The sequence below is a fragment of the Trifolium pratense genome, linkage group LG5 (assembly GCF_020283565.1).
Source record: "Trifolium pratense cultivar HEN17-A07 linkage group LG5, ARS_RC_1.1, whole genome shotgun sequence".
NCBI classification, from domain to species: domain Eukaryota; kingdom Viridiplantae; phylum Streptophyta; class Magnoliopsida; order Fabales; family Fabaceae; genus Trifolium; species Trifolium pratense.
In genome coordinates this window covers 22,801,574-22,865,723 of record NC_060063.1, presented here as the reverse complement: position 1 = coordinate 22,865,723, position 64,150 = coordinate 22,801,574, and the positions used below count along the sequence as shown (strand labels likewise).

The 64,150-nt window shown below is 34.8% G+C and overlaps 6 protein-coding genes and 1 long non-coding RNA gene across 8 annotated transcripts; 3 read left to right on the top strand and 4 right to left on the bottom strand.

Annotated features, from left to right (window-relative positions):
- Positions 1-6,368: 6,368 nt before the first annotated feature.
- LOC123887208 (protein FAR-RED IMPAIRED RESPONSE 1-like) lies at positions 6,369-11,122 on the bottom strand. Its single transcript, XM_045936491.1, has 7 exons — positions 11,057-11,122; positions 10,515-10,755; positions 8,591-9,176; positions 8,377-8,472; positions 8,161-8,256; positions 7,907-7,963; positions 6,369-7,828 (listed from the first exon to the last, which is right to left on the bottom strand). Coding segments are annotated over exons 1-7 (1,116 nt in total). The 5' UTR covers positions 11,058-11,122; the 3' UTR covers positions 6,369-7,789.
- Positions 11,123-12,819: 1,697 nt separating this feature from the next.
- LOC123887497 (phytochrome B-2) lies at positions 12,820-19,409 on the bottom strand. The gene is made up of 4 exons (XM_045936824.1): positions 17,106-19,409; positions 15,511-16,318; positions 14,109-14,402; positions 12,820-13,562 (listed from the first exon to the last, which is right to left on the bottom strand). The coding sequence occupies exons 1-4, from the start codon at positions 19,210-19,212 to the stop codon at positions 13,343-13,345; spliced, it is 3,429 nt and encodes a 1,142-aa protein (XP_045792780.1). The 5' UTR covers positions 19,213-19,409; the 3' UTR covers positions 12,820-13,342.
- An 8,155-nt stretch (positions 19,410-27,564) lies between these two features.
- LOC123886264 (PKS-NRPS hybrid synthetase cheA-like) lies at positions 27,565-30,933 on the top strand. The gene is made up of 3 exons (XM_045935596.1): positions 27,565-27,634; positions 28,007-29,799; positions 29,938-30,933. Exons 2-3 carry the CDS (start codon positions 28,009-28,011, stop codon positions 30,931-30,933), a joined length of 2,787 nt encoding a protein of 928 aa, XP_045791552.1. The 5' UTR covers positions 27,565-27,634; positions 28,007-28,008.
- Positions 30,934-32,286: 1,353 nt separating this feature from the next.
- On the top strand, positions 32,287-32,679 carry LOC123886263. Its single transcript, XM_045935595.1, has one exon. The coding sequence runs from the start codon at positions 32,287-32,289 to the stop codon at positions 32,677-32,679; it is 393 nt and encodes a 130-aa protein (XP_045791551.1).
- Positions 32,680-33,297: 618 nt separating this feature from the next.
- Positions 33,298-35,608, bottom strand: LOC123884727 (protein MAIN-LIKE 1-like). The gene is made up of 3 exons (XM_045933900.1): positions 34,989-35,608; positions 34,167-34,883; positions 33,298-34,065 (listed from the first exon to the last, which is right to left on the bottom strand). Exons 1-3 carry the CDS (start codon positions 35,454-35,456, stop codon positions 33,313-33,315), a joined length of 1,938 nt encoding a protein of 645 aa, XP_045789856.1. The 5' UTR covers positions 35,457-35,608; the 3' UTR covers positions 33,298-33,312.
- Positions 35,609-38,001: 2,393 nt separating this feature from the next.
- LOC123883901 (ATP-citrate synthase beta chain protein 1) lies at positions 38,002-44,271 on the bottom strand. Of its 2 annotated transcripts, none has more exons than XM_045932855.1 (17): positions 44,029-44,271; positions 42,674-42,792; positions 42,458-42,560; positions 42,270-42,335; positions 41,840-41,963; positions 41,623-41,757; positions 40,953-41,013; positions 40,768-40,844; positions 40,493-40,648; positions 40,264-40,392; positions 39,979-40,111; positions 39,737-39,864; positions 39,438-39,543; positions 39,239-39,315; positions 38,970-39,040; positions 38,577-38,861; positions 38,002-38,353 (listed from the first exon to the last, which is right to left on the bottom strand). In XM_045932855.1, exons 2-17 carry the CDS (start codon positions 42,771-42,773, stop codon positions 38,278-38,280), a joined length of 1,827 nt encoding a protein of 608 aa, XP_045788811.1. In that variant the 5' UTR covers positions 42,774-42,792; positions 44,029-44,271; the 3' UTR covers positions 38,002-38,277. The 2 variants fall into 2 exon arrangements, with proteins under 2 accessions (XP_045788811.1, XP_045788812.1); XM_045932856.1 differs by having other exon boundaries at positions 43,429-44,216.
- Positions 44,272-62,096: 17,825 nt separating this feature from the next.
- Positions 62,097-62,861, top strand: LOC123885615. The gene is made up of 3 exons (XR_006801197.1): positions 62,097-62,273; positions 62,393-62,511; positions 62,662-62,861. It is a non-coding gene; the product is annotated as an uncharacterized LOC123885615 (long non-coding RNA).
- The last annotated feature ends 1,289 nt before the right edge of the window (positions 62,862-64,150 follow it).

Here is a 64,150-nt window from a genome sequence, read left to right as displayed (position 1 = left end):
GGGATTGGAGTAGCCCATACTATTAAGGGGTGAAGCAGGATAAAATTATTGTGTCTCTTCTCTCCCTTGAACTCATATTTATTTTGTGCAAACACAAACACACACAAATCACTTATTGTTTTGTTTGCAGCTCAGAGATCATTTTAAGATCATTCTCCTAACTTATATTATTTATTCTGAGATCATTCTAATATATGTTTTGATATCTAATTTTTAAAAGGACAATTTTTAAAGGTTCACAATTCAAACCCCCCTTTCTTGTGAAAAACTTTGCTACTTCACTCCTTATATACAAAAAGATTGGACAAAAGATTATTAGCAAAAACATTAACTATTTTGAACAAAAAACAATAAATACACAAAATAATAAAATGAACAAAAAAAAATTAAAATGAATAATAATCCAAAACAATAATAATAATAATAATAATAATAATAATAATAATAATAATAATAATAATAATAATAAAAACAATATTATTACAATAAGTACCACACATTAAATTGATGTAAGTGAATGATGTGGCTAAATGAAAGGTTTTCATTGATTTGTGGATTAGGGTTTAAATAGACAATTGGACAACTATATAGGATTTATATATATAAATATTGAGAAATATATGTGATAAAAAAATATTGACAATGGGTTGATAATTTAATAATTAATTGCTATAACATACATGTATAATTTATTTATTTGATTACATATATGAAAATTTTATGTTCTTTATATTTTATATGTATGACAATGACAATTGTACAAATCAAAGTATAAGTGTTTAATCTCACATACTAGAAATTAATTAATTGAGCCAATTATTATGATTATATTGATGGTTCAAAAGAAATAATTATGATTGTATTGAAAAACATATTGAGATTAGCTAATCCCAACCCATACCGACGCTAAAACACCCATAAGTTTTGCTAGAAACTGTGTTGACTTGTCTTTCCCTTGCGTATACTTCATGTGTCCCTGATGCCCTAATTATTAGGATTTATTTTTTTTTATGTATTTCTCTCAATCCCAAAATATAAGCAAAAATGAATTAAAGAAACTTAATGTATTTGATTAAATATTTGGAACAAATACATTCGTTGACTAACTTTTACTTATATTTTGGAACGGATGGGTAATACTATTTCAAACTTTCACATACTTTAATAATTTCCTTACAAAATATTCATATTTAAGTGCGCAATAATTGAGAAATCTAATTTCTTTTCTCTCTTCTATGATCAATAACTCTTGGGAATAACTTTTTTTTTTTTGTTGCAAATGTATAATGGAACATTATTCTATTATGTTGAGACAACATATCAAGTGTGGTGTGAAAATCATTTGTGTGGTTCAATATCTTGATTCAATTCAATAGGCTTCTCCTCACGGCCAACCTTACTATTAGAGTCCGCTAATTCGACTTGATGACGAAACAATGAGAGAGTGGTGTGATGGATCACGGATAATGAAATAGACTCACACTTGAGAGGGTATGTTGAGATATAACAAATGTAAGTTAAGTTCCACAATGGCTGGAAAAATTGGTGTCGAACAACGTATAAGTGAGAAAACCGATAAATCAATATCTTAAGATTTCGGGTGAAAGTGTGGTGTTAAAATCACTTGTGTGGTTGTTCAAAGTTCAATATGTTGATTCAAGCCAACGAGGCTCTCCTCACGGCCCAACATGTTAAAATATATTGTATTGTATTTAATTTTTGAAAATTTATTTATTCTTATGAGTATAGCTCAATTGATAATGATGTTGCAATGTGCAAAAATCGGACTTTGTATCTGAGTTATTCACTCTTGATAAAAAACAAATAAATAAGCAGTTTTAGGGTGCGTTTGATCTGCTAAAAAACAGGGGACTGGACTGGACAACTTTTGTTTTACCCTGTTTGATTCGAAACTGGTTATGGGACTGGACAAATTAGGCAGCAAGGGACAGGACAAAAACAAGAATTTTTGTCCCTCACTGAACCACAATACAACTTTTTGTCCACAGTACAACTATAAAAAATACGAAAATACCCATTTTATTTCCAAATATAAAAACATTATCGCCCTATATCTCTCCGGTATAGTTTTGTCCTGTCCTATATTATTTTATTCTGTCTTGTACTGTTCTGTCTTGTTCTTGCTGTTTTACGAATCAAACGCACCCTTAAAATTGTTGTTTTAATATATAAAACTTTTATTTTTTAATTCCTTAATTAATACCACCTTAGGACAATTATTTGTATGACATATATATTGATTTTATTACTATATACTATAGTAATTGTTTACTTTAATAGATTCAATTCAACTCCTATAATTAGAAAGGAAAGTTTCAATGGCTAGAAAGTGATAAATAAACATGGTAATGGACCTTTCAGATATCGTTATCTCATAAGATAGGATCATGCCCTTTGTACGTGCAGATAACACAAACCAGAAAACTTTTTCCTTTTCTCTTTTTAGTTCAATTAATTTCTACACTAATTTTCACTAGGAAAAATCTATATGTAAATAGCTGTTTAAAAAATATTTTTGTTTAACAATGTTTATAGAATGTTAAGTAATAAAAAATAATTATCTATTTACCCAAGAGCACTTAAATGAGATGGCGCGGGTCTCTTCTAGCTTAACCAAGGTCCTGAGTTCGATTTCTGACTTGGGCATGTAGCAGACTAGCAGTGTTAAAACTATTAGGGAGAGTTTGCCACCCATTTGGGTCCCACAAGATTCGAGAGATTAGTCTCTACGGTTACGTGCAGATGAGACCAGGTTTTTTTATAAAAAAAAATTCTATTTAAGGACATGCATGAATGTGTCGGTTTATCACTAGCAAAGAAATAGATACTTTAATAAACCATTTTTTTTATGGTAGCTGGTGGTGCAAAATGATAAAGCAAGTAAGCAACCAATTATATGAGTGATGTCGCAGTATATTTTCATGAAATTAGACACACAACTTTTAATTTCTTGAACTAAATAATTAAATATTCAAGGGTTTTAAAATTAAAATTATATGAACTTTGTACCAGACCACAACTAAATTGTTATCGAATTGCTCAAATAATTAAATTGTACACAATTTTTTTTTTGTTAGACAATTGTACACAATGTTAATTCATAAATTAACTTGTTGAACTTATTCCGATTAGTTCAAATTATTGAAATATAGATTGTGTCGGTTTACAAATTAACTTGTCCTTAAATGTATATATGTACTTTTTTTTTTTACTAAATGTATATATGTACTTAACTTACTTTTTTTTTGGTAGAGATGTACGTACTTAACTTACTTTATGTATGGGTTAATTTTAACTTTTCATATTCTAAAACATTATCAAACTAGAAATTCCTGGCCATGCACGCACGTGTCTGATTAAAAGGTATATGAAAAATTAGAGTAATATTAGAAATAAATTTGGATAAATTTTCATACAACGAAAATTATGATATTTTACAAAATACTTCCTTATAATCTACAATGGAAATATCTTAACATGTTTAACAGATAGTTTTTACTCTTTATTTTAAATTTTGATTAAATATTAAAAGTTCACATTTGATTTTAAATTGAATTATGATTTTTTTGGCATAAAAGAATAGTGGCAATGAAGAAAAAAAAATGAGACATGTTTTGTAAAAAAAATTTTAAAAAATTGAGTAAATATTATTTTGTAATCGGACGTGTAAAAATTATATACACATTTCGTCATATCCCAATTTGTTTTTATAATTGGTTTTTTTATAATTGATTTACGGTTAGCTTATTTTAGCAAGCTTATAATATAAGAGATAAGGGATGTTGCCGTTCAAATTTACTGAAAAACAGGGTTAACATATTAGAATTCCTAACTTTTATCACGATTGATGCACATACTCTAGTGGTTGAAAGACTTTATTGTAAGCAAATGCAAATTCGATTTTTATCGTAGACAAATTTGTATTTTATTTAAGGCTTAACTACACATTTGGTCCCTTACGTTTATTTTAGGTTTCAATTTGGTCCCTTACGTTTAAAAAGTATCAATTTGGTCCCTTACGTTTATTTTAGGTTTCAATTTGGTTCTTTCCGTCAATTTTGTCACTAACACCGTTTGAACAGTACACGTGTCAGTGTGTCCAAGTGCCACGTGTCAGTCCACATGTGCAAATTGACTGCCACATGTGACAAAATTGACGGAAAGGACTAACTTGAAACCTAAAATAAACGTAAGGGACCAAATTGATACTTTTTAAACGTAAGGGACCAAATTGAAACCTATAATAAACGTAAGGGACCAAATGCGTAGTTAAGCCTTTTTTTAAATATAAAGCCACAATAAAAAGATAGGGAAAATTAGAGGGAAAAAAATTAGGTTTAGGGTTAGCTTATGTTAGCAAGCTTATAATATATATATATATATATATATATATATATATATATATATATATATATATATATATATATATATATATATATATATATATATATATATATATATAAGAGATATAACTCAAATGCAAATCTATAACGCATCTTATTTAAATTAATTTGGAAATAAATATTGCAAAAGTCTAATGGAAAATTAATCAATGTAAAAACCGGGAGAAAAAATGAGAGGAAAGAAATTAATTGAATTATATTTAAACAAAAAAAAAAGATTTGTATAAAAAGAAATTGAATGTGTATTACAAAAAAAATTGGAGTTGTATAAAAAAACGGGGTTGATTTCTATTTAAACAAAATTAAGCATTGATTTCATATTTATTACATGTGGATTACCAAATTATATCAGATTGATTCATGTAGCCTAGTGGAAAATTCACCAAGTAAATCTTAAAGGTCATGGGTTCGATTTTTGTTGAGGTATTTATTACATGTAGCCTAGTGGGTTCCAATCCTAGTGAAGACAAAATTGTATTTTTTTTTTAATAAAAAACTACAATATAAAAGTGGAGGGAAAACAAATTAGGTTTCGGGTTTGCTTGTGTATACAAACTTATAATATAAGAGATAAGTATTTATATTTAGGGACATATTTTGTGTTAAATGTGGGTTATATTTAGGGATGAAGAGTAGTGGGATGATATCCGAATCAATTCAAAAGTAAAATCGTAAATCGAACAAAACCAAAAATCGCATTTGGTTTGAATGTATTTGGATGACTTTCTTACTGAACCGCAAACCACAAAAATCGCAAATCGCGGATTCCGCAAAAACCGCATTAAGTTACTATTTTATATTTATATTCCAATATACATAGCTCAATTACCAAGTCGGTCGCCAAATTAATGGAACTGCAAGTTGTTTATATTTTTTGTACTGTAATGTTCTTTTGGTGTTGTAATGTTATTTTAGATAACCCATTTTTATCGATAATGTGATGTTATTTTGGAAATTCAAGTTCTTTTTTAAGACATTTAAAATTGTAAGATAGTATAATGTTATTTTGAATAAATTTTTTTTATTGAAACTACAATGTTTTTTTTTACGACAATTAAAACTACAATGTTATTTTGGAACTTCAAGTTTTTTTTTTTTTTTATGTTTAAAATTGATCGGTACTAAAACGTTATGCCGTAAACCGTACCAACCGAATCAATCCAAACCGCATTGGTTTGATTTGGTTTGGATGACTTTTTAAAGATCAACCGAACCGTGTGCATTTTTACCTCGCGTTTAAGATAACTTTTATGCCTAAAGCCGAATCAAACCGCAGCGTTAACACCCCATTGAAGAGTGACTAACATTGTGGACTCATTCCATAATAATAAGCTAAAAGTGATGAAGCTTTGTGGGGAGCCAATTATGGTTTACCACAAAATAATTAATTCCACTATTTAATCAGAATCTTTCCATAAGTTTTATAGACAACTACTCCCTCCGTCCCAAAAAGAATGACCCATTTTGAATATATGCACTATTCATATATATTGTTTTGACCATATTTTTCTACTAATAAATAAAAATAAATATTAACATATAAGATGTTGTTAGATTCGTCTCGATGAGTATTTTCAAAATATCAATTTTTTATAATTTTTACTATTATACAATTAAAGATATTAGTCGCCAAAGTTATGCATTGGCATGCGTGTTTCGGTCAACTGAGTCATTCTTTTTGGGACGGAGGGAGTAGACCATAGTAGCGTTGAAATGGACCCAACCTATATATCTTCACAAAACATACATCACCTTTAATTATTTTTATGTCAATGCAACGTTGGAAAGTGTTCTTCCTAAAATTTAGGCACACACGTGTCAGCTGAATGGTTGTGTAATTTTCAGAAACCATTAAAATTTATAATCTAAGGACATAAACATCATATACGATAAAATACTGATATGTCGATAGTGATAATAATTTGAAAATTTGATATAATTTAATGGAAAATGCTTATTCCTACGAAGGATGTTTTCACGATAACAACGAATCCTTTATTTTATATTTTTTTGTTAAGAAACAAACTGCTTAACCTCATCTTTGGTCTTTGCTTATTATCGTCTCAAAGCGCAAAAATTGTGAAATTCAGGAATGGAAGCAACCCACTCATTCTCTCATGATTATTGCGGCCTTTCCTCCATCAACAACCATAACTTCACTGTTCCTTTTCCTTTCTTCAAAACCTAATTTGATATTTATCAATCCAACATATTGATTTTCTTACTCGATTTTTCAAGATCTACAACCATAATTTTTACTCTATGATTAGTTTGATTTCTTGGTAATCTCTGTTCATCTCTCTCTTTTCTGGGTACTACTTTTCTTTACTCTCTTTACCAATTTGGTTTATGAGGCTTTAAGTTTATTTGTTGACATAAATTTTCTTGTAGTTCATTGTTTGTGCTTCATCAGATTCAGTTTGCATTGGTTTTAAAATTGAGTACCCTAATTTATAGAAGAGAAGAAAGGTTGGAGCTTTATGCAAATAGCTCAATTTAAGTCTCCTAGCAAAGTGGAGGTGGAAACTTTTGGCAGTGGTTGGGGAGACAGAAGGATTTTCGGTGAAAGCTACTTGCCTTATGATGGTTGCAAAGTTTAATAATAATAGTATTCGTGAGCCTCATGAGGAATATGTGTTCAAACACTTGTGGAAATGTGCTGCTCCGTCTAAGGCTTGTGCATTCTCGTGGCAGCTGCTACTTAATTGAATTCAGACCAAGGATAATCTTTGGAAGCAGAGGGTTATTCGGCAACATCAAACTGATTGTGTTCTCTGTGGTGCCATAGCGGAATCGGGGGTCCATTTGTTTCTGCACTGCAACTGTACGGCGACTGTTTGATACCAGATTATTATGCGATGGTTGGGACTTGTAATTTTACTCCCCCCTAATCTGGTCCTGTCTTTTAGTATGTTATTGGGCTGTGCGTATAGCAAACGGCAAAAAGAAGGATTGGCGCTGATTTGGAACCTTTATATGTGGGTGATTTGGAACCTTTTATCTGATCGTATTTTCAATATCGGTTGGAAAGTTTGGAACGCTTTTGTTCTCTTTTAGGCATAGGCAATATAGGCTAAAGTGTATAGGAATAGTTGCACAATGTTGTTGTATGTGCTGCAACTAATTGTTCATGTGTTGCACAAAATTTGATTATGTTTACATTTGTTATACTTCAATGTTAAATGTATTGAAAATAGCTTCAATGTTTACTCCAAAGTCTTGTATTATTAAATAACAAATCTTTTAGCATCAATAACATCACAATCCTTACAAATGAAATAAGCAAATGAAAACAGAAAAATAAAACTTCATGTCTTTATGATGATGGATGAACCATTCTTCTCATATCTCGATGATTCATGTTTTCATAATGTTGGCGGCTGGTCTTTCATATGGTTTTGTGCCTACAAAAAGAGACAACATGTTGGTCATTTTATACTTAAAAAATTTGATTGTATTTTCACATAATGAAACAATCATACCTGTGAAACTTTAGAACAAGTAGCAGTTTGGTTTATGTTTTGAGAATAATATGAAACCTACAAAATAAATATACTAAATAGTTATATACATGGTGTGTTTTAAAAAAAACTTAATAATTGTATGGTATTAGACTATATATATGTGCAGCAAAGACACATAGCAGTGCACCAATGTTGCACAGTACCTATCTATTCCTTAATTTGATTTTGGACTTATAAATGAAAATAAATAAATTCTATATCTATATCCACGCCTGATCTAATTCACCATTTTGTACTTGATTTGGATTGAAGGGAGCTAAATTGTATACAGTACCATATTCAGTCCTCCATAGATACCTTTGCTCACACTACAAATGTACACAAGAGAGAAAACATAGATGTTATTCATTTGAAAACAAAGTGATATTTGATTTATAATACAAACAAAGAAATAGATATAAATAGAGCATAATATTCTATGTTTACACCTGATATACATCACCATTCTGCTCTTGAGTTGAATCAAATGGAGCTAAGCTATTTATACCACCATTTCCACTACTCAAAAGATCATTATGCTCATGCTATAGATATAAAATACAAAACATAAATAGTCAGTATGCAGTTTCATATGGATTGTTTCAAATTAAAGTTTTTGTATTATTTTTAATGGGAATGAAGAATCAATGTAAGATAAATCACCTCTTCTTGACTTTGGGAATTTTTTCTCTTTTGGCTAGTTTGAGTTTTCTTTTTTGCAAGTTTCTTCTTCACAATTTGATCAACTTTAGCAGCCTTTCTTTTTTCACGAGGACGTCCTTTTCTTCGAGCCTCTACAGGGTCAAGAATGCTAGACACTTGATTTCGAATTGAACCATCTTCTTCTCTAATTCTTGGAGATGACTTTTTACAAGTTAACTCTATTTTCAAGTCCTTGATCCAATCCATAACTTTTAATAATTCTTCTTCGGTCTTTATCTCTGTAGAAGCAACTTCGTAAAAGGCATCACAAGCCTTACCAACACGCTGGAATTCAGCATTTCCAGTCAAGTTATCAAAACCACATTTAATAAGTGTATGTTTTCGCTTTATATCCTTCCTCCACTGTGAAAACATATAACAAGGCGGCACTGACTCTGTTTTACATGACAATTGAAGCACACAAAGGATGTGTCTACACAAAATACCTTTAAACTCAAATAAGCAACATGTACATTGTAATTCAAAATCTTTCTCATTGAATGACACCTTGAACTCGATGTCTTTCATTTTGTCATATACTTTCTTATTCTCCATCACACTAAATATTGAATTCAAACCATCCAATTTCTCAAACAAAGTATTGCAATACATCATAGCAGCAACCTCTAGTTGAAATTCTTTAAATTTTGCATTAGTAAATGCTTTTTGAAATTGAGACTCAAAGCCAAAATGACTTAAACATGGAATTACTTTATTAAATGAATTGAAATCAGCAGTGCTTTCCTTTTCAATCTTATCTTTTAATGCATTGTCATATTGCTCCACAAATTGCTTCAGTGATGTCTTTGAGTTTACATACCCATCAAAAAATGAGTTCATGCTTTCACTTCTTTGTGTGGTTGACATCCCGGCCCAAAATGTGTCCTTCACATACACAGGAACCCAACGGTTCCGCTCATCAAATAACCCTTTCAACCATTCATTATCATGTAGTTCATAAGATTCAACCATTCTTTCCCATTTCTCCATGAAAACACTTTTACTCAATGAATCATAAACAACATCATGCAAAAGTGTTTTAATAGACTCATAATATGTGTGCCTGCCAAACTTTTCTGGAATCTTTTTCATTATATGCCATAAACACCATCGATGATGAGCTTTTGGAAAGACAATTTCAATTGCATTTTTCATTGCTTTATCCTGGTCAGTAATAATGGCATTTGGTGCACGTTGATGCATGCACTCTAGCCACGTTGTAAACAACCAAGTAAAAGTTTTAGCATCCTCATTTGATAATAGCGCACAACCCAACAACACAGATTGACCGTGATGATTTACTCCAACAAAAGGAGCAAAAGGCATGTCATATCTGTTTGTTAAATAAGTGGTGTCAAAGGTTACAGCTTCACCAAAATATTCATATGCAGCCCTACTTCTCGCATCTGCCCAAAATACATTTCTCAAACGACTTTCATCATCGAAATCCATTACATAATAAAACTGATTATTTTGCTTTTGCATTCTAATAAAATAGTTTTGTACTGCATCAGTGTCTCCTGTACCAAGTCGTAGACGTCTTACCTTATCTATATAATTTCGACAATCTCTTTCTCCAAATGTTAGATTCTCGTACCCGTTTGCTTCAACAACCAGAGACCTAAAATTTCTGCTCACATTGATTCCTGCCTGGTCATTAAGTTCTAATCTCCTTTTTATATGAGACCCTAAATTCTTGTTGCATCTAAAATACCGTGCTTTGGTTGGACTAAGTTCATGATTATGCTCAAGAATAACACTTGAAACAACAACTGTTCCATCCGAGCATATACATGCATTCAGTCTTGCCTTACATTGTGTTTTAGTGATAGGATTTGGTTTCAAAACATTCTTGGGATTGCTCACATACTTTCCTGCACGACTACATGCTAAAGTAAAATATTTTTTTCCGTCATCTCCATTTTTCGAACTTATTTTACTAATTCCAAAACCCATATGTCGAGCATAATTCATATAATACAAGGTAACTTCCTCTTCAGAACTAAATGTCATTGCAGTCCTAGGTGCTTCTTCTTCGCAAACAATATTTGAATCTAACTTATCATCATAAATTTCAGATTCTTTGTTTTCTCCTTCACGAGATGGTGATTTAGATATTTCTTGCACTAATACAATAAATTGTTTAAAGATTAAATTAATCAACCAAACAATTAATCTCAATCAAAAAAAGAAAATCAAACAATTAATAGGTTAAAACTATGAAACACTTATCAATGTTCCATATCGGACACACGTCGGTGTCCGTCATGACACACCGACACAACATTAACACATATAATTACATTAAATTGTATTTTTTAAAAATTACTTAGTGTCGACATGTTCGTTTTGTATTTGAAATCATTCTTCATTGATTAAACAGCAGTAAATTGAAAATATAGCAAAGATGCAGTGACAAATACTTACTTGTTAATCCAGTTGAAGTTGAAATGTAAACAAAATAGAAACTTTTGCTTGAGAGGTGGTGGTTTAGGTTTAAGCGATGGAACCACTGAGTTTAAGCAGAGAATATGAAGCAACAATGGAAGGGGACAGTTGAAATTGAAGAAATGAAACTGGTATGTGCCAAGATTCAGCGCGGCAACTATAAGGAAAATGGGAGTAAATCACGCGTATTGAAAATAAAAGATTTGATATTTAATTAAAAAAGAAAACAAACCCAATAAAATAGGCACGTGCAGCAGGTATTGTCGTGATTCTCGTGAAAATTAGTTTCGTTGTAAATAGCGGTGCTGTAATTTAATATATCATAAATATTGGTATTGTGCCATGTCGGACATCGAAGTATGTCTGGCACCGAGACACATCCAATCTAAAGAATATTCATGCTTCATAGTTTATATTATTCATGGCTAAATATTAAACTCCGTACAACCAATTCTCAACTGAGGACACAAGGAATCTAACACCATTAGAGATCAATGCAGATGCACCAAACCAGAATGTTACTGATCTGTATTTATAGTGGTAACGTAACTACTTCTATGCATTGAGCATTTAAATCTTTTAACTTCAAATAATTTCAGAGGTTGTCACTACTAAACCCTGCATGTATATCACTGCATATGAATGGTGTTGAATGGAAATTCAGTCAATAATACATTTATTATTGGATATTTTGTGTAATCACTTATTTTGACACATTTTCTTAGAGGTTCAGAATCATCTTCATAATTCACATACCAAAACCATGTTTGGTTTCAATTTGTTGAATAAATAACCCAAACATGTATCTTTACAAATTTTGACAACTTTTCTTCTTTACCTGTATTAGAGTTATCTTTATACCTTTAATAATGCAGATTTAATTCTCTTTATTATTTATCAAAAACAAAAGAATTGGTATGTCATTTCAAGCTATGAAGTACAGATACTCTTTGGATTATGTGTGTCCTCGTGTCGGACACGTGTCGGTGTATGATACCATACACCGACACGACTCTGACACTTATAGTAGTCATATTGAATGATATCATTTTCTCAAATTACTATTGGTGTCGACGTGTCAGTGTCGTGTCCGTGCTTCATAGATTTCAAGCACATATTTTGCATTCAAGAAAATCAATTACATATGATTTTAGAATGTTTAAATGACCCATGCTACACACATGTGTTATTCTAGTTTTTCACATGATTCTCAGTCATATTGACTTATTGAATAACCGTTGAGCTTTCTTATCCTTTCATATGAAGTTGGAAAATAGGAAAAAGAAACATAACATTCTATTAATAAGCTTGCCTAGTACTATAAAACTATTGTCATGACTCATAACATGATCTAAGAAAGGACTCAAACTATGGAAAAGGATCCTCTCCTGCTCAATTTATTCTGCTATCTATCATGCTCTTAATCCAATGGCTGACTGATTTTAATGAGAAAAATTGAAAACAAAAAAGCTGTCATGTAGTAAAGGACAATTGGCAGCAGAGATTCCGCAGTAAAGGATCCGGATCGCTCAAACTACTAAATTACATGTAAAATTTTTCCAGACTCACAAGCCACTTCCAATGTGACCATCTACAATTTTATTTATCAATGTTCAGAGTATATGAAAACTCACATAGGAAGAGTGAGTGGGTTACATATTGTTTTTTATTCAAAAGAGACTAACTTTCACCGCATTCCAAAAATACAGGATAACCTATCTTTTCTACAGACAAGGAAGGGATGTACAACGATGGCGAAATAAATTAGGCAGGGAACACACCTTTGTTACAGACATTTTACAATTATTTGCGAACTTGTGAAAATATGATATAAGCAGTTACTTTCAGTAAAGAGGATAAAGCAGGAGACGGATGCAGTTCAATCCAACCATGGAGTGGAGTCCATTGCAGCTTCTAATATTGTAAGCATTTTCTTGAAACTTGTCGCTGGACACCCACTTGGCCATGAAGATGCACATATATCGGCCGTCTCTGCCATTACATTATCAGTAAAATTTCAGGTTACATTTAGCTACAAACCAACAGCTCCTCATGTAGTACTGAACAAGTTTTGTCAGGGTGCAAAATAACAATCTAATTTGATAGTAGAATTTCATGTAATTGGGATAAGTGGCCGAATCAGCTTCAAATGCTTGTACCCTAAGTTGGCTTGTTAGGTGATCACGAGCTGAATATACGACAACAAACTATCTAATGGTCAACATGAGTGATAGGGCTCAGGCTTTAATTTTACAGTTAAAATACCTAATTAACATTTTTAAGGCTTCTCCGCGTCACAGGTAGTTCAAGAAAAACCAAAAAGTAGCACCGTTCTGCCTCCCTGACATATTGGACTTCACCATTCATTAATTTTATTATCTTCCTGCTCATGCTCAGCCCTAAGCCTTCTTGAGTCACCCACCGACTGTTATGGAACATGTCTTGAATCAATTCAGGCGGAAGACCTTCACCAGGACACACCATCCTTCACAAAAAAAAAAAAATATATATATATAAAGCATAATCCCTGAAACAGTATCCACTTGAAAGTAGTAATAGCTTAGCGAGAATTGAATCTATAAAAAAGCACCATCATTATAGCACTAATTTACAAGTTTAAATAAGTGCATCTAAGATTTGGTATATATTTTCATTTACTCATTTTGTAAAGAAATAATTTGTCATGAGATCAAATAACAGAAATGAATAAATCACCTCCTTTAAGTTCTTCCAGAAAGGATTAAAAGCACAGGAAAGTTCTTTCCAGTAACCTACAAACTACTAGTCATGGCATTGCTAATTAAAAGGTGTTGATGTTTTCTGGGGGGTGAGTTCACTAGGGAAATTTTAATTTCAGGATAACAATATATACAGGTTCAAAATATTCAAATATAACATCATCATACTTGTAATTGTGTTTTGATAGGCATTACTGTTGTAAACAATTATTAGGATCTGCGTATTCCATCATAATGTATATTTCATAACACAAAAACATAATGAAAATGACTTGAAGGTCATGCCAGCATACCTAAATTCAGCATGCAGAATAGTGAGCCCATCTGAAATTTGTTTTATTCTTGGAAACACATGAATCTCTACCCAACCATCTGGAGATGGTGCATAGCGCACCACATTCATTAAGAAATCAGCCAAAACTTGTTGAATCCTCAATTGATCACCATAGACAGCCAATGTCTTGATTTCTTCAGGAATATCACGAATCAACTGTAAATTTCTTTCTCTTAGCAATAACATTACTTGGCTAACTACTGCATTTATGACATTCTCGAGCAAGAATTCCCGCTTCTCAAGCTCCAGGGACCTAACTCAAAAAGGAAATAAAGACATGAATCTTGCCTTCCACTAACAAAAAGTAGTGGAGTAAGTGTAGAAGGACATTATGCACACTGAAGGCCACAAAACATGAGTATCAACCCACTGGCAAAGTATGGTAAAGTGTAAACAGGGAAAGAATTGATATTTGAGGGTCACTTCACATGATGAAGCATAAAACCTACATATCCTAGCAAGAAGGAACTATATATGTTCACATGATTGACGAATAATTTGTCTGAAACCTATATTTTAGGAGCGTCACGGAGGATAGATGAAATTGATTCATATCATTGCCAATCATGTATTTTGATAGCTCCAGATAATCAAGGCATAGTATATGTTTCTGTTTGTTATCAAATCAAGGCAAAACATAATGAAACTTCACAACATTGATAAACGATAGATACAGACAAAGCCAACCGAAAGAGTTTCTAAAAGCATTGATAAACCATAGATACAGACAATGCCAACCAAAAGAGCTTCTAAAAGAACTGCCTTGCGTTAGCTGAACTAAGGTAAATTTCACACTTTGGGAGGAGAAGAGAATAGTAATAGCATCACACTGACAGAATGCTAGCAAATTCTTAAAAACATCACAACCTGTGATATGAAAAGGAAAGAAAGCTACAAATCAAATAAATAGTAATATTCAAGCATACATGATTAAAACGAGGTAATATCTGTATATAACTAAAATTGGAAACTGGAAATGGGAATAGAAAACATTTCTCAAACAAAATAGGCCCTATGATATTCTTCCACTATATGTTTATGGATATCATAGTAACAACTCAAAAATATCTACTACTGGAAATAACCACAACCTTACACTGACATTTTTGTTCTTGGACTGTGCGGCAACAATTGGCAACCCTATTCTTCCTACCTTAATTCAACATGTAAGTACCATTTATTGAAAAATATGGATATATTAAATTTGAATATAATGTAGCTTTGAATTGTTAGTCTGTAATTTGTCACGCTTCAAGCCCATCAGGCTTTCACATAAATGATGTTGGATTTATATAGCAAAAGTAGTAACATTGCCTTCCAGAACAATCAAAAGATTTTAAATGATTTCATAGAAAACTCACCCATCCTCGACGCTTTCCAGATCAATGTCCCGTATTATCTTTAACATTTGCTTCTCGCAAGCAGCACTAGTCTCAAGTAACTGCTTTTGCTCATCAGTCAAGCATGTAGACTCCAAAAGAGAGTTTGTAAAGCGTATGCCACTCAAGGGATTCTTTACTTCTTGACAAATATAAGCTAACTCTTTCATCCTAGCAAAGCTACTAGTATCCTGTTGTCTCTGGACTGTCAGAGCCTGTTGAAGTTCAGGGCTCACAATTTGTAAAAAGCAAAAAGAGCCAATGATCTGGCCATCAATGTTAACCCTTTTATTTGCGGTCAAGAAAGTCTGAACATACTTTCCATGTCGGTCAAGAAATGAAAATGGGAATTTGTCCGTGTCTTGTCCACCAAGTGCATTGTGCAAGACAATCATGAATTTTGTCATAGAATCTGAACCCTTCAACTGACAGAAACTACCAAAAACCTCTCCCACCAACAATTTGCCAATAACATCTGCACGGCTCCAACCACTGAGCTTTTCCATAGCATTGTTCCACTCTAAGCAACATGTGTTATCATCCGATGCAAAAATGGGAGGGATCAATGCATTTGGACTATGTACAATGGCCTTGTAGTCACCTTGTATGTTAATGAACTTGTCCATTACAACTTTTTGACCGGTAACATCTTGACCAACAAAGCACACTCCAACTATACTATTTGTATAATCCTTGCTGGAGCAAGCATTCACCACTATAAAAACTGCCTTATTTTGATTCCCTGGGCCAAACGTCTTCATTTTTATCTCAACATTCTTATCTTCTTCACCTGTACTAATTAAATTCAAATTATGCAAATGTACCACCGATTTTCTATATCTTACTTTTACTAAAGCCAAACTAGATATTCTATAGCACTAGGTAGCAGTTTACTTCGAAGCTCAATGACATTAAATCTACTTGATTAGAAAGTAGGTGGAAAATATGAAAGCCAAAGATGAAGGAAAGTGAAAATGGTTTTCAACTGAAGTTAGGGTCCAAAGAGAAAATATTGATTTTATTTTCCAACACCTCATAGTTATACTTATGTTATACCAAACAAATGTAAGGTAATTTTCATTCCCAACTTTCCGCCTTCCCACTTACTCATACTAAACCCACGCAGCCCAACCATTATGACAAAATGGATTGGATCATGTTTATTTTCTTGTTCTTTTTCCGTTTTTATAAGCATGCCATGGTTACATTACACATTAGAAATACATGCCCAAATTTCAGTCATTACTGAATTACCAATAAATAAGACTCATACAATTCATAGCATGAACTTGAAGCATGATTGTGCATCCATTCACTTGTGGTTGCGAATTTGGAAAAGATCATTATTCATTTTAAATATAAAAGAATTTGCTTTAAAGTAGACTGTATGTGTAATAATTACAGTCAAATAATTTACACCTTCTAAACAGCCCCCGTCATGTTTGTTAACTACAGGTAGGAAGAACTCAACAAGAAATGGAAGATCGGTATGCTCTTCCTAATATTTTAATTGGAGTTCTCCTGCCTAATAATAAATCCAATGAATCGGCATGGAACCAGAAATTTAGAAAGAATACCTTTTAAAGCATGAGAAAGAAGCTTGTCCACAGATTCTTGAGACTCCTTATACACAAGATCATGAACCAAAGACTTCCCCATGGCGTCCTCTACCAGAAGTCCCGTCAATTCAGAAATCTTTGCATTCCACCCATTGATACGGCCTTCGACATCAACGGCAAATATGGGAGCAGTGGCAGTTTCTATTAACCTGACCATTTCCCTAGCCACAGAACTCAGTTCATCCACCCCTTGCAACTCTAGTTCTGCCATATGAGTATGCACAACAGCCTTTGAATCGTTATTCTCGGCTTCCTTAAATGAGTCTCGCAGAATAAGCTGCAAGGAGTGAATTGCATCCATTTCTGCATTCTCCCACTGCATACTACGGCTCTTGACTACTTCTAAAAAGGCCTTGAAGGAAGACCGAGGATGCATTCTCTGACCATCATCTTTATCCTCTGGGTGATGCTTCGCACCACCCCATTTAATCTCTTTTGCCGTATGAGATCTGAACCAGAAAAGGAAATCCTTTTCAGTGATATACGCAACAGCCATCCCACAAACTGCATCCCCAAGAGAAGCAGCCCCAGGATAGCCAGCATCAGCCAAACTATCAGTACTCAAACCCGTTGAATCACCATGGAAGGCCAACAACCACTCTATAATATCCCTTATCTGAGACTCCGTAGGAGTAACACCCAACGGATAGTAGTTTCCCTGATAAAACAAAGCAGCCCCATCACACTTAACCAAGTCCATAATACTAGGACTCTGCGTAACAATCCCAGTAGGAGAATCCCTAAGTAACATATCACACAACAGAGTCTGTGTCCTCAAAACCCGTTTCTCCAACGACTGCACTGCTAACTGAAGTTCCATATTCAATTGAAGCCCAAAAGCCTGCATTAAAAACTCGCAAGCATACCTAAGAGGAAAAGGAATACACCTAGCAGAAGTATGATGACAAACAACAAGACCCCAAAGTTTCATCGAACTTCTTCCAGTACCACCAATCCCACCACCCTCTTCATCATTCCCATTAATAATAACAGCCATAACCAAAGAAGCAATAGAACCCATATTCGCCATATACTGAGCATGACAACCGTGAGGAGCACGAAGAGTACTCCCAACCAAACAAACAGGCTGAACAAGTGCCTCATCCTGAAAAACCCTAACAGGAGAAGCATTACAATCCACAATCATCCTAACCCTATTCTGCTTAAACAAAAACCTCGAAGCCTGAGGTATATCCGTAGCAGGATAATGCAAACCAATATAAGGCTCCAAATCAATCCTCTTACTCTCAGCAACAACTTCCCCATGTTCATCCTCATGAAACTTATAAACCATAACCCTATCATAACCAGTCAATTCTCTAACACTCTCAACAACAGCATCACATAAAACCTTAACATCACCACCAGGAAGCGATTGAAGCTGCGAAATCGCTCTAACAGCTAGCTTCTGAGACTGAACAGCACCAGCAATCGAAAGTGCTGGATCCTCAGATCTAGCAGGCTCCAAATCAATAACAACACCAACATCAATCCGATGTAAAATTCCATAATAAGGCTTACCAGTAGATCTAGAATGAATCCAAATAGGATTCATCAAACTAATTTCACGAGCCGCGAAAGCTTTCTCAAGCAAAATCGAACTCGAATTAGTAAAAAGTGAACGAACATCAATACCTAAACAAAAAGAAGAAGTAAAAGAATCTTGATCTTCTAAAGAAGGAACAGATTGAGGAGCAATACCAAGCATATCACGTGCGTTTTCAGAATAAGCAAGAACACGAAAAGAAGGTTCATCAACTGCGATCATTGAACCAAAAGGTTGAATAAAACCGCCACGTTGAATTCTAGCTAAATAAGCAGTTATTTGTTGTTCAGGAACAGATTCAGTTGCAGCGGCAGTTACACGAATCGATTCAGTGTAGTCGAAAGAATCTCCGGATTGTTCAAAAACAGCGTGAAGTCTTGCGTCTTCGGTGTATTGAGCTATGGCTTTTTTCATTGATAATGATTTGAGTTTGTTATTGTTGTTGATTTCGTCTTTTGTGGTTGTTGCATTTGCTGCATTTGTATTTGTTTCTGGTGGTGTTTTACTAGTTGAAGCCATTTTATGATGATGTGATGAAATTGAAATTGAAATTGGAAAGTGGTGGTGTTTGATTTTGTGGATGAAAATGAAAATGTGAAATGAGAGTGAAGTGGTTTTTTTTTTTTTTTTTTGGGAGTGAATGTGATGCGATGGATCGATATAATTGGGGTTTGTGTACGGCGGCAAATCTAATAAATAAATTAGATTTATTTGTTTAAACTGTTTTCTGTTTCTGGTAATTTCAATTTCAACCGTCTTCTTTCTTACTAATGACTTGGTAGTTAGTACTGTGTTGAAAATTAATAGAGTCAAGCATTGGTAGTCTTAATTTCACCCATTATTACTCCGTCCGTCTTAAATTATTGAAAAATGTCAATCAATTAAGACATTTTTGGAATTAAACATAATATTTTAAAAAATTTAATAAAAAAAAGTAGGCTCCATTGATCTATGTATTTTTGTCAAATTATTTCTTATATATAGGACCAGAGAGAATATTTATTAAAGCATCTTTAATTGAAATATATGAGAGAGTTTTTAAACTAATGATCCATATTTTATTTCTTTTATCATCGAGGGGAATTATGACGTGGCAGAGTGAGATAATTTAAGTACCTCATTTAAGGTAACATATCATTGGAACAAATTATATGCATGAGTTGCAAAAATATTACACAATAGTGTAAGAACTAATTGTTAGTAATATATGAAACTCAAAATGACATCACCGTTCTTAAAAAAAACAAAATATATTGATTTAAAGTATAACTTTTAAAACTCTCTTTTTTACTATTTCTCATCTTCATTCCCACTCTATATTTTTTTCCTCATTCTCATTCGGCAGAACCCCACAGTTTTGAAAGGGATCTATCAACACTAATAAATGTATCAAATTTATATTGTTTTCAATAAAAGTAATTGTAAAAAAATTAAAGTTTAATCATAAAAAAAAAATAATAAAGAAATTATTGAGAGTTTTGTGATAATAATAAACATCATATATATATATATTGGGAGAGATCAAATTACACCGGTGTAACATTTGAGTAATGTTACACCGCTCAATAACGCTTTAACGAATACAAATTTTACAAAATTCACCGTTGGATTGAAAACTTATATCGTATAGATCATCTATGTTGAATTGTTTAAAAATCTAAAATCGTTTGATATGTTTTTGAGATAGATCAAGATTAACGGTATTCAATAAAAACGCATAAACCATTAATCTTCATCGGTCTCAATAACATATCAAACGATTTTAGATTTTTGTAAAATTTAACATGTATGATCTATACGATATAAACTTTCAATCCAACGGTGGATTTTGTAAAATTTGCATTCGTTAAAACGTTATTGAGCGGTGTAACATTACTCAAATGTTACACCGGTGTAATTTGATCCCTCCCATATACATCCTCATATATCTTTACCATTCTCATAATATACATCCTCTATATATATATATAGAGGATGTATATTATGAGAATGGTAAAGATATATGAGAATATGAGAATGAATAATAGTCATTAGATTAAAAATAAATGGTTGAGATTAAAACACCTTAAATGAGTCATGTACCACTCAAACCCAACAATCCTTTCTTTCTCTCTCGTTCATTTGCGTTTCCAGATCCCCTTCTCCATGCTTCTTCTTCTCTGATAATCTTCTTCTTCTTCATTTCTCTCAATTTCTTCTATGTTTCCAGTTCTGTGTTCCTTTCTAAAGACTGATTTTAAATGTCACATGTATCTCTTCCTATTCTATCAATTCTCATAAACTCATTCAACCCTTCATCTTCTCCAATCCACGTTTCATCTTGCCATGATTAAAAATTACAGCTACTCTTAATGATAAAAAAAAAATAATATCATATTCGTTCATTCATGGGTACTGTGAATTGGATTGAGATTCCCGTTTTGGATACCTATGAATGAATAACCATGAACATCTCTTCCCTATCTTGCTGGAGTTGAAATTGGACAATGTGAACAGAAACTGAAATTTGGTATTAGAGAATTTTTTTGGGATTTGGGTTATGAAATACTTATGCTTTTTTCAATTTCAATCTCAATCTTCTATTTCACCGACTCATAAATCCCACCACTTTATCTTCTCCGCATCTACTCTCGTTTTTCAGATTTCCCTGTCGCTTGCCATATTAACAATCGATCAACTCTCTGTCAAATTTGTCGAGTTATTAATTAAATTCTTTGGTTATTCGCCCAATTTGCTGATTTCAGTTTGATTTTAAAGTTTGGTTCAATTAATCAATCCTTGCTTTCACAATAGACAAAACAATCCAAAACCAATAGAAAATGAAATAGATTGGGGTCAGTTTTGTTATTTTCATCGTATTTGAGAATGAAAGTTTTGGATGAATAGAATGGGGATAAATCCATTCACATGTTGGAGAAGATGAACAGTGAATGAGACGATAATTGATAGAATAAGGAGCGGTGCATGTTGAGGTATTTAATTTGGATCATTCATTTTAATTTAATGGTTGCAATTCATTCTCATCATTCTCATATAAGATAGTCATTCTCATGTGATATGTCCTCTATATATATATATATATATATATATATATATATATATATATATATATATATATATATATATATATATATATATATATATATATATATATATATATATATATAAACAAATTTATGTACCTATTGTGTGAAAATAAAAGTAAATATAATATATAATACTTAAATATACACATATTTATCTCTATCTCCAAATCTCTCTAGAAGGATTTTCTCTCAATCTCCATCTTCATGAACAAAAATTATCTATCTTGGAGTCCTTAAATAGAATAATCTGCACATGAATCTCGATTTACTTATTCATAATCTCAAGTCGCGCAGTAATGTTGAAAATTATTTTAATGCAGCATAATATGTTAATTTAATATATGTAACAAAAATAAATATGTTTATTTGTATGTGGTGTCATATCGTTGTAATTGATGCATGATGTCTACAATCTAAAGATTTGGCATAGTTGTCCTCCTCAGCTTAGTAATGTTTTGATAGCTGATGCTTCGGGTGTTGCTTGTCCTCGAGCCTAGTTTGCTTTCTGTTTTTGTTTTTTTGGCTTAAATGCAGTTTTACCCCTCATGTTTTGAAAATGCGGAATTTTACCCCTCCTATTTTAAAATGCGGAATTTTACCCCCCCTATTTTATAATTTGTTGGATTTTGCCCCCACCAAAATTCTGCACAAAATCTGCTTCTGAGCCTCAAGTTCAAAGCTTCGCACAGAACTCAATTTGGATCAATAATTTACAAAACTGACACCAAAACGACCGTAATCGAGTTAGCTTTCCACAGAATCAAACCCCACTAAATTTGGAGTTACAGAGAGAGAATAAGTACCGTTTTAGTGAAGGTCTGTCCAATTACTAATTCTGCAGAAATCTACTTGTGATCTTCAAATTCAACATCGTCTACCGAACGCATCGTAACTCCAAATTCGACGAAATTGAAATGCCAACAAGGGTAATTTCGGTAGCTTTCCATACATGTAAATAGTATTAAAAAATGAGCTATAGGGTGAGAGGCATGACGAAAATACCAGTAGTAGTTTCATACGATAATTAATTTGAACAGACCTTCACTAAAACGGTAATTAATCTCTCTCTGTAACTCCAAATTTAGTGGAGTTTGATTCTGTAGGAAACTAACTCGATTGCGGTCGTTTCGGTACCAGTTTGGTGAATTATTGATCCAAATTGAGTTCTGCACGAAGCTTTGAACTTGAGGCTCAGAAGCAGATTTTGTGCAAAATTTTGGTGGGGGGGCAAAATCCAACAAATTATAAAATAGGGGGGGTAAAATTCCGCATTTTAAAATAGGGGGGGTAAAATTCCGCATTTTTCAAAACAGGAGGGGTAAAACTGCATTTAAGCCTTGTTTTTTTTATTTTCTGATGTATCAAAAAGAATGCCTGGAGAACATATGATAATGTTAGCAAAATTTATTAGATAAAAAATAATTAAGAGTTTGTACAATAATGTAATGTGGATTTAAAAATTCCGGATAAGATAAGGATCCTACCCCGTCTTGACTGAAATAGACATCAAGCAAGCATATAGTTATGCTGTTAACATCATCTTTCTCTTAACTCAAGGTATATCTATTGTTAAATCAAGAAATTGTTGGATTGAAATTAGATATTTATCAATTCAATTATTAATAAAAATCTTTGCTAACTCATGATCTTAGGGTTTTTTTTTAAACAATAAAAATTAAAAATTGTAATTAATAGTTAATGTTAGTCTTTTTTTGTCAGAGACACATGTTAAAGAATTGAAACTGTTATAAAAAAAAGAATTGAAACTATTTTTTAATTAATAAAACAATTTTTAAACATTTGAAATTTGAATAGACAATTTTTAAGAGTTAGAGATATATAAAGATCGGATAATAGGCTTAGGGTTTAGAGATATATTAATAGCTTTTTATGTATTTCTAACTCAAGATTTGTAGTTAAGCATGCAAAAAGTACGGATCTGGATTATATGCATTTAGATGAGCATACAGTCATACAGTCAAGAATCTGTGCACACTGATTACACCAAACTTGACTGCATCTAATCTTATTTCCAAAAATATTACTAGTATATAGTTAGAATCATTCATTCTTGCTTTGGATTGTAATTATTCAAAGATATAGAGATCATATGAATGAGTGTTGAAAAATTATTCGGTGGTAAGCAATGTAATTTGGTTCAAAGGTGGAATATTGTAGTTGAGTTGAAAAATCATTCGTTTTGCAATGTATACAATTGATTCAAGATAGAGCATATATAATTGAGTTGAAAGATCATTAGGTATGTAATAGTATAATGCAAATGTTACATGCACTAAAAAAAAGTATAATAATTAATGCACAAAATATACATGTCTAAAATAATTAATGGCATATTGTGGAAAAGTAGTTGAGTCAACTATTGAAGATAGATGAGAAGATAAGAAGTAGCACTCAGAGGTGATGGAATGGACAATATAGTACTAAGATTCTACAAACAAAAACAAACAGTTGTTGTAGAGAATAATTTTATCTACATATAGACTATGAGCAATTCTTGCTTGGATGGACATTCATAAATATTGTTTTTGCCAAAGAAAATGTTTCTCTTTCACCCCAAAAAAATGTTTATCTTTTTATTCAGGTGAGCTTAACATATATATTTTTTTGTTTAATTAGGATTTTGGCCTTTAATTATGTTTTTTAGCATTTATTTTCGTATTTTATGTATTAAATGTATTTTCTCATGAGTAAGTCTAGCGGAAGAGACTAGATTTCTACAACTAGGTGAATCAAAATTTGAATTTCAACTGAAAAAGGTACCCATATTTAGAATCAGACGCGTCTCAAATAGGATTACCTTTTATCAAGAAAACTAGTAAGAACCATTTTTTTTTTTTCATTTTGGTCCTCCTGCTAAAAAAATTATGTCATTATTTTTTTTCAACATTTATATTATATAAAAAAAACAATTTTCTACAAATTTATGTCTTTTATTTTTATATTTTGGCCTTTAATAGACTTTAAAGTATTACTATCACAACATTTTAGTCATGAAGCTAATCCTCAAATTTATAGCCGAATATTAAAATTTTCAATAGAAGCATTTAGATTCTGTTTGGTGGGAGGAGAATGGAGATGAGCAAAAAAAATTCTACTCCATATGTCCCAAAATATAAGAGTTAGTTAGACTAACGCACCTATGCTAACATACAATTTTGATCACTAATATTTTTAATTCTGTATTAGTAAAAATTATAAAAACTTGATATTTTGAAAATATTCATCAAAACAAATAAAACAATATCTTATATGCTAATTAAAAAAATATTGTCAAAGCAAGATAATTGAATAATATCATTTTGTCAAAGTAACTCTTATATTTTGGGACGGGAGTAATAGATTAATTTTAACTCTCCTGTTAGAGTGAAGGAATTTGGAGGGTAGGATAGGCCTATTTAAATTTAGCATTAAAATGCTCTTATGTTTTGAAAAGATTGTTGAGTAATATAATGGATAAAAAATTTCAGTTTAAATATCGATCCCTATATTTTGCAATGTTCATATCAACTAAACTATGTTCATGGTGACATATTTAGTATGACTTTAAATATTATGAAGATGTGAAATATAATTTTACATTTTTTCTTTGAAAAGAAAAATAAAGACAAGATGATAGTGATATTGGCTAGATTGGGTTAGCAAGATAAACTTTTAAATCCTTTCACTACTTTATGATCTTGAACAAACGTTTTTATTCCATAAATCTTAAAAGTTCAAAGTATCAAATGTACGTCACAAGTAACAACCAATAATTTTTTCATTTGAGGTTGCCAAGTGCTTCTAAAAATAACTTTAAAAGGAGTGGGGCTTTAGTCATTTGTCCTTACTGATTTAGCCAGACCATGAAAAGAACTTAATTGGGAGCCACGTGAATGTTTCTTCAAGAATAATTTGCTTTCCATTCTATCAAAGAAATGAAAGATTCAATTGACCAATGCCTTACCTTTGTTTGTTTGAAAGTGTAGCACACGCCAAAGAGGAATCCAATATTATTTTTTTAAGGAAAATGCTAATGTCTCTCAAGTACTTGTTAAAAAATTAAATATTGTAAAAAAGTTTTAGGATTTGTGTAGTTTATTTTTTAAAATATAAAAAAAATGTTATTTTCAATACAAAATTTACTATTTTTAATTTTCATAACTAGTACTTCAAAATTACTACTTAACATGGGTTGAATATATTTTTGTTGAACTTCATATGAAATTTTTCATTTTCATAGAAAAAGTACCATGGAGAATAAGATAAATAAACTCTAACTCAAATTAGGGATTTTATAAAAAATGATTACTGGTTCTTTTTTGACTTGTTAGCGGATGTTATATAAAAGGGTTAACAACCGGGTCGTTAAGAATCCTCTACTTTTTATGGGAAAGGTAGAGTGACTTTAGGTAAAATAAGAGTCATGCTAACTAGTGTCAAAATGATGAGTTTATATTACAATACTAAATTAAGTACCAAAATATTTTTTTAATAGATAAGGAATAAAAATTATATATTGCCTGATATTTATTATACATAGAAAGTGATAGTAAAATGACCCCTTAAAGATATTTTTGGTTTTACATTGGTCCCTTAAAGAAAAAAATATCTGAATATGTCCCTTAAAGAAAGAAAAAAAAGTCTGAATAGGTCCCTTAAAGACATATCCGTTAATCAGTTTGGTCCCTAAAAAAAGCTAAACTGATTAACGAAGATATCTTTAAGGGACCTATTCAGACCTTTTTTTCTTTAAGGGACCAATCTGAAACTAAAAATATTTTTAAGGGACCATTTTACTAATTAAGCCTTACTTTATTTATTTTTTGAACTTCTACTTTAACTATCTTCTCATTCCTTACCTACCTCAGCAAACTCATGGGAATGGTTGGCCATGATGAGTTTGAAGGTCGCTGTTGAACCATAAACTTGACCATTGTAATATTCAACATTAGTGAGGACATAAACTGTCCAAGGAAATACCTAATAGAAATGAACTAAGGGGTTATGACCAAAAAAAAGAAATGAACTAAGGGGATTGGGATATTCTCTCATATTGAAAAAAACATAAATAATCTGAAAGATGAGACCTTTGAAATATAAAATTATAAAAAAGGGATGATTTTTTAATTTGAATCTTTTGGAGAAAAGGTAAGTGACACTAGTTATATTTATGATGATGTAATCAACATAAAATAGCAATAAAATATTGTGCATGGCACTGGCAGACTTCTTAATAAACAAGGTGCTAGCAATTTTGCTAGATTTAAATTTCATACACTCTTTGGTTCTTAATATAACATAAAACTTGCTTTTTGAATAAATTGAATAACTAATGTATCTGATTTATTTGAGGATCAGAGATAGTTCTTGAATCCATTCAATAACTCAGGTAGTACTTCGTAGAATGTGATTCTGCTTAGCAAACTAGGCTTTTGGGGCCTATTTGAGGCCATACAGTACAAGGCCTTGTTCAATTTGAAAACTAAATAGTCATCTCCATCTACAACAAGATATTTTCTCTCTCCACCCCCCACGTTTCTTTTATACCCCCCTTAAATCCCAGTTTGCCATTCGAAAATGACCAATTTTTTGGTTAGCAAATTCGGGTTTTACGAATCGAAAAAATAAAAACTTCGGTTTTTAAAAACCACTCGCTTTGTCCTTCGAGTTTTACGAATCGAAGTATGTTTATATAGAAAGCAACCTCTCACATTCTTCATCACTTTCAATACTTCATCCCCACACTACCAAAAGAGATCCCAAAATCCAATTCGTTTTTCAGACAAATCGCTGCTTAAAATCAAGTTTGGAACGTTTGCTAAGGGTTGGAAGGCGATTTGAAGCACAATATTAAGGTAATCTTCCGTTTAATTTCTTTTATTTTCAACTGTCATATATGCTAGGTTGGTAGGTTTCTGACACAAAATCGTTCGATTTATAGAAATCGAAGGAATCCTTCGGTTAATACGAATCGAAATGACTGGAACTTTTGGTTTTGTGTTGGTTTAAACGTGTTTGCTTGCCAAGCCTAACCGAAGGATTCATTCGGTTGATACTAACCGAAATTACTGGAACTTTAATTTTTGCAATGTAAAATTACTTGCCTTGAGTGTCTGTTTTGCTTGCATTGCCTTAGCTGTTATGGATTATAGAATGTGCTACCAATTTTATATGTATTAAGTATTATATGTGGCTAATTATGTGTTTATCCCTCTTATATTATGTAGTTATGGCGGGCAAACGAGAGCTTGTGCTAGGTATCTGTGCCCCGGGAATTGTTGAGGTTCCGCCTGATAAACCTCCATCTAGACCTGTTGCATATGAGATTGATACATCAGATCATTTTTACACTGAAATGGCAACCCCTGACCGAGATGAGTTGATTAGATGGGCTCGGGAGATTGCCTTAAAGCTAAAGTTTGCAATTGTAATTGGCAAATCCGACAACGGCAGCGATAAGAGGAAGCAATATTTCAGGTTGGATTGCGAGCGGGGAGGCCGGTACGTGTCAACAAATAAGAAGCTAAAATCTGATCAAACCGGCACGAGGAAATGCGGCTGTCCATTTCGACTCCGTGGTTATTGTCATGCCGATAAAACATGGCATTTGACCGTTGTAAATGGCAAACATAACCACGAGTTGGACAAGGCAGTTGAAGGCCATCTCATTGTCGGTCGTCTCAAACCGGAAGAAAGGCAATGTATGGAGGAAATGTCAAGGAATTTGGTTCCGCCTAAGAATATAATGTCCACATTGAAAGATAGGGATCCAAACAACAAGACAACGGCAAAGCAACTCTACAATTTAAGTCATCGATTAAAACTTAAAATGAGGGCATCAATGACTGAAATGCAACACCTCTCCAAAAGACTTGTCGAGAACGGGTATTTTTTCAAACATAGGACGGTTGTTGCAGACGGATCCGAACACGTTCAAGACATTTTCTTTGCACATCCTAAATCTATAAGTTTGTTCAATTCTTTTCCTACTGTGCTTTTGATGGATTCGACATACAAAACAAACAAATACAAAATGCCGTTATTTGAGATTGTCGGATTCACATCAACTGGGAGATCTTTCAATGTTGGATTTGCTTGGCTTACCAATGAAAGAGAAGACAACTTCACTTGGGCTCTAGAGCAGTGTGTCAGTCTCTTAAGGAATGAGGATGTTAGACCGAAGGTGATTGTCACCGATTGGGATTTGGCTCTGATGAATGCAGTTTCCGAGGTATTTCCAACATCGGCTGCAATGGTTTGTCGTTTCCATGTAAAAAAGAACGTGAGCTCTAAGATGAAGGAAATTGTGAAAATCAAGAATGGAGAGAATGAGAAGCAGACTGATGTGTGGGATCAAATCACCGATGCTTTTAATGATGTGTTAGAGTCGCCAACGGAAAAAGAATATGCTGACAATGTTATGGTGTTTAGGGAGCTCTGTGCGAGATGGCCAAAGTTTTTGCGTTATGTTGAAGAGACTGTCCTAGACACTGATAAAGAAAGGGTTGTCAATGCTTGGGTAGACCAACATATGCACATGGGGAATCACACCACGAATAGAGCTGAATCATGTCATGGTGTGTTGAAAGGTTACTTGAAGGACGGTAACGGTGACTTGGTGAAAGGATGGGAAGCGATAAATAAGATGTTGATAAGTCAGTTCACCGAAGTACAAGGTGAATTCGGTCGGAGTATGTCTGTTGCGGAACACAGATACGATGATGATCCTCTTTACGCATTCTTGTTTTATAAAATCTCAAGAAAGGCTATGGATCACATTTATGACGAAGCAAACAGGGTCGAAGAATGTGGTATGGATAGCAAAAAGTGTGGCTGTGTTATGAGAAGGACATACGGGTTGCCATGTGCATGCTTGATTGCGAAGAAGATAAAAAATAACAAACCTATCCGACTGGATGAGATTCACCCTCAATGGAAGAAACTGTGTTTCGAAGATGAGCCGGCACCGGGCGACGTGGCTGACGATTATGATTGCTTGGCTGAGTGGAAAGCAATTCAGGTTATTACACCTTCATAAATATAATGGTTACATTTCGTATACTTTTTTATTATGATTTTAATTTTACATTATGTGTATAATGTTACACTTTGTATACAATTAATTTTAATGAGTTTGATTTTTTTTCTTTCTTTGTAGGAACGATTAAAAACAGCCGATGTTAGCGTGAAGAATGATATTAGGAATCAACTTCGTCTCATTGCATATCCAGAAACCACCTCTGTGAAACCTCCGCTTCAAAAGGCCAAAACAAAAGGTGCTAGAAAGAAAAAATCAGTTCGTGTCACAAGATCCACGAGCAGGGATAAGTCTCGGTGGGAGCATGTTGATGATCATATTGCAGCTACACAGGCATCTCAGTCGCAACCAACAAAGTCAAAGCCGTCGACTTCACAAACAGTGCCTGAGGTGCCTAAAGAACTCGTCATCAGTACTTTGACTCCAGCACCTCCAGCACCTCCTGAAATTCCTTTTATCAACCATATGCCGAAGTTCATGCACCCATTTATTGAAGATATTATTGACGTTGAAGGTGACGGTTATTGTGGATACCGTGTGGTAGCTTTGCACCAAAAAGAAAATCAACAAGATTATGAGTTGATCAGACTGAACATGGAGAGGGAGCTGAGATTGCATAAGGAATCATATGTGGAGTTGTTCGATACTGAGCGTTACAAGTATGTCACGGATGCACTTTTCCCACCACCGAGAAGGAGTAAACATGCTATTGCAACCAAGGACAAATGGTTTACTTTTCCGGATATGGGTTACGTTGTGGCTACTCATTTTCAGAGGGTTGTTGTTCAACTATCAAATATGGAAAGGTGTGGAGCATCTAGAACTTGTTTCCCATTGCGTGGCAAACCTCCATCAGACACGTCAGACTTGGATTCCAAGATTATTTGCATCGGCGCGCTCGCTGACCACTTTGTGTTAGTGCGATTGAAAGTAGGATGTCCGATACCTCCAACGGCTCATCAGTGGAAAAACTCTTGTTCCGAAGAAGCTGCAGAATGGGAGCCCATGTTTTTGGATAGAATGCAAAAGTTTGGTGAGCTGTTGACCATTGAAAGAGCAGGCGATGACTTAGTCACGATTGGAAAGGGTAGCAAAGACAATCCGTTGGAATTGTAGTAGATTTTAGTAGTTTCATTATGAATTAGCTAAGCGCATTATTTTTTGAAATGGTAGCTAAGCGCATTATTTTGTGATGTATACCATGCCGATTATGCTTTGTAACATATTAACTTTGTATGCGCAATTTACACATGAACCTTGGTTATGAAATGTGGTATTATTGTATATTGAACTATGGTATTATTGTTATGAAATATGATTATGAAACTTTGGTTATGAAATGTTGTAACAAATTGTATTTAGCCTGATATAATTTTGGAAATGAATTGAAAGAAAAAACAGGTTTTGACCTCGACGATTTTGAGGTGGTTCTGCAAGTGATTCTGCATAACCTGGCCTTGTTTCTGCATAATTCGATCTTTATCAACCGAAATGTTCCAGTAATTTCGGTTTATATTAATCGAAACCTATGTTTCGGTTTCTGCGAGTCGAAAGAAATTTAAATTTTGCGAAACAGAATATAGGGGGTATAAGAGACTTGATGGGGGGGATTGAAGAAAGGTAGGTATTATGTGAAAAATGATCGAAATTGCACCGACAAATTTTTGTGGTCGATATTGTACCGACAATATTTTGTGGTCAATATTGCACCGACAATATTTTCGTGGTCGATATTCGTGGTCGATATTGCACCGACAATATATGTGGATATTATTGATTTCTATGTATTATAAATACGTATAGGAAGAGTTGGAAAATAATTGAAATCGTTTTCTACAAAATGAGTACTTCAAAACGGTTTGTTAAAAACAATTTCGCGACTTCTTATCCATTTTCAATCAAGTTTCGCGGTAACGACGAGTTGTTCTGCGTTGATTTGAAAAACACTTTAACAACTCTTCAAACTATCAAAAATACGATTGAAGCCATGTATCGCTTCAAATACGCTAGACAAATCAAAATAGACAAACTAGCGTATTATGAGTCATATATCGATCTGACAGCTGACCATGTTGGAGGATATGATGATGCACCACGGAAATACGAATGGAAAGAATTGAAAGATGATGAAGATGTGAGAAGAATGTTCGACTGAATTGAAATTGATCCGAAATATCCACGTTTGTATGCTACCTTATGTTGTTGATTTTCCGTTTATGTTTTGATTTTCCGTTTATGTTGTTGTTGAATTTTATATTATGTTTCGTAATTTTCAGTTAATGAATGTTTGAATTAAAAATGTAAGTTGTAAGTTTTTTAATTAATCAATATGTGCAACAATAACCATCACCTACCATTTAAACTTCACCTACCACATTAACCATCACCTACCACAATAATGTGCAACAATATGATCTATAAATTAATGTACATTAGCACATCTTTTTTCAACACTCAACTCACAAAAAAATGGATGTCTCACTCACACAACGCATGAGATCTACCCTTGCAGCAGTTTACTTCAACCACGAAAAACCAATTTTGTTTCGCATTAACGATGGTGAAACGTTCGATGGTCTGAAACAACAACTGAACGAGCTGAATCGTACCACCAACAACCAGAACGATAACAGAACAGTTTCGAGTCTCAAGTACCGTAAACCGTCGATCGGTCCCGACGGACGCATTTCCTTCACCGATATGATGCTTGAAAACAATGATGATATTGAAACTATGTTCTCAATTTTCGAGCAGTATAGCAACAGGGGACCTATCGAATTAGATGCAACGCTGACAAGATCTGTCGAAGCCATCCTTGCTAGCCTTGTTCGTCCGGAAGATCGAAATCATGTTTCCATTTGATGCGTTGTAACAATTTCATTCCGATGTAATTCCTAATTTCCGTTTATTGTGTTTGATTTGTCTAATTTCGGTTTAGTATTAAAGTTCGTTTCAATATTAGAGTTCTATCGAAACAATTTTAATATCGAGTTAAATCCTACCATTCTTCAATCATACCATTCTTCAATCCCCCCCATCATGTCTTTTATACCCCCTATATACATGAATTTCGCAAAATATAACTAATTTCGACCCGCAGAAACCGAAACTTAAGTTTCGATTGATACAAACCGAAATTACTGGGAATTTAAACAATTTCGGGCCGTATAAACCGAAGTATATCAGGCCAAAAAACCAGTCAATGTGAGTCTCTGCCTTGCACCACCTCTACACATTTGAGGTCCAAACCTGTTTATAACACATTTTAGTATGTTATATATGACAGAGCATCAACATATTAACCATCCAATCTAAAAATATTTTAGCGATTAATAAAAAACGTAACAACCGGTAACAAATTACGAATTAAACGATACTAAAATACGTAGTGTACTACATCCAATTGTCATAATCAAAGTTACATCAAAAATAAAAACAAACATCAGAGTTTATAAACAACCACGTCAACATTAAAGTTACAAAAACAAACAAAGTCTACCCCCGAGTGTGGTAGCATGTCCCCTTCCCCCGCTTAATTCGCCTATAAGCAAGTATCGGATTAAGCAAATTCAGAATCCGCTGCAAAGTACCATGAATTGGAGTTCCTTCAACCGCCTCACCATCGTGAACTGCCCTTTCGACCTCAACCTTGACACTCCGGCAAACTTGCATTAGATTAGGGTCATTTCTTGCTTCCGCCGCCTCTATTAACACCTCTAAATTAGGTGGCCTTGGTGGTGATTCAGGAGCTTCTACGGGTCGCATAACTGGATGCGACACTCTATAAAACCATGACATATATCCGGGTTCAGTGTCCCACGGGCTTGTAACAGGCCGACCCCTCATCTCTTCATCTATCATCCTCAGCTCCAATTCTTCCGTAAACACACGATCTATCTCACACAAGTTCATCCCCGGCGTTGCAGACATACTCGGGTTTCTTGGAATGCCTTGCACATGTTGAAATTGTCTTAGCACACGTTCCGGCAAATGCTTGGCTTTCAATTTACCACACCTTAACCATCCAGAAAACCAACATGCATTTATCAAAGGTTGCACTTGTCGGTGGGCATTATACGGGCTGAACACGCAATCGTAAGTTTGAATATTGTCCAAACTGCTTCTATATCCAGCTGCATCCTTATGTCCTTGCCCAGGAACAACCTTTGAATTTAGTGGCATGTTCGCTGTATATCTAGGAGCCTCCACCCACACACTAAGTCTCGGAAAGTGCGCAATAATCCATCCCTGAAAGTATGACGAACAAGATTCATTATAGCCAAACATAGTCTATGTGACAAATTAGACAAATACAAATAATATCTTATATAACACTCATATATTTTTACCTGAAGAAATGACATGTAGCCAGCCATCTGAGTCGTGCTAACCGCAGACCCGTGATCCAAATAATGCTGCAGATGAACAAGAGCAGCAGCACCCCAATTCCATTCATGAACGCATGACAAATCTTGAAAGTACTGCAAATACACAACATCCGCGTAGTAACTGCTCTTGTTGCTGAATATGGTACAACAGACCAAATGTAGCATAAAAGCCCTTACGCTCCTCTCCCTGTAAAGCCTAACAACATGCGCCGGCTTATTTTCAGCAATCGCTCTTTCAGCAGACGTCTGGTTTGTTGTGTATAGAGTTTGCAGGGTAGTATGCTTCAAATGTACCCCGTTGGTTTCGGCAAATGCTTTATCAATATCCTCTCGCTCAACTCCTAGATATGAACTAACCATGTCAGCCCCTTCTCCCCTTGACATCTTCGTATGGTTCAAAAACTTTCCTTGGATTGGAAGATGTAACAGACATTGTACATCGTCCAATGTGATGCCGAGCTCACCTAACGGAAGGTGGAAAGTACTTGTTTCCGGATGCCATCTTTCAACAAATGCCCATATAACCCCATAGTCAAGTACGCTAAAATTGACACGGGTAAGCGGCTCCAATCCCGATGCTTCTATTGGATCCCAAAACCACCTCTCACTACGAGGCGGTTTGACGATGTCCATAACCTTTTTCCCGCTAGCTTGGCAACGCAGAGTCCTCTTTAAAACCTGAAAAATTCCAACAACACAAAACATTGAAAACTTAATTAACATAATCACAGTATTTAAAACAATTAATACATTTAATAAAACAATTAATACACTTAACGGTACCTCGTGATCATCTGGTTCTGCATCCCATATCGGAACCGCCCTATGATTTCCGTATTGTGTTAATAATGACATATCACTTGGTCCTCCTCCATAACCCTCATTTGCTGCATCTCGTCGTGGTTGCCGTGGTCGCTGTTGCGGTCTCCGTCGTGGTGGTTGTTGCGGTTCTTCAATTTGCGGTTCATCAGGTTGCGGTTCTTCTGGTTCGCCATACTCGGCATCCTGATTTAGAAATTGATCCGCGTCAAAATCATCATCCTCAGCAGCATTTTGTGCTTGGCCTAAACGTGACCGTGTACGCGTACGCGAACCACCCGCCTCAGCATCATGTGTCCCTCGCGCCGGAATTGGTCCTTGCTGCTTACTACGACCTCGTTTGGCAGGGCGATTTGCAGCAAGCTCTCTACGAGCGGAAGCATTTGCATTGCTTGGCTTGCCATGTCTACCTCTCCCAACATTTTCTTCCATATTTATCCTAACATGGAAAAATATCTTCACACTCAATACAATCTTATAAACTATGATAAATTCAAACTATAATTCAATCAACATTTAATCCTAACACCTATGGTTAACATTATTCATATGGAAGCATATTGAATTTTACTTACACATTTTGTCAAACACTTAGTGTACACCATAATACCATCTAATTGCATACACAAATTAAACCTAATATCACATGCATTCATGTTAACATCTAACTAAACTAACAACTAACCATTAATCAACAATTCAAACATAGAATTTTGAGATAGAAAATTACTCTGGGAGGGAAAAAAACGTAGAAAAGAGTGAATGTGATAAGAAAAACATGGAATGAGAAAAGAGTGAATGTAAATGTATGGAACTTACTTGATTAAGAATGGTTTGAGGTAGGATGTTGAAGTTTTCCACAAAATCGCACAAGAGGATGAAGGAGTAGTGATGTAGGAGGATTTCTTCTGTATTTTATTATTTTAGTTAGATTTAGTTTTATTATATTTTAGGTTGATTCCTTATTTTTATATTTCACCTAGGTTAGTTATTTTTATATTTTAGGTAGATTTGTAATTTTTATTTAGCTAGGTTTGTTATTTTTATTTTTACAATCTTTTAGGAGATTTGTTAATTTTATTTTTCACTCCTATTTAAGCTAAATTATTGTATCCTTGAAGGAACTTTTTGATTGAATAAAAATTCAGAGATTTTTCTCAAATTTGGTGGATTCCAAATTACTCTTTCGGTGGACTCCGAAACCCTATTTTGACAAGTTTGTGTTTGCGGCTTGTCTTTATCCATTAGGTTTAGCGTTTTGCTAACCTAGCGCTTCCGTACTGCGTCAGTTGGTATCAGAGCAGGTTTCTCCTGTTCTTTTCTAACGTGATCAGATGGGAGATCATCCGGTGACGAAAGCAGAGTTTTACGGTGCCATGACGGCTTTAACCGCGGCCATCACAGCTCTGACAACACAGGTGACAACGTTATCCAACAACAACCGAAACTACAACAGCAATAGAAACAGTAACAACAACAGAAACGGCGACAACAACCGTAACAACCCATCTACTGATGACTCGAGTTTTGAGGATGAGGAAGTTGTGTCCGAAGAGGGAGGTAAAGAGAATCCAACTAGGATAAAAAAAATTGTCTTGTGCAAGTCTGGCGATCCACAACTTGATGTCGACCTACCTGTGGCGGCTCCGTTTAGGCCAGATGTATTTGTGCGAAATCCGACAACAACCTCACCGCCGCTAGAACCTCCGGACACAAGGATGCAGGCGGCGACTTCCATCTCAGCAAAACCTCCGCATCACAGCCGTCACATTGAACTCAAGGATTTGCTTATAGATCGGGTTCAATTCGGATTTTACCTTAAATCTTATGGTTTAGGCACTAGCTCAAACATGTTAACTGAGTTGGGTCAAATACCCTTTTGTGATAAATTTCGAATTCTGTGTTCTATCTTTGAGCAATGGAACCCCGGTGGTTATTTGGATGTGTTGACACGAGACAGGTCCTCTCACTTAATTCAATGGGATCCAGGAGGGTGGTCTCTTGTTCATTGGAGGAGTCAACCTGCAAAGGAAGCTCTTTATCAAGACGAGAACTCGGGGTCGAGTTCTTTTGAGGTAGAGGAGTCTGATGTAGGAGGATTTCTTCTGTATTTTATTATTTTAGTTAGATTTAGTTTTATTATATTTTAGGTTGATTCCTTATTTTTATATTTCACCTAGGTTAGTTATTTTTATATTTTAGGTAGATTTGTAATTTTTATTTAGCTAGGTTTGTTATTTTTATTTTTACAATCTTTTAGGAGATTTGTTAATTTTATTTTTCACTCCTATTTAAGCTAAATTATTGTATCCTTGAAGGAACTTTTTGATTGAATAAAAATTCAGAGATTTTTCTCAAATTTGGTGGATTCCAAATTACTCTTTCGGTGGACTCCGAAACCCTATTTTGACAAGTTTGTGTTTGCGGCTTGTCTTTATCCATTAGGTTTAGCGTTTTGCTAACCTAGCGCTTCCGTACTGCGTCAAGTAGTTTTGTTGGTGTTTAGAAGAAAAAACGTAACTGAAATGAGAAGTTAAGCTTCTGTTTCTATATCAGTAAACTTCGGTTTACAAAGCTCGAAGTAAAGAGCGAACGATTTCTATTAACCGAATTTTTTTAAAGTTCGATTCGTATAACCCGAAACACCGTGCAGGGGCAAAAACGTAAGTAAGGGGGGTATAAAAGAAACGTGGGGGGCCTAAAGAGAAAATATCCTACAACAAACCCTACAGGTTGAGTAATAAGCATATCTTGTGGTAAGTTATTATTTAGAAAAGCATTGTTAATGTTATTTGATTAAGAATCAAAGCTTAGGGATGGGATTTGTTGCTAATTTAATTACAGGACAGAAGATCTCTCAACATTTATCTTTAATGGAATATTCATCCCAGGGGATAATGGTACAAGTGACCAGCTATTATTCTGCATGAGTCTGAAACTCTTCAACCATAGAAGATTTTCATGGTGGAGAGGCAAGTACAATAACAACTTCTTTATTATTATATCATTACTCTCAAAGCCACAACAGAACAGAGATCAGAATATTTATCACAAGAATTAATTTTAAAATTGGCCGAGTTATTTCTTTCGAAATTTAATACAAATTACGAATGAAATGTGACTTTTCAACATCTTACAACACTAATTTAACAGCTAAAAAATTCATTCTAGCATATTTCAAAGGCATGATTTTCCAAAAGATCGCTCGCTAGTTTGTAACATTGCAACATTCTTCCAGCCATAGAAAACCCTCTCACTTTGTGTAGAGTACATCCTCCCATGGGTGGCGGTATAGTGGTTGCTTCAATCTCTTCTGGTCAAAGGTATGCCTGAAATTGTAAACAAGAAACATCGAATAAGATCAAGGCATGCTTCTTTTTCTAAACGCAGTATCAATGACCACGAGGACCACCAAACTGAAAGTGTTGAAGTCTTTGGAGTTTGGACCACAAAAGAGTTGTAGATAAAAAGGGAACAAAAGTTCAAAACTACTATAATGTCCAAATTACTTTTCACCCGAAATACGTAAATCATAAACTAATGTTAACTTACCCGATCAGACCAATGGAGCGGGCCAGCACAAAAAGCCCATTCAAATATCCAATCTCAACAATTTCGTCAATCTCTTGCTTGGTGAACATTCCGCTACCAGCAAGAAGATCTAAGAAAAGTGATCCAATTGCCCCATCTACATTAAGAACTAAATTATTTGCCTTGGTGAGAGTGTAGGTTTCAACTTGAACAGCATATTCCATGTATTTCACTGAAGGAAAATGTGTGCGTGCAAACTTCTGCAATAGCTCGACTCTTTTATCTTTGTTGTCCCTATTCTTGATCCTGATTCACAAAGCAAAGTCAAGCATTAGAGATTTAATTTTTTTTATACATACAAACAGAAGCAACATAAACAGAATAATTATCACTCAGAATGAACAGACAGATTACCTGTGCCCTATTCCTGCCACACGAATTCCCTTCTTTTTCATACCTTCAACAAACTCGTAAGGTGTAAGCCCCTACGACAAGACAAACATATAAAGTACCCCGTGTTAGATGAAAGATGAAGCACATGGTGTGCTTGTAGGGAGGGGGATTTCAAAATTTCCTAATAGTTTCTCTTAAAAAATTTAATTATGATTCATTAGGATTTTATCCCCCACCAAACATTTCTATTCTAGTTCCCCCTGCCTTCACAAGAAATGCATTGATCATACCCTATCATGAGCATCCTTGAAGTAGCGAGCAGCATCATCAATGGCACCCCCAAATCGTGGACCGATTGTAAGCAAACCTGTTACAGAAGTTCATAAATAATCATTTTACTGGTCAATTAGCATAGAGGTTTAGTCACTCAATCAGATAGTCAGCCTTACTTCAGAAGTAGAACAGACCAAAGGGCATGTATTTATTTACCTGATACAAGACTGGAAACTAGGTCCTTCCCAGCCCTTGCTGTTACAATAGTATTGTGAGCACCAGAGACACAAGGACCGTGATCGGCACATAACATGATGCATATCTGACCAATGTAATGTAATGCATTAATATCAAATAAATATCTAAAATCTAAATGGAAAATGACAGTGCAAAATTTATCCAAAGAAGTTTGGTTGTAGAACATAGACCAATTCGACATACTTAAGTGACAAACATATGGCAAAACAATGGGAAAAGAATATTTGAGGAAAGCTCTGCATGACTGAATAACCTACCTCGATAAATTGAGTACAGTAACGGGGTAGGCTTCGCTTAAACCACAAAAGAGAGATAACATCACCAACACCGAAACCCTTTTCAATAATGGAAGACATGGGTACACCAGCATAGCATGGCTCCTCACCTTTGCAAAATATTAGGAGAAAGCTTTAGTTTGACTATCAAATCCGAGTGTCTCAAACCACAAAAAGAAAGTGACCCCATCTCTAAATTATAACAGTAGTATATCCCAACTCACCTCTATCATCAGAAATGGTGGAAATGATATGAGTTGGAGCACGGACTTTCCCACTCTTGATTGCAAAGCTAAGGTCCTCAGGGATTTGTGGAGGAGTGAATTCCTTCACTGGTGGTATTTTCCCTGCTTCAATCTAAGAAAAGATAAGTCAGTTATGATATCGTAGCTAATCAAGGTATGAATTGAAAAGGGACTTCTTTAAAAGGTTGTCCACTATAAGGGATTAGGAGAGGGGAGAAAACTGAATTAAAGATTTGGTAAATTTCAATATGCATGCAAACTAACCAATTTGTCAAATGTTTCTTTAATCGAAGTTTCAAAAGCTTCGTACGAAGTAGGAACAACAGCTCCAGCTTCTCTTAGTGCCTGATTCTTCCCTTGAGCAGACTCCAAGTCACCACCACTTTTAGCTCCCTGATTTATATAAGTACAAGTGGCATTAAGAATGTTGCCCTCTTTATGATGAATGATTTAATTGAGAGATTTGTCAAAAGATAAAGGAGCAGTGACATACAGCATGGCCAAATTGTACTTCCGATTTGAAGAGTGTTGCACAGGTTCCACTAACCCAGGCAACAACAGGTTTGGTCACTTTCCCTTGTTTTAGCGCTTCCACTAAGGAATATTCATCACGCCCACCAAGCTCTCCAAGTACTACTATCATTTTAACCTGAAGTTTAACGTAAATAAATCCATACAGGTCATTGACAAAAAAACTGAAATGTTCTGCATCATAGTAAATCATTTATGAGTTGCAGATTTTTTACGTAGTTCCGCAAGATGAATTACCTGTGGTATGTTGTTAAACCGTAACACGTGGTCAGATAGAGTGGAACCTGGGAAAACATCCCCTCCAATAGCAATGCCTATAACAAAGAAAGATATAACTCAATATTTGCATTACAAAAGCAAAAAAGATTAAATCAGCATAAGACCAAAACCAAAAAAATGAAAATTAAATCAGCATATATTACCTTCATAAATGCCATCAGTTACACGGGCAATGGAGTTGTATAATTCGTTGGACATCCCACCCTGCAATTCAAAAGGTTGTCTTCTCTCAGAACCATCCATGCATGCATTATGCACCATAAGAGATAAAGCTCAAATTCTAAGTTTCTTTAAACTACCATTTGGTATTATTAACATTAAATAAACAAATTTGCCTAAATACAAAGAGTTAAATCCCCATTAAAGTGTCTTCAGGGAATCTCTTTGGTTCTAAAAGCAAAGGAGAAAGAAACAAGATATGAACAATTTATAATAAATTCAAATATGAGGATATAAGCTCAACAATTTGCAATATAATATAATTACCCATTTCAATTTGTCCTGTTGCAAATGCAATTATAGTCAGTTAACACATAGTATCTATCTACACATACTAAATCTACTCAATAAGCATTTTAGAAGATTAGCTATTCCAGAAAATGTCTACAAACTATATTTCAAGATTTTAGATGAACTGAGTTATGAGCCCATGAGGGACAAGTATAAACAGGCAGAAGACTTCACTCATAGTCAACTCTACAAGGTCAAGGATTATTGCTAAAATTCATGCCGCAGCTAAATTGTATTCAATAAAAAATTCTGTCATCAACTAGAAAATAGTGCAAGCAACAAAAGCAGGAAATGACAACTTACAGATTTAGAAACAAATCCAACAGATCCAGGCCTGTAGAGCTTGCAGTGGATTATATTGTCAATTGTTCCAGCTGTGTCACCAATTTTAAAAGCCCCGGCTTGAATGCCTCCAACAGTGGCTGGGCCAATAACAACCTAACAAATCACTCTAAAATAAGATTTTTCACTTTACTATATAAAGCTACTAAAGTTGATAAATTTCAATTTGAATCACCACCTTATTGTTTGCCCGGGCATATGCAATCAATTGCTTTGTGTCTGACTCAGGTACTCCTTCAGCAATAATAGCAACAACTCTAATTGTAGGCTGCTTCAAAGCAGACATGGATGACGCAGCAGCACTGTATATAGATCAACTTGGACTTGTTAACATTTGAAAGACTTATATAGGGAAAGAAGAAAAATAAAAAAAAGAGAATGAATAATTTAAAAATTTACATTGATTTTATGTCATGTGATAGGATACAAAGACAACGTATTGACCTCTATTTATTCTAATACTGGACCAAATTCTATTTAACTAATGAAACAAATCATGCAATATACCAAAATATGGAAGAGATAGTTTCAAATATGCCGACAGTATTCAGGTACTGTTCTACAGTAAGATGCTATAGGATCAAAACAATAATAAATAATTCACTGACCTCCTAAACGATGCAAAATTGATGAAGACATCGGCAGTAGGATGTGCAGCACTAGCTGCTTCAATGCTGCAAAATAAGTCAACATACAGCTCAGAACATATTACACTTAGATATACAAAAATGTCATTCATTACATACATAACAAAAAGGGAATAGTTTTCATATGGCGATGAATAAGTAACACATACGAAGCATGAACTGGGATGGCAATTTCCTCCTGACCAAAAAATAGTTTTTGAAATCCTTCAGAACCCGGATTAATTATTCCAGCAACTGATGGTGTTTCCCTTCCTGTGAATACAAAATTACAACTTCCATTACTATTAAAAACAAATATTAATGTCATTGCATTATTGTATCCTCTTCGTCCAGAAGAAAATAAAGATGATAGAGCAGATACAAACCGCAAAGGAAGTCAAAATCAAGCATCCGCTGGATGGGAAGTTGCTTGTAGTTATAAAACAGAGCTTGTGTCGTACGGGAGAATAGTTGTCCGGTTGCCATGATTTAGAAACAGATATATCTGATGACAAACAAGTACATTAGTATCTATATTGTAGAAGAAACAATATACAAGAATATTTACAATGCTTCCCAAAGTCATAAAGCAACTACAGAAATTCACAAAATTTAAAAGTTCATGATCCATAACAATAGCCATGTAATATCTGAATCTTCATAAGCAAAATAAGGGGAAAACCACACTTGAGATGCTAGCTCAGTAATAAGAGTTTAGTCTCGCAACCTCAAGGTGCTATGTTTGAATCCCCCAGGACAATTATAAAATGGTTATTGGTGTCACTTCAATTAATAAAAACAAATAAGGGGAAAACCATCAAACAAGAAAAGTAGTCAAACAAGAATTTGGAATCTTAACAGCCTCATTAGCCAAATAGAAAACTATTAAAAGATCAAAGGATCAACTAAAAAACAATAAAAAAATACATCTAGATTAGTTTTTTCATTTTTTAAACGTCAAATGTTAGCATTGTTAGTTTTTTTATGCACAGAGTGGAGATAAAACCCCCAACTTTCTTATCACTCTACTTGTTAAACCCCCCACCCACCCCAGATTAGATCAAACTCATAATAAAATCAGAATTTTTAGGCTCAAGTGGTAAATGAGCTCCCCCTAGGATGAATGTTCAGGAGAACTAACCCAAGTTCGATTCCTGATGGGAACAATTATTGGCTAGACTTTACTTACGAACGAACTCTGGATCACCGGGGCCCCTTCCCCTGGAACTGGAGGGTTAACGCCAAAAAAAATAACACCAAACCTTTCACTAACTAAATCACAACAAAAACAAGATCGAAAATGAAAAATCACATTACTAAATATTCAAAAATAAAAAGGAAAAACTTCAATGAAATAGATCCACAACTACTCCCTCCAAGGCTCAAACTACACAAGTAGTATATCACATTAGACATTACAATAAACAATAGATACATCACACACACCAAACCAACCAAATTGCAACCAATCACCAAATTCAAATCTACCTAAACTGCACGTAAGATCCATGATAAAATGATAACACTATTTGTAACTCCAAATCAAATCATAAACTAAAAAAAAACTAAACAAGATCCCTAAATACACAACGAGAAGTTCCTAAAATCTCAACAGAATTATCGAAACTGAAAATTTAGAATTGAAACGCATAATCAGTAAGAAAGAAATCGAATTAGCGTGAAGATCTAGAAGTGTTGAAGAAGGCATTGGAAGAAACGGTTACGAAAAGTGAGAACGTACCTTCTGGTTGGTGAGTGAAAGAGCGAGTTGTTGTTGTTGGAAGAGAAAAAGAGAGTGAAAAAATGAAAATGAATGGAAGGAAAATTTGGTTATATAGTGGGTAGTGTAGTTCAGTGAGTCACGTGGCGAGTGGTGGTAGTTAGCTGTACTAATTTTACCTTCTTCATTTTCCGCTCTTTTTCTTTCTCTCTCTCGTGTTGTTGGTTTGGTGTTAGATTAGATGCAAGGGAAATAAAATACGCAATTTCAAGTTGGAGTTAGGTGTGTGTGTTTGTGTGAGTTTTTTTTTTTTGTGTATTTATTTTTTAGTATTTTTCTAGGTTTTATTTTAATTTTTTATGATATGTTTTTTTTAAATATATTTTAAGTTAAATATTTCACACGAGGAATGTGCTGACATTTTTCTTGGGCACGAGGGTGTGCGGACAATTTTATCGTCAATAATCGTTGCCCTTAATTAAAATATAGTATAAAATTAGTTCTATGTTTTTAATTTTACCGTTGTTTTTTTTATATATAAGATCGGTTACTTTTTTTTTTTATATTATAGAATCAAATTTATTTCGTATCTTTTTTTAAAATTAATTTATTTCGAATCATTGATAAAATGAATAGTAATATAATTTGACATCAAATTAATTTTTTTTTTTTGATAGCACATCAAATTAAATATTTGAGAATTATGGAAATTGATAAATGAATTTGGACCGAAGTTTGTTCAAATTTATTTATGGGTTTTCGTAATTTCTTTTCTTTCACTTTCTTTCATTCTAAGTTTCTTTTCATTATACCAAACGAATCTAAATATACTACAAGTTTATAAAAAAAATATAATTATCAAAAGGATCATGTTAAACAATGCTCTGAAGACACTTATTAAACATACTAAAAAAACAAAATTAAAGAGTAAATTAATGTTGGAAACATAACTTTCTACAACTTTAAAGCATTGAAAGCACAAATTCCAAATATTAATAAGTTTGCTTTATAGATTCATAAAATCTTTGATGTATCTAGTTTATGATATGTTCTAGATGCATAAAACATTGTATGAATCTAAAAAATAAATTTTTTCATAATAAGGACCGGAAGGAGTACTTTCGGAACAATACGAAAGCATATTAATAAAGAATATTTATTTTGAAATTTGTGTATTTAATATCTTAAAAACCAAATGCATTTAGGGGTATTTGAGTTTCATGTTTGTAACAATTAAGTTTTAAGATTTCCAGGTAACACATATGTCATTTAAGTTTGCTAACTTGTTGTACTGTTACCCTTTTAATTTACGTGACTGCTAATTCTAATGTTAACCATGGTAAATTCGAGGTTCAATCTGATGTGAACCACAAGGCTCAGACAATTGAGGCATAACTGGAAGGAAGGACAATTGGAAGCAGAGTAACAGTGCAACAAGTTATAAACTTAAATTACATATTTGTTAGTGTTCTGGTAAAAAACAAGGGGGTTTGTATTATTGATCAAATGGTGTGATTACACTCAGTTCAATCCCAACAACCCTGGGAGTTTTATAAGTCAGAATTCGATCCTCTTACAAATGAGAGTATGGAGCTATTTATAGAGCTTCTAGTCTTCTTCTCCAAGCAAGGGTTCCTAAAAATCCGGTCCTTAGCATCTTCTTCGGTGGTATGGCGTGAAAATAGGGATGAGAACCTTGGTCTCCAAGCTATGGCAGTTGCGAGAAGTTTATTTCTTCCTTCTTAAGTTAGCGGTTGATACAAGGAAGGAGAAGATATTTTCAGTAACACAGAATCCACCCTTTTTGGCGGTGCCTTAGAGTTGCAGGTCACGCCCTAGCTTCTAGTCGCCTATTGGGTATTTTAGGGTTTACTTGATTTGGGCTTATCATCCTTTTTACTCTAATTGGGCTTACTGGATATTTTCTTAAGCCCATTGCCCAGTCCACAGCCCCCCAAGCACGAGGTCCAAAGGAATGAAGTGCTTGAGTAGGGTTTGAATTTTCCCTCTAAAACCTGTAGCGCGGGAAGAGTTTCATCACGTTCCTCCCCACTTTCTGGCGCACGTTCTTGTACTCCTGGACCATGTCTATCAACCGCTTCTCCATTCACTGATACCACGATGGGATATTTTCTCTATAAAATGGAGCATTTGATAGAATCAACTCGTCACATTCTCACCTGCTCTCTTGAAAGTTTTTCTTCTGCCGTATGTCTCCTAAAAGCCTTCCCTTTGAATGTGGTCAGTCTCCTGCTTCCCCCGTCATTAAACGACTCCGCCGTATGCTGAACCTGAGTACGGAGGACTTAATGGACGATTTTGGTGAATTCTCGGAGTTTGTCAAAGAACTTAATGATTATTGCTGGAGGTTGACCAAGGAAGAGAAACGTTTTCTTGACAGTGTGCTGCGTCTGGAGAAGGAACTGAAGGATAGTGCATCCTTTGTGATCGCTGTGGAAAATGTGAAGGAGTGCCACGCCGAAGTCACTGAAGCTGTTGACAGCCAGATAGAGATTACGAAAGAGACTATGGGTGTGCAAGAGGAAATCTTGGGGATATGCTTCAATGAGGAGCGCAGAGTGGATGATCGTCTGGCGATGCTGAATAAGGAGATGAAGCCGCTGGTGAAGAGGAAGAGGGCTCTTCAAGGCGAGATTAGGGATGACATTGCTAAGTTGATTACCCGGCGCCATTCTTTGGTGGACCTTCTGGACAAACAAAGCGAACTAAGAGAGGATCTGAAGCCTATTGACGAGAATATGGTGAAGGCGAAGAGGGTGAAACGGGCATTGGAGGAAATGCACCGTATCGCCGTTGCCGATGCTGGTGAATTGGGGAGCTCTACCATGCCATGAAGTCTTTTGTTTGCTCATCTTTCCGTTTTGTGCTTTTCTTTCTAGTATTTGTAATTTGCTTCCGCATTTTGGGATCTTTGTTATTTTCATTCTGTTTCTTTGCTTCCGTTGTATTTCCTTTGTACGAATTTGAATATTTAAGCAATTTCCTTTCCTTATGTGTTGCTCTTCTGTCCTTTTTAGTACCGCCTTCCTTTGCAGTCTTCAATAACTAAAATGGGTCAAATTTTGACTTCTTGGAAACGTGAAAGTGACATTTTTCGAGATGGTCAAAACTCGGTGGTTGCAACCGTTCAAGCATTTATTACTACCGTTAATAACGATGTTAAGGTTAAACATTGACTATAAATATCACCTGCTAAAAACTCGAATTTTTATCATCTTGTTTTGAATCTTTAAGATGGAAAATAATAATGCGAAAAAACCTGTTGCCAGAAGTACTCCGCCTCAGCGGAGGAAGAAAAGAGTTGAGGTTTCAACCTCTAACTCCACTCGCTCCCGAAGGTCTAAGGATGTCAAAAAGGTGGAGGTTATCGTTCTTTCCTCGGATACCTCCGATTCTGGTAGTGGTGATGAGGATTACGTTTCGTTTCTGGAGACCTATGTTCCTCCTGAGCTCCGTGCTTCCTCGTCTAGTGAAGAAGAGGGGTCCCGGGTCACCATGGAATCCAAGATGACTTTCCCTGAGCCTGTGCAAAAGGATTCGGAGTCTGATTGATAGGATTTTAGGATTTCTCCATGTAGCCTTGGTTTCTCCTCGTTGTACTTTCCATTTTCTGCTAATAATAAAGATTTTCTTTCTTGCTTTGAGTAGAATGCGTTACTTTATGTCTTGTCTTTGCTTTATTTTATGTCTTGCCTCTCCTTGATTTTTGGCTTTTTTCACGTTGGGCATTGTTTTGGATATCTTTGTTGCGCCCCCAAGGCGAATCAAGTTTTTGCTTTTTGGCGAGATAATGCGTCCTGGCGTGGCCCTTCCTTTAAAGGCGTTATAGATAGTTACCTCGCCTATAGGCGTTGTAATTAAACATCTGACGATAAATCTTCTATGATTTACTCTTGGGATGTGCGCTTTGACACGTACGCGATCCGACGACTCGTATAACACTACTCGTTCGAACCTTATAACTTCGAATCGACGTTAGGACTGAGATTTATAAATAGGGAGTTTTTGCTCTTTTCCTTCCTTCCATTCCTTTTGCAACTTCTAACCTAGTTCTACCCACTTGTCTTTCTTTTCGTAACTTCGGTAGAGCTTCTTTTCTTCCTCTTCAACCTTCGGTAGGGCTTCTCAATCGTCTTCCTTTAAAGACGTCCGTTCCTCTCGACTTTGAAGTGTTACCCGTAAGGTATTTTATTTCGTACCTTTACTCTTTTTCTTGATTTAGTTTTGCTCAAAGGAGAAAAACCCTAATTCATAGGTTTAGAGAATGGTTATCCTGAGGGAGTTAGATGAGAATGAGGGGAGAATCTCGGCCTCTTCTCCTGGTTACTTTGAGTGGGCGCGACAAGTTCGCGCCCATTATACTAGGGCAAACGGCGTTCTTAATAGCCGGGGATTTTATTCGGAGTTGTGGGGTTTTGATGTTGGAAGCAGTAGCGATAGTGACAGTGATAGCGATAGTAGTAGCGGTAGTGATAGTGATTGTGTCATAATTTCCCCTTCCTCTTTCACAGGAAAGCGGAAAAACCCTTGCCGAGATTTGGTGGTTGCTGGCTATACTCCCGTCACCATGGAAGTTCCTTCAAAATACACTAGTGCGGAGATGGTGATGAGCTTTAGGAAAGCCGTCAGACTTACAGAGTCCAAACATGAGGAGTCTATCATCACTGAGCCTGTCCGAGAAGATGAGTTTGTCTTTTTTAAGACCGGCACCCCGCCGGATTACTTTTACCTCTACACTGGCGTGATCCAACCTCTAAACCTCTGGCTTCCTTTTACTTCTTTCGAGGCGGAGATGTTGAGGGTTCTTAATGTCGCCCCCACTCAACTTCATCCTAACAGCTGGGCCTTCGTAAAAGCCTTCGAGGTGATGTGCCTAGGTTTTGAACTGGTACCCTCGATTGGTGTTTTCTTCTGTTTTTACCATATCAAGAACCTAAAACCCCAGACTATGGTTTCTCTTAGCAGTCAACCCAATCACCGCCTCATGAGTCTGTATGCCTCCAACTTCAAAGGCTTTAAGGACTCCTTCTTTAGGGTTCGCAGTAGCGACCAACTTCCCGATCTAATGTATGATGAGATAGGAGATCCCTTGTTCCCTTTCTACTGGACTGATAACCCTAGGCTTATAAAGGGAACCATCTTTGAGACTTTGAGTGACTTTGAGCAGGACATTGTCCACTTTCTTGATTCTTTTGCGCTTATGGACACTGCTGATATCCTTAGATGTGAGGGTAATAGCGAAGCTTTGACAGAGTATTTACGTAAGTGATGAACTTGGCATATATGCGTATTTCTTTTTATTTTAATGTTGATCTCGCCTTATTACATTACTAACCTGTGTTTTTCTGATTCCTTTATTTTTCAGAGAGAATGAGGACCATTTCGAATGAAGAAAGACTGGCGTTCTTGGCGAAAGCTCGTCAACAAAAAGCCAATCCTGCTGCTGGCGTTGCCGACCCTCTGAAGCAGCTACAAGTGGAAGAGGCTGGAGTTAAAGAGGGACGGAGCAAGAGAAAGCATGATGGGCGCATCCCTGTTGAGATCCCAGGAAAGGCTGCTGCTAAAGAGGGTGTCGTCCCGCCTCCTAAAAAACAAAAAACTGAGAAGACTAGCCAACCAGCTGGAGATGCTGACAAAGGCAAAGGTAGAGCTTCCAGTTCTACTCAGCCTTCATCTGAAGATAATGAAGCCGCTGCTTCTCTTTCTTGGGCTTCCTTCGATCCCCTCGAGTTTATTGAGAGGGGGGTGACTATGGTTGGCGACATGACCCGATTTACCAACACTCCTACTGAAGACTTGAGGAGAAAAGCCTTGGAGTATGAGGTAAAGGGTACTCTTCTCAACTATTTGTTGACGAATCGGCAAGAGCAGGAGGTCCAAGAGGCGAAACGGAAGGTGAAAGTCGTTGATGACCATCTTGCTGACATTGAGAAGAAATATTCCGAGACCAAGACCAAGCTGGAGGAGGATATCAGGAAGCTGAAGGATAGCCAGGAGAGCGAGGCTGAGAGGTTGAAGAAGGAATATGAGGATAAGCTGGCGAAGGTGAAGGAAAGTTATGCCGCCTCCGAGACCAAGCTGAAAGAGAATGCTGCTGCTCAAGATGAGGTGATTTCTAAGCTTTCTAAAGAGAAAGATGCAGCGGTGTTCTCCGTGGGGACCTTGGGCGAAGAGAAGGAGAGGTTGGAAACTGACGTGAAGGAGCTTCAACTGTATGCTTCCAACCAGTACGAGGAAGGCTTCGCCTATGCCCTTGAGCAAGTCAAGCTTCTTTTTCCAGACCTCGACGCCAAGCGCCTAGCTGAAGCTGATGCGATGAACCAGATTATTGATGGAAAGCTTGTTCCCTATGTACCTCCCAGTGAATGATATGACCTTGTTTGTAATGATTTTTGTTCTCGCCCTTCTGTGGCTTTTTGTAACTATTTTGTATGCCCTCTTGTGGCTTTGAACAATTTGCCCCTTGGCTGAGTCCTTTATAAATTTCCTTGTTCGTCTGATTTCTTCTCTTCATAACTTTATGGATTATTTTTGCATTACGTTGTGAGGTAACGCCTTCTGTCGTTCTCGTCTAGGGAACTTTGTTCTTGTACCTGCGACATCTTCGACTTTATAATAATTGTAAATTGATACAAATAACTTTATACCTGTTGTCTTTTGGCGTTGTAATGAATCGCCTGCTTTGGTTGTGTATAAGCTTCTTCTGGCGGTGTTGATAATTTCGCCTTTCTTTGCTGTATCTTTTTCTGACGTACCCAACTCGTAAGACTTACAGGTAACGCCAAGGTCTTTCAACCTTGTTTAATTTTTCTTTTTCTGACGTACCCAACTCGTAAGACTTACAGGTAACGCCAAGGCCTTGCAACCTTGTTTGATTTTTCTTTTTCTGACGTACCCAACTCGTAAGACTTACAGGTAACGCCAAGGCCTTTCAACCTTGTTTGATTTTTCTTTTTCTGACGTACCCAACTCGTAAGACTTACAGGTAACGCCAAGGTCTTTCAACCTTGTTTGATTTTTCTTTTTCTGACGTACCCAACTCGTAAGACTTACAGGTAACGCCAAGGTCTTTCAACCTTGTTTAATTTTTCTTTTTCTGACGTACCCAACTCGTAAGACTTACAGGTAACGCCAAGGCCTTGCAACCTTGTTTGATTTTTCTTTTTCTGACGTACCCAACTCGTAAGACTTACAGGTAACGCCAAGGCCTTGCAACCTTGTTTGATTTTTCTTTTTCTGACGTACCCAACTCGTAAGACTTACAGGTAACGCCAAGGCCTTTCAACCTTGTTTGATTTTTCTTTTTCTGACGTACCCAACTCGTAAGACTTACAGGTGACGCCAAGGCCTTGCAACCTTGTTTAATTTTTCTTTTTCTGACGTACCCAACTCGTAAGACTTACAGGTAACGCCAAGGCCTTGCAACCTTGTTTAATTTTTCTTTTTTTGACGTACCCAACTCGTAAGACTTACAGGTAACGCCAAGGCCTTGCAACCTTGTTTAATTTTTCTTTTTCTGACGCACCCAACTCGTAAGACTTACAGGTAGCGCCAAGGCCTTGCAACCTTGTTTTTTCTTTTTCTGACGCACCCAACTCGTAAGACTTACAGGTAGCGCCAAGGCCTTTCAACCTTACATTTGGTTCAGAGCTTTCATATGAGTTGATCTTGAATAATTTTTTGTTCAGAGTCCGCAGCTTAATCATGATTACTGCAAATAAGCTTTGATACATTAGAGGTTCAACGATAATAATATATGAAAAATAAAATAAACGAAAATGATACCGCCACGGGCGGTTTGTTGCGGCGCTCCTCGCCTAGCAAGAAAAACAATTATGTTTTGGCGTGGCGAGACTGAGTTCCATTGCGGTAGTTATCGCGGAATATGTTTCAACCTGAAATATTAGTTGGCGGATTCTATCTCGCCGAGTGATAATTATTGAATTTTCATGTTAATTTTCCACATTTATTCGTTGTCCTGCACTATGATTAACATCAATGAATCAAAATAGAAATCATAGGTGAATAAACTAAATTTCCTAATCAAGATTTCAAAAGAATAAATTTCAAAGAAGGTGACATTATAGCAAGTGCTTCAAGTATCTGCACTAAAAACGGGTCGGCTAATAATAAGTCTCATATACTCCATTAGTTATTGAAACTTTGCATGTATGATTAATTTTAATTAATCGATAAACGAAACAAATAAAAATGTGATACGTAGAGAAAGCATATTCATGTTAGTTATAAGTAAAAAGCAAAATACTTTGTAAGAAGAATACTAATTTAGTTCTTAACCGGAAAAATGTAGAAACATATGAAAATTTTTATACTTCCTCTGTTGGTTATATTTGTCTTGGTCATTTTAATTTAAAGTGTTGACTTATTCTACTTATCAGAGTTGAAGTTCTTTCATGCAAAAGTTCTTTCATGTTTAAAATGTTTACATGAGGTCTTAAGAAAGTTAGTTCATACAATCACACAAAATATTTTATCGTGTGCTAGAATAATTTACAGCAGGGTTAAAGATATCACATATCAAATAAGCACAAACAGTTTTGAACCAAACAGAACAGCGATTCTTGAATTTAGATCTTGTAAAGTGGCACACCAAGAGAAGAACAAGTCTCATTCTAGTGATTAACCTTGAAATACATAAGTACCGATGCTCTTTTCTTTCACTCATTGATGGGATTATTATTATTATTATTATTATTATTATGGCGATAGAATGTGATTCATGAACTATAAATTAACCATGTTGATAAAACCGATAACGTATATACGCACAAATAATATATTATCACAATAGAGAGAGCGAGAACTATATGATTAAGTGGTAAGTTAGAGGAAAAGAACATTAACACCTGGATCGGGAGTGCCTAGCAACAAAATGATCGACAGTGAGACGATGATGTTGGACGGTAATTCGGTGGCGACAGTTCGGCGAGTTAGATTCACAACAACTATGGCGACATCATTTCAATTCAAACGTGACGGATCCGATCTTCTAAGTTGTATTTGACCTTTTCTTATTCCAAGCGTTTCATTCGTATTCTCCATGTCGCTTGTTGGTCCTTTCAAATTGACTTCTAAGTTGAGAACCCTATGTGCTCGCGGGAGTGATTTCCTCATAAACCTGGCGACGATGTGGTGTTTCCTATACGAATCAAACTATGACACGGCGATTCCTTCACAAATCCGACGGCGACGCGACGGTTCCTTCACAAGTCTGACTGTGGCGATGCCATTTTCTCCCCAACCGACGGCGGCGGCGGCTTCGTTGTTGCCGCCTGGAGCTTGGTCAACAGCGCCCATAACGAACACATATGGATAAAGCTTTCTCTTTTAGTGACACACAACGTGACGCGTGAGATTTGGAACAAAACACCATCTGGACTGCGAGCAGAGTCGCGATAGAGAAGATAGTGGGCGGACTGGCTAGCAGTTTCGTGTGTTCGTGGCGGCGTGGCGGTTCTTGGATGGTGTGCGAACAGATGCATGTTCTCCAGCCATGTGGAGATGTTTAATTTTTGTCTAGATTGATGTGGTAGGCTGGGATCAAATGATTTTACCGCAGCCCCACGGTGGGCGCCAAAATGTTCTGGTAAAAAACAAGGGGGTTCGTATTATTGATCAAATGGTGTGATTACACTCAGTTCAATCCCAACAACCCTGGGAGTTTAATAAGTCAGAATTCGATCCTCTTACAAATGAGAGTATGGAGCTATTTATAGAGCTTCTAGTCTTCTTCTCCAAGCAAGGGTTCCTAAAAATCCGGTCCTTAGCATCTTCTTCGGTGGTATGGCGTGAAAATAGGGATGAGAACCTTGGTCTCCAAGCTATGGCAGTTGCGAGAAGTTTATTTCTTCCTTCTTAAGTTAGCGGTTGATACAAGGAAGGAGAAGATATTTTCAGTAACACAGAATCCACCCTTTTTGGCGGTGCCTTAGAGTTGCAGGTCACGCCCTAGCTTCTAGTCGCCTATTGGGTATTTTAGGGTTTACTTGATTTGGGCTTATCATCCTTTTTACTCTAATTGGGCTTACTGGATATTTTCTTAAGCCCATTGCCCAGTCCAGTTAGCTAAAAAACTTAAAGGATATAACTGTTACAAACGTGAAACTTAAAAGACTTATGGATACATTGATCTATCTTAAAAATGTAAAAAGTGATATTCCTAACCGTAATTTTATTTTGTGTACTTAATAAATAGACCAAATGCCTTTCCAAAAAAAAAATAGATTGACCAGATGAACTATTTAGCATTGCTCTTAATTATGTGTAGTCGTACCAACGAATGACTTTGAACATGACTAAGGCAAACAAGAAATACAATTTGTAACAATAAAATCAAAAGGTTATAAGTCAGAATATAGTTTGTTGAAATTATCAACTATAACTTTTACATCTATCTCAAGGGCGGATTCAGACATTGCATATTAGTATGACTAAATACGAAAGAAACTATAAACTAAATTATACTAAAAATAAGAAACAATATCGTTTAATGTAATATATTTTGGTTTTCGTCGATCTAAGTACTCGCATTACCTAAGCACCCTAAAGAGTACCCGATTGGAGAAAATAAACATCAGATTTAAATCAACCCAACGATACCAGCTTACTACCTTCGATGATATAACACACCTTAGTCTCATTGGGCTTAAAAACGATATCATTCATTAATTCCAAAACGGGTTAAATGGTTGATTGATCAGTGCATTTTGGCACATATTTTATGGCTTTGTACTTTGACATATTGGAAGCTTTTCTAGCCTAATATTAACTTTCATAGCTACGAATATCGAATTGCGATGCGGGAAGATGCGTTGGAAAGCTGAGACAAAGAGCTACAACTTTCATGTTGAGGCCAAAAGCCAATTCGGAGCGCAAAGGAGTCGTTTATTTACGTTTTACTTCCATACTTATAATAATAATTAATATCGGGTTAAACATTGTTTTTCGGCCCGATTCTTTAAGAGCCCAATTTTCCTATGTAATATAAATAGCAAAACGCAGCCTAGGTTTGAATTATTCAGTCTTCACGCAAAATAAAAAAGAGGCCGCTTCTTGTCAGTCATGGAGATCTAAAACTCTAGATCAATCCATTGACGAAGGGTACTTTATACGGATTTTTGAGGTTCTATTTTAATGTCAAATTCGTTTTATGTTTTATCTCTTTTTTTATCAATTTCATATTAAATTCTTGTGCGAATCGATTTCTCTTATGATGCTTAATCATATGTAGTTTTGTTTTGTGCAATTCATTGATAGTTTGCCTAACTGATTTATCGCTTGTTTAGGTTAGTTGAGTAGAAATTGATAAAGTCTATGATGCTTAATTATAGGTTTGATCAAATTCGGATTTAGATTAATTATGTTATAGACGCTTGTTCTACCATGGTTAATTGAACTTTTTGATGCTTAATTAATAGGAATTCGAATAGAAGTTACTCGACGCTTGTTCGATTAGTTTCTATTAAACAAGAATAAATTTACAGAACGAATGATCTTTTGAAACCTGTGATAGAAATCCAAAAGAAGTACCTGAAGCTAATGGATTGATTGTCTTCTCATTATTTGCAATTGTTCTGCGAACCAACCAAAACCTCATTTAATTGTGTTATTCATCATTCTTATTTTTGCTGATTGTCAAATTAAAGGTCATTGTGAGACAATCAAGGTTTAACTACTTTGTTACTACGTTTATATTTCGAATTATTTTTTACCGCGTACGACAACGATCAAATTGACGCCGTTGTCGGGGACCTCTGATTAGTATTAGCCAAAGTAAGGACTAATTAACATCACTAACATTGTTTTGAGTTTTTGTTAACAAAAAAAAAACGTTACACAAAAAAAACGTTACACAAAAAAAATAAGAATAAAAAATGGGTAACTCATTGGATGAATTGGCTTACCTTGTTAATTTGATGGAAGCAAGAGAATAACATGCATGCATTCAAAACCATATCCCACTTGCGATTTGTACTATTTGTTCAAATTTTCATTGTAATGATGCATGTCCTATGTTCACTACAAGAAAAAGACCATTTATTGAGGGCCAAAAACCCTCTATAACAAGCAAAAACCGTCAGTAAGTTTAAATTTATTGGCGGCCAAAAAACACCACAAAATTGCTCGTTGGTAAGTTTAGCGGCGGCCCAAACCGCTAGAAACGAGAAAGACGGAATTTACTGGTGGCCTGAACTGCCAAAACGTAAAAGCGGATTTTTAATATTACTGGCAGCACTCTGACCACCCAAAAGTATATTAATGTTTTTTTTTTTGAAGCAGTTCATTATGTTCATCTCTTCTTAATAACAAAACGATTCAATATCACACTAATCCTAATCCTAATTTCACCTAAAGCATGCGAATTGCTTTGACCAAGTGTTGTCCTTTGTTTGTTCAAATTCAAATAAAAGATGAAAACTGGAAATTAAAATTACTCATGGGTCATTGCCAAGTTCCAAAGAATTTACTAGTACTCATATGCTTGAAGATAGAAATCTCTTGTACACACTCATCACTCATGAATAATTATAATGTTTCTTTATTAATTTCTTGTGTTGTTTCCATGAGTCATTCATCTTCTTCAAAGTTCAGATCTGAAAAATTCAACCGACAAATCCCTAAACTTCCAATATAAGAATATAAAATTTGAACCTCTGAAGGATTCCAGATTCGATGAAGTACCAGATCTAAACCAGCAACAATTTTTTCTTCTCCAAAATTTAGTACTCATATGCTTGAAGATGAATGACTCTCTATATTGTTCCTTTATTAAAAATAAAAACATTTTTGAAGATATAAACTAAGTAAGAATATAAAGAACAAGTTGAAGAGGGGGAACCGAAAGAAAGAGAACAACATGGTGAAGCAAAAGAGTTTATGTTACTGTGAGAAAGAGATGAAATGACTTGGTTGAAAAATTATCATATTAGTTGTCATGGTAAAGTTGTTTTGTCTTTTAACAAAAGAGCTAGTGCGTCTGCTTTCTTTTTTTTATTATTATTTTACCAGCGGCTTAGGCAGCCTATAAATGGTACTATGTTACCAGGCTGGCACACCTTACAAGGGGCTTAGGCCGCCACTAAATTTACGGCGGCTTAGGCCGCCACTAAATTACTTGACAGTTGAAAAAATATTGTTTTTTTATTGTTTTGAGGGTTTTTTTCACTTATTGGCAGCTTAGGCCGCCATAAACTTACTGAGGGCTCAAACCGCCAATAAATATATATTGAATCCGCCAATAAAATGATGTTTTCTTGTAGTGGTTGTATACTAATATTTGTGATGAGACCCAAATTGTAGGTGATCTTCAAGGACAATACTATTGGGAACATAATTCATATCTTGATGAACAACCTATTTGGTCGTATCAACAGTTTCAGCAAAACGAATCATTAGAAGCGAGGTCACAATCTAATTTGGAAGAAATTATCAAGCAGATGGCTGAAAGTAATTTGCAATTTCAACATGTCCAATCTTCTCTTCAAGGTATAACAATCCAAGTTCATCAATTAGTCTCCACCGCCCATCAAATTCAAGCGAACAAGATGTTTAATGATGATATACAACCTTTTGCACCAGTGGAGGTAATACAATGTGATACAAGTCCCGATGAATCTCTAGGTGAGCCCATTAAAACATTATTTGTTTCATCTGATGAACACAAAATAAGCAACATAAATTCAACCGAGTGCATGAAAGAGATTATACCACAAAATTTCTTAAAAAAATCTGATCCGGGTGAATTATATACTTCTCTTGAAGTAGATAAATCTTTTGAAATTATTGCTTGTGAATGTGGTGTTTGTAATGTTTGTCATGAGATCAGTGCAGCCATTTTAGGTGAAGACATTTTGATGTCGACAACCACTTGTGCACAAATTCAAACAAATTCAATAATGCTTGACGTTGACACCAAAAATGTGGAATTTAGTCGGAAGCAACCATTGTCTATAGCAATAAAATTGTTGGTGGAACCTCTGCTTAAGTCACGCAACATATCGTTGTCTTTCACCATTTGTGCATCTCTATCACCTATTTTATCTGACTCACAAACTAAATGTGGAATTTCTTATTTTCATACTTTTGTTAGTGCGAGTTTACCATATGTGCTGGCTATTCCTCCTAAGCCACCAGATTTTTTACTGATATCCAAGTTCACCTGGTTTTTACTTTTTCCTATTTCATGCGTTCGTAGTGCGGAAAGGCCTCCACCAAAGCCTCCAGACATGGAAGCTACAATTCCACCTTGACCTCTCGGGTGTGTTCCTTCCTTATTCTCACTTTATGTTTATTTTTACATTGCAGACAATGTCTGGTTTAAGTGTGGTTTGAACATTTTATATTTAGTTGTGCATCATTTGTGATAGAACAAAAAACTTTATGAGATTTTGAGCTTCCAACAGTTCTTTATTTTTTGTGTGATTCACTCATACTGTTAGTTATTTCTAGAACTTGACTTGACTCTTGAAACACTTGTTCACATGCATGTACATGAAATGATCTACGCAATTGTTTCTTTTATAAACTACCTTTTAGCCAAATAAGCCTACCTTTGAGATAATTATCCCTTTCTTAAGACCCTTTGAGCCTTTTATCCCATTCTTGGTTTTATAGCTCATTACAAGCCTAATAAGCCTTTGTTTTATCCATTCTTTTTATGTCTCAATCTTAGTGGATGAATGAGCTTTGCTTCGAAATTTTGAATCCAAGTTTATCATAAGTGTGAGGTTGATGAAATTTTTTGATCTGATGTAGAAAAGGGAAAGGTTCTTTATGCCGAGTTGTATGTAAATTTCATGTGTTATGATACTTAGCCTGTATATAGAAAAAGAAAGAGAGAAAAAAAATTGTTTTGTGGGCAATGTTAATCTGAAGGTGTGTAAAGAAGTTGTTTTAGAGGTGTGGAAATGTTAATCATGCTTGATTTAAATGAATTTCAGGGCTCTGATTCTTCATCCTCTTAGATTTTATAGCCTATTATCCCTTAGGTTTATCCCACTTGCACTTTGGCCCCGTTACAACCTTAATAAAGACCTTTTGATCTGTACATGTGTGTGTTTCATTGTGTGGATGTCCTCTATCTTTGGGGATGGAAGAGGCTTGTCAAGCCTATGGCAGTGCTAACTTTGATGACGTGCTTTGAGTGCAAACACTAACCCATACACTCCATTTTATACAAATTGCACACACCTCACGAGTGATTGAGTGCACTTTATACATATATTTCGTGAGGTTCTATCATTTTTGAAGCACTTTTTAGTCTAATAGCCACCTTGTCCATTGCGCCTGTTATAAGATGTTGTTCATGATTGCTATGCTCCTTGAATTCTAGAATGTGCTAACTGCGTGTGACTTCGCATCATGCCGTGCTTCCTCTCTTGAGTTTTGCTTATGAGAGCAAAAGTGGGGGAATTTGATCAGTGCATTTTGACACATATTTTATGGCTTTGTACTTTGACATATTGGAAGCTTTTCTAGCCTAATATTAACTTTTTAGCATGTTTCTAAACTTTGGGTCATAATTGAGCTCTAATGTATTTCTTTGATTAATTTTCGGATTTAATTGCATATTGATTCTTCTCGCTCTTCAGGTCATAACTGGAGATACGAATATCGGATTGAGGCGCGGGAAGATACGTTGGAAAGCTGAGACAAAGAGCTACAACTTTCATGTTGAGGCTAGAAGCCAATTCGAAGCGCAAAAGAGTCGTTTATTTATGTTTTACTTCAAGACTTATAATAATTATTAATATCGGGTTAAACATTGTTTTTCGGCCCGATTCTTTAAGAGCTCAATTCTCCTATGTAATATAAATAGCAAAACGCAATCTAGGTCTGAATTATTCAGTCTTCACGCAAAATAGAAAAGAGGCTGCTTCTTGTCAGTCATGGAGAACTAAAACTCTAGATCAATCTATTGACAAAAGGTACTTTATACGGATTCTTGAGGTTCTATTTTAATGTCAAATTAGTTTTATGTTTTATCTCTTTTTTTATCAATTTCATATTAATTCTTGTGCGAATCGATTTGTCTTATGATGCTTAATCATATGTACTTTCGTTTTGTGCAATTCATTGATAGTTTGCTTAACTGATTTATCGCTTGTTTAGGTTAGTTGAGTAGAAATTGATAAAGTCTATGATGCTTAATTATAGGTTTGATCAAATTCGAATTTAGATTAATTATGTTATAGACGCTTTTGATGCTTAATCAACATGAATTCAAATAGAAGTTACTCAACGCTTGTTCGGTTAGTTTCTATCAAACAAGAATAAATTTATAGAACGAATGATCTTTTGAAACTTGTGATAGAAATCCAAAAGAAGTACCTGAAGCTAATGGATTGATTGCTTTCTCATTACTTGCAATTGTTCTGTGAACCAACCAAAACCCCCATTTAATTGTGTTATTCATCATTCTTATTTCTGCTGATTGTCAAATTAGAGGTCCTTGTGAGACAACCAAGGTTTAACTACCTTGTTACTACGTTTTATATTTCGAATTATTTTTGACCGCGTACGACAGCGATCATTGATGAACATGATTCGAACTGAATAAAACACTAAATAATTCCAATAAATCTAAAATATAAGAAAAATTCTCTCCCACCCTTCGTATTTCTTTTTCACCCCCTAACACACAAAAAATTTCGGAAAATACGTTCCGAAATTGTTTTCTAGTATAAATTTTACTGAAATTTAAAATTCGAAAAATATTTTCGAATTTTTTTCGCGCGAAAAGAGAAATATGAGGGGTGAGAAGAGAATTTTTCAAAGTATCATACCACACACACTCATAAATTAAATAATTAACGGTTTCCACCGCGCCACAACCATTTAAAATGTCACAACGAAATAAACTATAACATTTACAAGAAAATAAATATTTTCGGTTGGCGGTTATTATTAAACAGATTACCAACTAGAGCAACTCTTCATCACCGTGGTATTTTAACTAATCATATGGGCCTAGGACTTGTACTCATTTTCCTTTTTGGTGTTTAAATCCTATGTCTTGTATTTTGAGCACTTTGTTTAGTGCTTTTTGTTGTAAGGGTTTGAGTACCCCTTTGTACTCACTTTATAATAAATTTTTTATTATAAAAAAAAAAACTAACATTACAAAACTTATATCAAAGGTATCATCACACCATCAACATCTTTCTCCCATAAAAACCGATAAACTTGCTTAACTGAGTTTTTTTTTTTTGATAAGCACTTGCTTAACTGAGTAGTCAATGTACAACCATGGTCCATGAATATTGTTCCAACCACTCATCATCGTCAACATTAATTGCAAAGAATAGTCAACGTACGCATCTCCTCTAACCAAAAAATACTCTATATACGAAACTCCGTCTAACATAGTACTAGCAACTTACACTGATTATCATTCGACATTTACTTGCATTTAATTGAAGTTATTAGATGGAATATTAAATCAATTACAATTACAATATAAGAAATCTATAGTACCTGGTAAAATCAAAAATACCCTTGCCTAAGAGTATGACATGTGTCCAAAATAGGGACATTTTGTGTCCAAAATTTATATAACTGAATTAAATGAGCAAACAACTAAGCCATATTCCAAGCCAATCAAGCCAAAACTTTGTTATGTGAGAGAAAAAGTTACTTTCCATGAGCCATTTGGTTCCAATAAACTGATTTGGTTAGAATTCAAAAAATTCAGTTTTGATCTTAAATTTAACATGTGACCTACCCATCACACATCACTCTTTTTCCTTTACCCACTTTCACTTCTCCCAATACTGACAAATCTCTATCACTATCTTTTCAAATTAAAAAAAACATTTCTCCCTCTTTAGTAATTGAAATTTGATTATATACTCATTCAAAATTTCAATCACTTTCTCATATCTTCTACTTTTTCTGGTTTTTTATTAATTTCTCTCATCATTAAGTATATTTTCTCTAATATATAATTTATGTTTTGCAAAAAAATTAATAAAAACCCAATGTCAAATTTAAAATACTTTTTAACCCACATTTCCCTCTCATTGTGGAATTCAAATTTTGAATTCAATGCTATATTACCTTCTCTCACCAACATAAATTAGAAACAAATGAACCTCTCTTAATTTTCTCATTCTCTCACAATTCTTTCTTTCATCATCTTTTACTACAATTCTATAATAACTTGATTTTTTGTTTGTTTTGCAGAAAAATTAAAATATATCCATCTCCATCTAACAACAACGCGGGTAAACTCATTTTTTCTCATACTCATTTTAAACTTCTCTTCTCACCTCTTTTATTTGTTCTTGATTTTTCTTACTTCAACTGCATAATCTAAACTTGAATGAATATTTGTTCTTTGCAGGAAAGTTGAAAGTATTTCAGTGATAACAACAAACAAGAACACGTGAAAGTAGAATAGTATAACATTTTTCATGATTGAACAAATTCTACTCAAGATTCATGAACAAATTCTACTTCAAGGTATAATCTTCACACAATTTTATATATTACTTTTTCATCAAAATAATTGTATTAATCCATAAAGGTTATACCAACCATGTATTCACAAGATATGTCACATGGAGAACAAAAAATAATCTAACTTAATTTTTCACAATGATCTGTCAAAAGATAGGGAGATGTTGAAAACAGTGGTTTTGCATCAAACAACTTTCAAAGATTCAAGTAACCAAGACCCAAAAATTATTCATGATAAAAACAAAAGATGAACACGGGAAACAAAACACTACCAAGGAAGATCGCGAGAAAAGAAAACACATACCAAGAAAGTGGAAGAATTTGATTTTGATAACATTTCTGAGTGATTATATGGCAGGTATACAATACAACATATTCATATTATTTTATTGTACAATTAACATAATTTTATCTTTTAGTTTCGGATCAAAATTAAATATATATATATATATATATATATATATATATATATATATATATATATATATATATATATATATATATATATATATATATATATATATATATATATATATTAGTATCTTTTTAGATATATAGAGGAAAAGAGATGAATAAAATATAATTAAATCTACAAAATAAAAAGAATAAATCATATATACCGATTAAAAAACGATACAAAACATGGAAAAGTTATCAATTTTATTAGATTTATAAAAATAAATATAAAAAGTAGATCAAGGGTGTGTAGTGTAGAAGATTGAATTATCTAGAAGTCAAGCATAGTTCATACTTATCAATTAGTTTGCATTTATCTTGTTTATACTGATATGCACAGAATCATAGGATAATCTGTTTCTACTTCCTATAGTTTAGCTTATTTTGATTCCTACCTTTTAGCTTAATCATGTGTATATATGTACAACTTGTAATCGACACAACTCAATGAAAAATCCATTTCAATTCAAACCTCTTTATGGTATCTAGAGCCTATTTTGCATAACAACATTTTTTTTTAAACCATGTCTTCCTCCAATACTCCTGCAGCGCCTAATGCTCCTTTGGTTGAATTCAACCTTTCGTCCAATTTTCCCATCAAACTTAATGGCACAAACTACCCCAGATGGCACAAGCTATTCATGAATTTACTCACCGCCAACAATCTTGTTGGTTATGTCACAGGATCAACCCCTTGTCCATCTTCCACCACTGGTGAAAAAGATGCTCAAACTGAGAATCCAAATTACCTTCATTGGTGTCGCCAAGACAGCCACATCACTATTGCTCTCATGACTTCATGTGGACCGGAAGCACAAATTGTCATCGCATCTGCCACATCCTCTGCTGATGCATGGAGTAAACTCAAAAAGGCATACTCAAATCGTTCGCGTGCCAGAATTATGTCACTCAAAGAACGACTTGCAACCATTTCAAAAGGTTCGTCCACCGTCCATGACTACCTTCGAATCATTCGTTCCATAGGTGATGAATTAGCCTTAATTGGCCACCCCGTTGATGATCTCGACCTTGTCATTGCCGCTGTCAATGGCCTTGGCCCCACCTTCCGTGAGTTCAACACTTCCATTCGCACAAGAGACACACATATCCAATTTGATGAGTTATTTGATAAATTGGTAGACTTTGAAATCTACCTTCAACGTGATGAACAACACACTCTGTCTGC

Bases quoted from the DNA above. Each gene is read 5' to 3' on its own strand.
- LOC123887208 (XM_045936491.1), bottom strand. The intron at 9,177-10,514 runs TAGTCGTGCAGG...TGTGATGGAGAA, and splicing joins AAATATTTTACTTTAGCATG to TAAGAAAGTATATGACAAAA. The intron at 8,257-8,376 runs GTGTAAACATAG...GTACATTTGTAG, and splicing joins AGAATGGTGATGTATATCAG to TGTGAGCAAAGGTATCTATG.
- LOC123887497 (XM_045936824.1), bottom strand. From the start codon at position 19,212: ATGGCTTCAACTAGTAAAACACCACCAGAAACAAATACAAATGCAGCA. The intron at 16,319-17,105 runs GTATTCTTTCTA...TAATTAGTACAG, and splicing joins TCTTTCTCATGCTTTAAAAG to GTGAAGAAGATAAGAATGTT. The intron at 14,403-15,510 runs GTGAGTTTTCTA...TTTTTGAGTTAG, and splicing joins CTGGAAAGCGTCGAGGATGG to GTCCCTGGAGCTTGAGAAGC.
- LOC123886264 (XM_045935596.1), top strand. From the start codon at position 28,009: ATGGCGGGCAAACGAGAGCTTGTGCTAGGTATCTGTGCCCCGGGAATT. The intron at 29,800-29,937 runs GTTATTACACCT...CTTTCTTTGTAG, and splicing joins CTGAGTGGAAAGCAATTCAG to GAACGATTAAAAACAGCCGA.
- LOC123886263 (XM_045935595.1), top strand. From the start codon at position 32,287: ATGGATGTCTCACTCACACAACGCATGAGATCTACCCTTGCAGCAGTT.
- LOC123884727 (XM_045933900.1), bottom strand. From the start codon at position 35,456: ATGGAAGAAAATGTTGGGAGAGGTAGACATGGCAAGCCAAGCAATGCA. The intron at 34,884-34,988 runs GTACCGTTAAGT...GGAATTTTTCAG, and splicing joins CAGAACCAGATGATCACGAG to GTTTTAAAGAGGACTCTGCG. The intron at 34,066-34,166 runs GTAAAAATATAT...TCATACTTTCAG, and splicing joins GCTACATGTCATTTCTTCAG to GGATGGATTATTGCGCACTT.
- LOC123883901 (XM_045932855.1), bottom strand. From the start codon at position 42,773: ATGGCAACCGGACAACTATTCTCCCGTACGACACAAGCTCTGTTTTAT. The intron at 39,865-39,978 runs GTGAGTTGGGAT...TATTTTGCAAAG, and splicing joins CACCATTTCTGATGATAGAG to GTGAGGAGCCATGCTATGCT. The intron at 39,041-39,238 runs GTATGATCAATG...GTCTTGTCGTAG, and splicing joins TCAAGGATGCTCATGATAGG to GGGCTTACACCTTACGAGTT.